We start from the raw sequence: 72,089 nt of genomic DNA, 5'->3' as shown, positions 1-72,089 counted from the left end.
AAAAAAAGGGCACCTTGTGCAGCACGTGGAACCGGCCGGTTGCCTAAATAGTGTGAGATTTATAGATTCTGGGGCCTACATAATATATTATAAGCTTTTTATTAAGAATTTATCAATTTCACCATGGTCCACATACTGTACAGTGTACACTGTACAAAAAAAATAAAAAATAAAAATAAAGTTTTTTTTCTTCTTTTTTTTCAAAAGGGCACATTGCCAAAAGGGCAGGGGGTGCTCTAGCACCCCCTAGTGTCTATCTGTGCACGCCACTGATTAAGGCGCTATATAAACGCACCATTTACCGATGATGGTGATGACCCTGCACGTCCCAAACTCTTCTCCCTTCTGGCTCCAAAACTAAGGAATGCACTTCCAATTTGCAATCTGAACTGCAGACTTATTACTCCCAATCTTCCGCCGTAGTCTGAAAACCCACCTCTTCAGACTCCATCTTGGCCCTTAGCACTTACCGTAGTACTTGCCCTAAGCCTCAACGACATTACAGGCATTTATATGCAAAGGCTCAACTTATGTCATTTGGATAGCATTTTTGTAGACATAGGACTCTATAGTGTATACGCATAGTTTCATTATATAGAAATTCCACTGTTCTTAACTGTTCTTAAAGGGGCATTCCACTCATTTTCAACATTTTACTATGTCATTAATATACCTTAGAGCTGTTGTGTGGAAATAATAAAAAAGTCCCCCATTCTATGTTTCCTAGAACTGGAGGTCTGAAAGAAAGCATTAACATGGTGAAACACATCTTGATGATGTCATCAAGATGTGTTTCACCATGTTAATGATTCTTTTCATACTTTTCATACTAGGAAACACATAATGGGGGGACTTTTTTTATTATTTCCACACAAAATATCTAAGGTATGTTAATGACATGGTAAAATGTTGAAAATGAGTGGAATGCCCCTTTAATCTTAAGTATGATTCTTGATGACTATTTTTAGTTATTTGATGTATTACCATGTTTTGTTCTTGCTTACTATAAATCGCTCTGGATTAAGAGCGTCTGCTAAATGCCTAAATTGTAAATGATATGACGACGACGCCACACATGTTCTATTAATTTAGGCCCTGTTCCATTCTGATCAAACAGAGTCAGGGTGCTGCTATTGTGTATGTTGGGCTTGTTGGCTGAACTTGGCTCACTGGAAACACTCCGCTACACCAGTGGGTCTCAAGGTGGCGTTCAGTGGGTTCCAAATGGACCGTACTGGGTCTGTAAGTCTTGAGAGTGTACAAAATCTACAAATGTACACTTTGTGTACACTTTGTGTACATTTCTACACTCTCAAGACTTACAGACCCGTACGGTCCAGTTATGGGGGTCCTTCAAATTAAAATGTTTGAGAACCACTGTACACGAAATGGAACAGAGCTTTAATTAGTATAATGAGTAACGCCTGTTAAGGAAGTATTGGGCCTCTGCCTGTTTTCCTAAGGCAGAGGCCCAATCTCTTTCCAATAATGCTGTGCATTTGATGTATTACCATATTGTGTTGTTCTATAGTTTACTGTACTGTAAGTCACTCTGCCTCTGTATTAAGCTGCTAAATGCCTAAAATTGTAAATTGTTAGACAGACAGACACATCTTTAAGTCCTCCATTAAATGCTGGCCTCACGTTGCGATACTAATATACCACTGCGCTGCACTGCGTGGGCAATGTGGGGGGGCAGCAGTGGCTCAGGGGTAGAGTTCCCAGTTGGAACCCGGGCTCCCCCAGAGTTAGTGTCGAAGTTGTCAGGATCTGTCTCTCCACAGACCATGTCAGCCCTGGCCACTCCCACTTTCCATTCCACACTGCAGTCCCATTTACTCACCTGTCTCCAACTCCCTCGTCATCCCACCTGTGAACTATTCTACAATCAACCTTCCCCCTATAAGACTGGACTCATAGCAAGCATGCATTGTCAGTTCATAGTTTGATGTCGGTGCATGTTCCTGTTTGACTACTTTGTCAATTTCTGTTTGATTCCTGCATTCTACTCAAGTGTGAGTTTTTGTCCTGTTTCCTGCGTTCTACTCTAATGTGAGATTTATGCCTGGATTCCTGAGTTCAACGTCCTTGTAAGATTTTTGCCTATTTTCCTCCTATTTTCCATCGACGCTGTTTCCTGTGACTCTGCATATTGGGTTCAATTCTCTCTGCATCCTAACAGAAGTGTCCTTGAGCAAGAATCTGAACCCCTAATTTCTCCCGATGTGCAGGTTTCATCCGGCATCGGTGTATGAATGTGTGTGTGAATGGGTGAATGTAATGCACAATCTATGTAAAGCGCCTTGGATAAAGGCGCTATATAAATGCACCATTTACAATATGCAGTGCAGGCAGATGAAGTCATGGCTGCGTCAGGCTATTAAAGTGCTGGGAATATAGAAACTGGGCCTACAGTATAATTACTTGACTATAACAGGTTCCTTTTTACAGTACATTCTTTGCTATTTACTTGTCTAGCACGTTGGATGTGTATGCAAGTATGAATTATTGTCGATCATACCTTTCTGGCTGTCTCAGGCAATAAGGGAGTGAGGATAGTGAGTGAGTCACTGCTTCATAAATCTAACGCGCTGCTGCTGCTCTCCTCTCTCGCTGCGCTGTGTGTCAGCAAGTCATTTAGACCCAGGACACCAGGTGAATGTTATTAACCCATTTTGACCTGAGATCAGATTCTAAAAATGTCTTCTACATCCTGACAGTTTTCTGAAAAAGCTATGTTTCTATGTCCGTCGTTCTTCGATTTTTTTTAAAATAGCAGACCTACAAGCTCGTAGCACGCCACTCGGTGGCGCGCTATGAGCTTGTAGATCTGCTATTTTTCAATAGCTAAAGCACAACATAATGATAACACCAAAAGACCTGACATCGAAATAAAAAAAAATGTCTTCTAAATACATCTGAAAAACCTCATGTTTCTATGTCAGTGGTTCTCAATATTTCATGTCAAGAACCCCAAAAATGATATGTATTTAGTCTGCCGACCCCCCATCTGAAATGATGTTGTTCCAGGAGGGACCTCCCCAGAAGCAACGATTTAGAGTTAAAATGTTCACTCTGTAATAATATATATTCAAAGATTTGAGGCCCATTTTCACGATTTTTCAAAAATAGCAGACCTACAAGTTCATAGCGCGGCACTCGGTGCCGCGCTATGAGCTTGTAGATCTGCTATTTTTCAATAGCTAAAGTATAACATCATGCTTAGTTAAAACACCAAAAGGGGTTCCCGTCCACTTACTTAGACCATGAGAACTGAACTGATCCTACAAATGACTTCTAAATCATGTTTCTAATATATCAGTGCTTCTCAAACTATTTCATGTCAAGAACCCCCAGAATTATATATGTAATTGGCCCTGGACCCCAATCTCAAATATATGTTGTTCCAGGGACCTCCCAGAAGCAAAGATTCGAGTTAAAAACATTTGCTCTGAAAGAATATATATAGTCAATGATGTGCGCCACGTATTCACAATTTAAAAACAAATAGCAGATCTACAAGCTCGTAGCGCGGCACTCGGTGCCGCGCTACGAGCTTGTAGATCTGCTATTTTTCAATGGCTAAAGTATAACATAATGCTTAAAACACCAAAAGGGAGTTCCCGTCCTGAATGGGATAACTTACTTAGCAGAACAGAACATTATCTATAGTCTGGTGTAAAACACACACACCGTGCTTCTTCCCTGATTGTGCCCATCAGCAACAGGACTGAAACACCATGACCATTTGACATTAACCAATTCTGGACGGGAACCCCTTTTGGTGTTTTAAGCATTAAGTTATACTTTAGCTATTGAAAAATAGCAGATCTACAAGCTCGTAGAGTGGCACTCGAGTGTCGCGCTATGAGCTTGTAGATCTGCAATTTCTGAAAAATCGTGTGAACATGTGGCTCAAATCTTTGAATATTATATTATTTCAGAGCAAACGTTTTTTACTCAAATCATTGCTTCTGAGGGGAGTCCGTGGAACAACATATTTTCAGATGGGGGGCAGTGGCCAATTACATAGATATTTTCAGGGGGTCTTTGACATGAAATAGTTTGAGAATTAATGACTTGGAAACATGGGTTTTTCAGGATTTAGAAGATATTTCGTAGAATCGTCCTCAGGTCTAAATGGGTTAACCCATTTTGGGCGGGAACCCCTTTTGGTGTTAGCATTATGTTATGCTTTAGCTATTGAAAAATAGCAGATCTACAAGCTCATAGCGCGCCACCGAGTGGCGCGCTACGAGCTTGTAGGTCTGCTATTTTTGAAAAATCGTGAAAATGTGCCTCAAATTTGGAATATTTTTGGAACAACATATTTTCAGATGGTGGGTCGGAGGCCAATTACAGATCATTTTTGGGGGTCCTTGACATGAAATATTTGAGTGATATAGCCTAGAAACATAGGTATTTCAAGAAAACTGTCAGGATTTAGAAGACATTTTTTTCAGGTCAAAATGGGTTAAAGGAAATGAAAGTGATAGCGCTGCCGGAGCTTCTTCAGTGACACTGGGTTCTCTCTCCAGACAAGCCCCGAATCTCCGTCATTATCAAACTCTTTTATTTTTGCACCATTACTTGGCTGACTGTGGAAAATGCAGAACCCCCCCCAAAAAACCCATTTACAATGGACACCATGCATTCCAAAGATGATTTGTTGGAAGCATCAAGGAGTGCCCAGCCAAGGAGCGAAGGAAAAGATAGAAAGAAAGATACAGAGAGACAGGCAGGCACGCACAAATAGTATATTTGTGGTATTTGAGCTGCAGTCTTTTTGGCCAAATATTCACCACAGAATCGTGTGTTAATAAAAAATAACACCCGTGTGAACTGAGTGGTGTAAGGTCTTATATAGACTGATCAGCTGTGGTCTGACGTAATGTCTGACGTAATGAAATCACACCAGTGTGAACTGGGTGACCATAGCAACCATGCTCATTTTTTGGTATGAACAGACAGACAGACACGTAAACTAACAAAGCCAGTTGTAGGAGTGGTTTACACCACTCAAAAAAAGAAGCATAATTATAAATATTCTATTATTGAACGGCCCAAAAATGCATTTAGAGTGAGTGAGCGAGCGAGTGAGTGTGAGGCCTCATACACACGTATCAAACGCATGTTCTGTGTTCTGTCTGTGTTTGATGGCCGCCCTCAATGCTTTTTCCAATGGAAGTCACATGGTTTGACCAGACATTTGTGTTTGATGGCTTGTGTTGTGCCCATAGAGTTATAAAACGTTGGCAGGCCTCACTGCATGCATGGGGGCTTTCATGGTTCTGCCAATCAAACACAAATGTTTGGTCAAACCAAGTGACTTCCATTGGAAATGCATTGAGGAGGTCAAACACAGACAAGACACAGAACAAGGACAAAACACATGTTCTGTATTATGCGTGAGTGCAGCCTCAGCAAGCATCACTCTGGTGTCCTCAGATACAGAGCAGTAACTCAAGCCCCCAGTTTAAGGCTATATCCAACGTTGAAGATGCCACTACCTACTGGTGAAATGTGGAATTGCAGCACTTAATGGAAGTGGACGGACGTTCATGACGTCACGTGAAAAGCCCGGACCTCAAAATTGAGGTCCGGGGCTGGGCTAGCCATTGAGTTATAATTATACTTCCGGAAGTCTTCCAGGTGCTTCAAAACGCCACTGAGCAACTTACACTGAAATGAATAGCGGGGGGGGGGGGGGGGGGGGGGGGTGTAACTCAGGGACGTGCACACATAGACATAAAAGGGGGCTTCAGCCCCTGCCCTTTTATCCGCCTGTAGAACAACTGCCCTTTCCACTAGACCACGAATGCAGCATTTAGGTGAAAGAAATGCAAATGCCTGCACACTCCTTAACATTCCATGCCAGAAGCAGCATTCAGGAGAATTCCTTTTTTTCCCCCGAAGTCTCCTGAACTTGAACGCAGCATTTTTGCATTGAACAAATGTGTTTAGAAATCCATGTCGTTACACCGCATCTCCACTAGCTAAAGAGTGCTGGGTTGCGCCCCGAAAATAGCTGATCTACAAGCTCTCAACGCGTCGCAGTGCGACGCGTTGTGAGCTCTGCTATTTTTGCTATTTTTGTCTAAAAGTGCCCTCTTACGTCAGCCCCTGCCTCTCTATCACTCTCTGCATGTCCCTGGTGTAACTGAATCACCCTGTTGGTGTTATTTGTACCTTCACAGACAGAGCAGTGTAACTGAATGGTGTTATTTGTACCCTCACAGACAGAGCAGTGTAACTGAGGGTGTTATTTGTACCCTCACAGACAGAGCAGTGTAACTGAGGGTGTTATTTGTACCCTCACAGACAGAGCAGTGTAACTGATGGTGTTATTTGTACCCTCACAGACAGAGCAGTGTAACTGAGGGTGTTATTTGTACCCTCACAGACAGAGCAGTGTAACTGAGGGTGTTATTTGTACCCTCACAGACAGAGCAGTGTAACTGAGGGTGTTATTTGTACCCTCACAGACAGAGCAGTGTAACTGATGGTGTTATTTGTACCCTCACAGACAGAGTAGTGTAACTGAGGGTGTTATTTGTACCCTCACAGACAGAGCAGTGTAACTGAGGGTGTTATTTGTACCCTCACAGACAGAGCAGTGCAACTGATGGTGTTATTATGAGTACCACAGACGAAAAACAGTCTAAGTCCAAATTTCAGACTGACCCCTCCACGAAAAGGCCTCGTTGTCCTGAACCCTTATCTATCATTTATATATTATGGATCAATAGTGTGGACTTAGACTGTTATTCGTCTGTGGTACTCCCTCACAGACAGAGCAGTGTAACTGAGGGTGTTATTTGTACCCTCACAGACAGAGCAGTGTAACTGAGGGTGTTATTTGTACCGTCACAGACAGAGCAGTGTAACTGATGGTGTTATTTGTACCCTCACAGACAGAGCAGTGTAACTGTGTGTGAATCACTCGTATTCCTGCATTCTTATGGGAGGAAGTCAACCAGAATGAACCTGAACTCATCCTGGCACAGCCCACCTAGAGCTGTTGGACTGAGAGAGATGGGCCTAAGTAAGTGTGTGTGCGTGTGTGTGCGTGTGTGTCAGGTCTGGGGCTTGTGCGTGTGTGCGTGCTTGCATGTTGTGCGTGCATGTACGTGATTGTGTCTGAGGGTGCATATGTGTATGTGTGTGAGTGGGTCCGCGAGTATAGGCTATACACGGTGTGGGGCCTTTGTGCGTGCGTATGCGTGCATATGCGTAAGTGTGTGCCTGTGTGCTCGTGTGTCTGAGAGTGTGCGTGTGTATCGGTGTGTTTGTGTGTGTATCCATGTGTGTGTGTGTGTGTGTGTGTGCGTGCGTGCGTGTGTGTGCGTGTGCGCGTGTGCGTCAGGCAGCAGCATGCCACACAGTGAGGCAGCGCTGCATGCATCCGTCATCAGAACCATTATCCTTTGTTGTCTGCAGACCTCAACTACATGATGCGATGACAGCCCAGGTTAGAGTGCACCCTCCACCACACCACCTCCACCACCACTACCTTCACTTCCACCTCCACCACCACACCACCACCACACCACCTCCACCACCACTACCTTCACCTCCACCTCCACCTCCACATCACCACAACCCTGCATGGGCTAACTGCTGCATGAGGAACACTCACCGCTTTCTCTAATCCCCAAATTAATCGACGGTGGTGGCTCAGCGGTAGAGTGGCTGGATGGAAACCACAAGGTTGCCAGTTCGAACCCGGGCTCCCCCAGAGTTAGTGTCGAAGTGTCCTTGAGCAAGACACTGAACCCCTAATTGCTCCTGATGTGCTGGTTGGTGCCTTGCATGCGGTTTCCGCCACCATCGGTGTATGAATGTGTGTGTGAATGGGTGAATGTAATGCACAATCTATGTAAAGCGCCTTGGATAAAGGCACCATTTACCATTTAATCTGCCGGGATACCAACCAACGACCTGACGGAAATGGTGGAGTCACCTCACCAGTTGACCAGTTTAGTCCATGAGCCCTGCAGCTAAAGAGCCCCAACATTTGGAACATGATTATCAAGTGAGTGCATGGGCAAAAACCATTTTCATTTTAGTTGGGGAACCTTTTCACTGACGGACCGTTACCTAGCCGAGCATCGCCCAGCAACGGAGAGCAACCCAGAAGGTGGTGAGAGCGATCACTCAAACTGAATCAATCAATAAAGAAACCAACAAATCGTTAAAGTTGTCTTTGGCAGCGATCCATTGGGTAGTGATTTTTAACGCATGATGACTTTTACTAACAGTAACGGAGCACTTCCACATTGCGGTGCTGACACATTTACATTAGAGAGAAGGAAATACTTCTTCCAGCGCAGCCCTCTCACCGCCTGACCGCTTTTCTCTAATCCCCAAATTAATTTTGGCTGCACAGAGCCGACCTGACGGAAACGCTTGAGTCATGTTTGTGCGTGCGTGCGTGCGTGCGTGCGTGCGTGCGTGCGTGCGTGCGTGCGTGCGTGCGTGGTGACCTTCAGGAGAACAGAATCCTTCCAGTGAAACTCCCCGAACATAAGTCACTGTTGAAACACACATGCTGGCTCGGCACCAGCTACGCTGCAGCCTGTCCCGTATATGTGGAGGCTTTACACCAGCTACGCTGCAGCCCGTGCTGTGTGGAGGCTTTACACTCCACCAGCTACGCTGCAGCCTGTGCTGTATATGTGGAGGCTTTACACCAGCTACGCTGCAGCCCGTGCTGTGAGGAGGCTTTACACTCGGCACCAGATACACTGCAGCCTGTGCTGTGTGGAGGCTTTACACTCGCAAGCCTGCAGACAACTCTTCCGATGCTACAGGAGTATAGGGTTCCCCCGGCAAGGACCCCTAAACAGTCTCCCCCAAATGTATCACGTTTGAACTTCATGGGAGTCGGGACCCCCCTCCTTGACGAGCACTTGGGATTGTAGGAGTTGAGGCATTACATTTAGTTTGACTCGGTTAATTCCTCAGATAAATATTGGGAAAATGGCCGAACTATACGAGCTCACAACGCGCTCTCGCACTGCGAGGCTTTTTGAGGTTGTAGATTTGTTATTTTCACAGTTTTTGCCTTTTTCCTGGCATTTGACAATTTGGCCAAAGTGTATGGGTATCTGCACATTTCTAAAGGGACAAAATTAAGGACTTTTAAGACCTTTTAAAAAACGAAATTGGCCAAATTGTCAAATGCCAGGAAAAAGTCTCACAGTGCGAGTGCGTTGTGAGCTTGTATAGTTGGCTGTCCTGAACCCTTATCTACGACTTATACATTATGGATATTTAGTGTGGACTTAGACCGTCTCAACTGCTCAATTATTGTTGAGTGAGAAAACAATGTTCCACATTAATCATCTGTACTCATGGGGACGCCCCCAAAATGCCCTCCAGTTTGGGAAGTCACTGTGTTAGAGAGCAGAGTTACATTGATTGGACCCCCACATTGATACGCATTTTATCATGGGTTGACCCTCCTCTGAGACACAGAGTGAGTAGACAAAAATGGTACCATTATAATCACGAGCATTAGTGAGAGAACCGATTATATGAAGATAGGTTGAAAATGGTTGAAGTCGTCCTTTAACCCATTTTGGGTGGGAACCCCTTTTGGTGTTAGCATTATGTTATGCTTTAGCTATTGAAAAAGAGCAGATCTACAAGCTCATAGCGCGCCACCGAGTGGCGCGCTACGAGCTTGTAGGTCTGCTCTTTTTGAAAAATCGAAGAACCACTGACATAGAAACATAGCTTTTTCAGAAGACTGTCAGGATGTAGAAGACATTTTTTAGAATCTGATCTCAGGTGAAAATGGGTGAAGTCGTCCTTTAAGACCCACGGCCAGATTCTACAAATACCTTCTAGATCAGTGTAGTTCTCACACTTTCAAGATTTATTTTCGAAAATGTTCAAAAATAGAAGAGCTTGTATATCTGCTAGCCTATTTTTTAATAGCCAATATTGCTTTCCTGGTTGAAGTGGATACACTGATTTTGACTCCCTGCATGGGTTTTTATTTATTTTATTATCGTAAACACCCCCAAATTGCTGATCTACAAGCTCACAAAGCATCACACCGTGATAGGTTGTTGAACTTGTAGTTCAGTAAAATATAGGGCTTAATTGGCTATAAGAACCTATAGCCCCCTTTTTTTTTTTTTCTGTAAATGTAACCCTGCTTATCCAGGACAGGAAGCCATGATGACACAACAGGTGCAGGTGAGCCGTTTAAACTAAACGTTGAAACTTTGCACCCAGAATAATTATGCATAGACATAAAACCAGGTTCACACAAACGTGCACGCACGCACGTACGCACGCACGCACGCACGCAGGCACGCACGCACGCACGCACGCACGCACGCACGCACGCACGCACGCACGCACGCACGCACGCACGCACGCACGCACGCACGCACACACACACACACACACACACACACACACACACACACACACACACACACACACACACACACACACAGGGAGAGAGAGAGAGAGAGGGCTATACAGGAAGTTTCTACCACCGTGCCCCGGGGCCTAACCACAAACACGCGCGGGGCCACCCACAAAAAAATGTTTCTCATAACAATCTGCAATCTCCCGGCGATAAGCCCAGAGCCAAGATAAATAGTGAGCAGCCTCTCGCTTGCCAGCCTGCCGTTTACACTGCAGGGAATGCTGCTATAGCTCTGCCAGGCGCTCACTCGCTCGCTCGCTCACTCGCTCTCTCGCTCGGTCAACATTTCCCCATTTAAACTGAACACACTCCAGTCAACGTTGCACAGGCCCTGAACCGCCTGCCTGTCACGTAGATCAAATCTACCTATCTGTCGATTGCAGGGGCGGAAAGTATAACAGAGTACATTTACTCAATATATATAGGCCTATGTGTGTGTGTATATAACCACTCAAACCCTCTAGGCTTGGTGTTTTGATTGATTGATTGATTGATTGATTGATTGATTGATTGATTGATTGATTGATTGATTGATTACTTTATTTGTCCATTGTGGTCCTCTGTAATTCAATTCATCAACAGGGCAAAGAATATTGGAGATAGAGGAGAACAATGAAAACTAGAAAAGTGATATTCCGCAAGTGTGGTTTGCACTGAATTCATTCATGTGTGAAGCCATTTGCACACACTTCTGATTCATGGGTTTATAAGTGATGTAAGTGATTTCTTCTCGATGAATTCTGTCTTGCATATTGTGACGTCACTACTACTTTTATTCATTACATGTGAATGGACCATAAATACACCGGATTTAGCAAAGATGCTATAGTTTACATCCGCCGTTCCCACACAAAACATTAAAACAAAACATAAACCAGTGAAGCACATTACACTATAGGAAACAAAGCATAAAAAACTGTGCAGAAGACAGCCATGCAACAAGGTTGTGTCATAAAACCCATGTGACTCCCATTGGAAATGCATTGAGGCGGCCATGACACACAGAAGACACAGGACAAGTGTTATAGGTGTGAATGAGGCCTAAGGCCCGACACCTTTACATCTAGCATACAACATTGATGCATGCTAGATGTATGAAAGGGTTTGTTTACATCTTGCCCCAATGCATTTCCAATGGAAGTCACATGGTTTGACACAACATTTGATTTGTGTTGTACGGCTTTCGGCTGTATTTCGACTGCCCCCCACTTCCTCATACAACACAAATGTTGTGTCAAACCATGTGACTCCCAATGGAAATGCATTGTGAGCTTGCATCAGTCAATAGTCTCATGCATCAGCCATACATCAATCTGTTGCGAAGGTGTGAGTCAGGCCTAAGCGAACTCGGCCCATGGTTTTGAGCGCGGCACCCGGTGCCTCCGTAGCTACTCTGAACAACATTTACAAATGCTAAATCTATAAGGTTCTTATACCCTGCTGCCCCACTTGTCCTCTTGGCGTATACGTCCAGTGGTGAAAACCTGTAGGTCTGTATAGTTTTCAATTAAAAAACGTGTTGGTTTTAATCCAGACGGCGCCCCTCCGTCATTGTTTTATGGGGAGGATTTCAGTGTCATATGTACGGGTTTTGGGGTTATCGAGGCGTGTATGTATGTACGGAATTGCAATTCCGTGCTATTTCACCGTGTTTGGGTGAGACTGGGTATAGGATTATTAATTATAGCATCAGCATGATGGAAAAACCCATAAACCCACATGACGTCAGGAGTTACTCTAGATTCTAGAACGTACAATAAACTGGAAATAACAATAGTCTGGTTGCCCTGTTGCCAGCCACACTAAAAAGGTAAAATCACACTTGTGTGAACTGAAGTGCCCTCAGTCACTTCACAGGAGAGCACTTTAAACATGCCACACACTACAAGATTTTAGAACAATGAGACATTCACACACTAAAGGATTCTATGTAGATTGTCGGGGTTGCCCGAACACCCCGCTGATATACTCGGGTGGTTTATTTCTTACCCCAAAATCACCCGTTTACCTAGTGTGAGTCCCACTTTCTAAGGTTCTGGGGTTGAGTAAAAATGTTGAGGTTCTTTACTTGCAGTATGTCCATTTATCAATACATTTACATTTACAATTTACAATTCTACTTCACTATATCTCACAGGAAGATACAGTACACTCGTAGGCCTTATATCTTCTATTTTTTTTAACCCATTTTGGGCGGGAACCCCTTTTGGTGTTAGCATTATGTTATGCTTTAGCTATTGAAAAATCGCAGATCTACAAGCTCATAGCGCGCCACCGAGTGGCGCGCTACGAGCTTGTAGGTCTGCTATTTTTGAGTGGTGTAAACCACTCCTACAACTGGCTTTTGTGTGCAGAAAAAAATGAGCATGGTTGCTATGTTCAAAATAATTTCTGACGTAATTAAATCACACCCGGGTGAACTGGATGACCGTAGCAACCATGGTCATTTTCTCTGCACAAAAAAAGCCAGTTGTGAAATCACATCCAGGTGTGATTTAATTACGTCAGATCAGAGCTGATCAGGCTATATAATACCTTACCTTATATAATACCATCGGACAAAAACTCCAGCTGAATCAACTTCATGGTCACAATTCACCCGGGTGTGATTTCATTACGTCAGACATTACGTCAGACCACAGCTGATCATGCTATATAAAACCTTACACCACTCAGTTCACACTGGTGTTTATTTTTTAAATCGAAGAACGACTGACATAGAAACATAGCTTTTTCAAAAAACTGTCAGGATGTAGAAGACATTTTTAGAATCTGATCTCAGGTCAAAATTGGTTAAAGTAAAAATTAAGTAAAATAATGAAAAGCAAGGCTTTTGCACACCTACAGGCGACAGGTGCGTAGGAGAGGGTAAGGTGCCCGACAATGAAAAAGAACAAACACCCACACACTGTCTTCAAATGCAGTGAAAAAAAATGTAATAGGGAAACAGCAACGTTTCGGCCTAGCCTTCATCAGGCTATCTTTTCAAGATAAAGATAGCTTTTTTGGAAAGAGCCTGATGAAGGCCGCATATCGGCCGAAACGTTGCTGTTTCCCTATTACATTTTTGTTCCACTGCATTTGAAGACAGTGTGCAGGTGTTTGTTCTTTACAAATTAATTGTTTGACAAAATTCTGAAAATATTCAGTTATTTTACTTTGGTATATTTTCATGCCAATTAACCTTTGTACTTTCAATCAAGTAATTTATTTTGAATGAATTAATGTTTTACTACTACTTACTACTTTTTATATTGCAGAATTGCTACTTTTACTTAATGTATAAGCTAAAAAAAACAATACATGTGAGTACACACTTCTCTACCTCTTGTTTATACTGGTTCTGCCTGATATGCTGATATGCAGCTAATCATCAGAATCCAGGCTTGTTCATTCATTGGCTATATAGCCCCCGAAGGCTGCCATGTTTTGATTGGTTGGCTGTGGTTTTATTTTCTCTATTATGTCCTAATACATATTGCATGGGAAGTTGCGCGCGTGCGATGATGACTCTGTCTATTTGTGTTACTTATATTTTCCTTGGCTGGCATCTCACCTGCAGGTGTGTGTGTCCCTGAACTCTGTCTCAACTCTACGGTGACGTCACACGCTTACAGGCGTAAAGGGAAAAAAGTGGGTGAAATTATTAGTCGTAAAAAGCTCCTGTTATAATTATATAAAATAATAGAGAAGGAAATAGGAAAACAGTGTGCCAATTTAATAGTAATACTACTATTACTACTACTACTACTACACGTCATTAGGTGAAGAGATAATGGTACATATATTTTTGAGAGGCGCTAGCCCCTCCTATATTCAGCTATTTTCATCTTACACATTAAATTCCCATTGATAATGAATGGAGGATTTACATCATATGTGGACGAGCAAATTAGCTATTTCTGTCCTACACAAAGAATACATTCCCATTGACAATGAATGGAGAATGTACGTCACATGTGTCTGAGCAAATCGACATGCTGCCACGACATGATGATGTACGATGAAAAGAGCGCCCCTCACTTCACACGGGTGTGATTTTTATATATATGTTTTTTTTAAATATATGTATAATTTTTATCCCGCAATTTTGTAACCCATTTTTCACACACCCTCCGCCTGCCTGGGGAGAGCAACGGACTTGAACTCAGAGAGAGAGAGAGAGAGGGAGGTATCAGACCCTTCCGAAAATTGTGATCATGAGATCGCATAACGGAGCAGATTATGGCAGTAAAAGGCAGTTCACCGCTCCTTGGCTGCGGCTCACCGCTCCAAGAAATGGCTCACAAATGCAGGAACAAATGCGGTAACGTGTGTGACAAATCGTACGACTTTGACTTTAATTTATAATTTATTCAGTTTGTTCAGTTTATTTCATTTGAACGGAAGTTTGAAGTAATACATAGTGCCAGAGTGAAAGGGTGGAGATGAGAACAGCTGCACAAACTGGCGTTGTTAAGGCGTGCATGGCAACAGTTTGTGTCGCGTGTGATTTCACTCCAGAAGATATAAGATGAGACAGCGAGAGAGAGAGAGAGAGACAGAGAGAGAGAGAGAGAGAGAGATAGAGAGAGACAGAGACAGAAAGACAGAGAGACAGAAAGACAGAGAGATACAGAACCAGACAGACAGACAGACAGACAGACAGACAGACAGACAGACAGACAGACAGACAGACAGACAGACAGACAGACAGACAGACAGACAGACAGACAGACAGACATGTTGTGTTGGAGCGTTTCCAAAGCAGGAGGACCAAAGCGATCCCATCATGCTGCTGTAGCAGTGGGGAACAAACTGTATTCCTTTGGAGGCTACTGTGATAGAGGGAGATACAACAACAAGGGCCAGATGGATGTCCATGTCTTAAACACAGTGTCTTTATGCTGGAATAAATTGCCTCCAGTGAAACCTGGAAGAAGAGATGGTCACCTCGAGGCGCCATCCAGGCGCCATGGCCACACAGCTGTGCTGATAGAAGATACAGTCTACATCTGGGGAGGGAGGCCTTACTGCAACATGCTTTATGCATTTGATGTCGACAACCACATGTGGTTTAAACCCAGGGTTTCTGGGACTGTTCCAAAGGAGAGGTGCCAGCACTCAGCCTGTGTGTTGGGGAAGGTCATGTTTATCTATGGAGGAGTCACCGGGTATTATAACTACCCTACTGACATCTACAACAAGTTGGACACCACCACAATGGTCTGGTCTGTAATCAACACCAGAGGAACTCCATCTCCCACTTCAGCAGGTCATTCTTCCACTATCATCGGGACAAAGATGTTTGTATTTGGGTGCATGTGGGAGAACAGCTGCATCAGAGTGTTTGACACAGAGACCAACCCCTGGCTATGGACCAGGGACTGGCTAGGCACACCTAGCCAGTCGTATATGAGTCTACGAAGTCTACGAAGTCGCTGGCATCATTCAGCCTTAACCTACAACGGAGAGCTGTACATATTTGGTGGAGAAAGCTGTAAAACGCTGCAGGCCTTCAATGATGTGTGGAAATTCAGTCCAGAGACCTTCTCCTGGAAGAAGGTGGAGCCCATGGGGAAAGGCCCGGGTTCAATGCTTAGCATGTGCTGTTGCATGGTGGGAGATCGTATCTTCCTCTTTGGAGCATACAACACGCCTGAGGACCTGTATGTCTTAGACTTCAGTCCTAGCCTCAAGACATTATGTAAGCTTACAGTTATTCAGTACGGTCTGGATCAGTCTGAACTCCCACACAACATCAGGTTGGAACTGAACTCTGCTGATGTAGACAAGTCGTAGTGCTTTTTCTGGTTATATCCTCGCAGTCACAGTTTTGGTATTGACCTGCACTTCTGTTTGAACTGGACCCCTAGCAGCCATGACCAACCAAAAAAGTGTAAAAAAAACCATCACCTCAGCCAACTAATAGACAACAAGACAGGGTCGATTCCCTGTGGATCTCAGTTGTTGATGATGTCATACTGATGACGTCACATTGATGATGTCATTCTGATAGTTCTCAGCAGGCCTGAACATTAATGCCCAATGGGAAGAAAACAGTTGAGTGTGGCTTGTTTTTGAGTGGTGTAAACCACTCCTACAACTGGCTTTGTTAGTCTACGTGTCTGTTCGTACCAAAAAATGAGCATGGTTGATGCTGATTGGTTGATGCTGATTTCATTACGTCAGACATTACGTCAGACCACAGCTGATCAGTCTATATAAGACCTTACACCACTCAGTTCACACGGGTGTGATTTTTTTTAGGGGCGCCAGCCCTATAATATACTGGTTTCATGTTTGTCTTTAGTTCAATGTTTGTTTTGTAAACGCCATTGACAATGAAGGGAAAATTTAATAATGTGCCATTTACGTCATATTGTCTCTTTATTGTTAATGGCATTTAATGTTTGTGTTTGCACCGTTACATCACCATTACATCACCTATAATCAACATGAGTTTAATATATTAGCGCCCCTCACTTCACACGGGTGTGATCTTTTTTTACCCAAAACCACCAGAAAGCATAAAAATATATTTGTATAAATATTTGATCATTATCGGTGCTCTACAGCCGGGCACTGGTCTAGTTATCCTAAACTTAACCATGTGAAAAATGTTGTGATCAGGTGATTTCTGCAGGGTGTTGTCTTCTTCATTGATCCTGGGATCATTCACAGGCTGCGGTAGAGCGCCCTCTATCGTAAACCACTGAAAATATCGCAATGGCACATTCGGACATTCCCCCCCTCCCGACTCTACAAGACTCTCTACTGCGTCTTTCAACGTGATTAGCGGGTTCATCGTTGTGAAGAATGATATTCTAGCATTGTTCAAAGGTTGGTGAAAACGCTCTGAATGTCTGGCAAGGGCAGCTGCAGACGATGTTCTTAACTTTGGCGGTCAATGAGTTATAATAATCAAAATCCACAAAGTAACCAAAGTTTTCAAATACTTGCAGTGGAGTAAAAGTACAATATTTGCCTCTGAGATGTAATAAACACCTCAGAATTGTACTTAAGTACAATATACCTGAGTTAAATGTAGCCTATACCATACTTAGTTACTTTTACACCACTGATAACGTCGTGCTCGTACTCAAGGGACTACAAGAGCATAGCTGTTCGACTACGCCCCACCCCCCAAGTTCACGATCGTGTGTGTGTGTGTGTGTGTGTGTGTGTGCGTGTGCGTGTGCGTGCGCGTGTGCGCGTGTGCGTGTGCGCGCGTGTGTGTGTGTGCGTGCGCTGTGTTGACGGCCGGGCGGGCGGGCGGGAAGCGTGATGAAACAGATCTTAGTGTTTATCAAACACTAAAAGACAGCTCAGATATCTTGCCACTTCACAGGGGAAACCCCAGTGCATGTTGTTGTTTTTCATGGAGAAGGAGAGAATGAACGCAGGGGAAGAAGCATGGAGGCTGACGTGGCGGCGAAAGACGAGCTGACAGAACGGAAGCGAGGCCTGTTGTCAAGTCCGTCAGGCGTCCGTCAGTGGTCAGTCACTCTGTTGTCAAGTCGGTCAGGCGTCCTGTCAGTCACTCTGTTGTCAAGTCGGTCAGGCGTCCGTCAGTCACTCGGTCTGTACGTAGAAGCTCCGACACCTCCATCACGAATCACGCTCCTTTTGCAGGCCGTGTTGATTTTGACTTGCATTTTGATTTAGTTTCAGTCGTATAGTCTGTTGGAATTTATGTAATATTTAGTCACATTTTAGTCATCTGAAAGGTTTTAGTCTACTAAATCTACAGTTGATTTTGTCGACAGAAATGTATTTTGTCCGGGACCTTGATGGCGTCATAATGACTTAACGATTTATTTACACTTGGTTGCATCCTATTATAAATGCGCCACGTCTCTGCGTACGTATGTGCATGTGTACGTGTGTGCACGTAACTCGACGACCGTTTGCCCCACCGACTTCACATTCGACACACACGGTCCACACCCCCGCAGGGAGTGCAGTGCCAGGTATCGAGTCGGCCGGACCCACGGTTCTCCAGAACCACCACAAAAGGCTCTGCCAGTGGGCCTAATGAAGGCCAACTCCTTTCACCTGGGCCATGCTCTGCCAGTGGGCCTAATGAGGCCAACTCCTTTCACCTGTGCAATTTCCGTCTCAAAACGTCTACTTCAGTAGTGCAACCGAGCGCTCAATGTTAAAGCCCAGCTGCACAGGGTTTCCCGGTCATGAATCCACGGGTCCGCCTGTAGTCCCTCCTCTTACCACTAGGGCCCAGTGCTTCAACGTTGGAGTGCCTCACTGGCCCCTTGCTCTGCCTCAGCCATTTGAGGCTCAACCAATCAGGCTCTGCCAGTGGGCCGACCCACGGTTCTCCAGAAACACCACAAAAGGCTCTGGTCAGGCTCTGCCAGTAGGCCTAATCAGCCTAAATCCCCTCACCTGTGCAATTTCCAGCCTCTGCCTCAGCCAATTGATTGCTTAACCAGGCCACTTTTCACAGTCACTCTTCAGACACAGGCAGATACAGAGATCTCCATGTGGGACACAGACAGATAAGTTAAAACGGGTGCTATGATGGGTAGGTTCCCAAGTTGCATCGTTCTCAAGCAGGCCGGGCCGACGGACACGTACAGGTCTAGTGCTGAAAATAGCCGAACTACACGCTACACGTGCTCACAACTGTGACACGTTGTGTGCTTGTAGATCTGCTGTTTTCAGAGCACATCACCCGAGCAACCAAACATAAATCTCTGATCTTTTTTAGGGGGACTATAGGGGACAATCATTAAACATGATTAGAATAGATCATTTTGTAGAAATTTGGCCAGAATTAGAATAACTAAAAGTGTGTTCCTCAGAGTGCATATCTCCGCCTGCTTGTGTGCCAGTCACGGGGAGCTGCCGTCCGGACATGAGGAACACGCACGCACGCACGCACGCACACATGCGCACGCACACACGCACGCACGCACGCACGCGCACATGCAAGTCGACGGTATAGGCTACGCTGGGGATTGAATCTGGAACGTTCCAGTGCTGGTTCCTTATACCTCCACTATAGCCAACAATTTTAATTGTTTTTATTTTATTTATTTTATTTTATTTATATTTTTCCAACGTGAAAGGGTTTGAGCGAGAAGGTTAATTGCCTCCGGAGGTATGATGCAGCCTGTCAGCTCATCAGTCAGCTCATCTGACTGGTGTATTCTCTTCATTTTCCACAATCAACTTTTGATTAGCTTTGGTTTTATGGGAAGCCTTGAGCTAAATAGTTGCGTTAAAAAAGGCTCTGGTTCTGGCTGGATCTGACAGAGACTGTTTGACTGAGATGTTCTCCTTGCATGGGGATTCCCTGTGCATTATTATGGCACCTAATGAGGGCACCGCAATGACACATTAACCTGATCAAAGGCCTGAAATGTGCCCGGTGCAGGTGCTGTATCAAAAGGTGTAGCAACTCCATCCAATGCAAATTGTACTCTGGCGAGTGCCTACTTGCTTGTTGCACACAAGTAGGCCATAAATGGCCTACTAGTGCGCAAGCAGAGCGCGCAAGTACTGGTGACGTATATGTCGATCAGTGTCGGGTGGATTAACCCATTCAGGCCTGACGTCGAAATTTAAAAAAAAAGTGTTCTAAATCATGACAATTTTCGGAAAGATTTGAGGCACATTTTAACGATTTTTCAAAAATAGCAGATCTACAAGTTCATAGCGCGCCACTCGGTGGCGCGCTATGAGCTTGTAGATCTGCTATTTTTCAATAGCTAAATTATAACATAATGTTTAAAACACCAAAAGGGGTTCCCGCCCAAAATGGGTTAATGGTTAATGTGGTTAAACGCTAACGTGACATGGATGCGTTCCAAGTCTCAATGGATTAAAGGAAATGCCTCTATGTATATATTATGTATATGTAATTTGTAAGTTGATTAGCGGTATACTGTGGTTACTTTGCGTATGCGTATGTATCGTAGCAGCATATGACGTCAGGGTATAACTGGTATAACTAGCTCTCAATTATGACGTGATAAAGATGTGGATTAAAGGACCCAATGCCCGGGTGTAATTGGTTTTTCGATGGTGACGTAATGACGATATGTTTTAGTGTCGGGAGGATTAAAGGTAATGCCCCTATGTATACATGTATGTAATCTGACACCACTGCCATATCAAGCACAAGTCGTCATTACGTCATACGCTGGCACGGCGCATACGCATCAAACATCGCCCTGGACGAAAACTATTACTTGCACGCTCTGCTTGCGCAAGTAATAATGAGGGAGCAGTTAAATGGTGTTCGCCCGCGGCCGCGGGTGTTTGTGTGTGTCTGTGTGCCGCGTGTGCGTAAGTGCTCCATAATGCAACAGAATGCACGGGTGCACAATGTCAGCACTTGAGTACTTTTATTGTGTAGTAGTTATGTTCCTAGTGTTGCTTAGCCTGGGCAGCATTCCTTTTCGGGTTTATGATCCAGTCGGGAGCGGATGATATCGCTACGTCATGTTGTAGTATTGTTTTGTAGTCATCAGTCATCCGGAACTTCCTTTCCCGTCAAACCGATTTGTCTCAATAAAAGCCGCAGGCTACGAGAGCTTTTATTGTTATTCTTCCGGTTTGAGGGAAAAGGACGTTCCGGATGATTGTTCCTGACTACAAAACAATACTACAACATGACGTAACGATATCATCCGCTCCAGACCGGTTCACACGGAAATGTTGTAACACAGACCAGGAAAGCCTGGTGACGCGAGGTTAAGTGTTTGTTCTGTCTGCTCTAATTGTTGCTACCTGCACCTGTGTGTCTTGTTCAGTCTCAGCCAATCATGTGTTGATTGTAGTTCTGTTTCACCTGTGTCTAGTTAGTCTTTGTGTATTTAAACCTCCCTGTGTTCAGTGTTCCCTTGTCGTCGTTGTCACGGTGTGTACGTCCTGCGGCTGCCCATGTATGTCCTTCTTTATTGCCAGTTTGTATCATGAGTTTGATACTAAATCATAATTGAATTTGATCTGCCTGCCTGTGTGGTTCTGCACTTGTTTCATCATCGTCATCATTTTTCGACTGCGGTCGAGATCGTGGATTTCACAATATCACGCCAGACTTCCTGGTCCTTCATTGCCATCCCCAGTTCCTGCTTACTGATGCCTGTGTCCCTAGCGATGACATCAGGGAACGACAGTTTTCTACCTCTGGTCTGCTTTGAGGCAGGACTCCAGAGAAGAAGGGAAGATTATAATTGTCAGCTCTGTAGCAGTGGCCGGCAAACTGTGTTCTTCTGGATCGGACTAGTGAAGAAACACGGGGAAGGTTGCTGTATATTAGATTAGTCGATGGGTGGCTCTTCCAAGACAGATACTTGTAGTCATCAACCTGTTTGAGAGGAGTGTTAAAGGACCACTTCACCACTTTTCAACCTATCTTCATCTAATAGGTCCTCACTAATAATCACATAAAATGGCACGATTTTTTCCTACTCAGTCTGTGTCTCATAGGAGGGCTGTGGGCAGTCTTCCAGTGACATCATCATTAGGCAGATTTTTTTTTAAAACAAGATCTTTTTACAACAATGTTTAGATTTTCATTATCGTGAGATTGATGGCTTCCATTTTCGCATTGCAACTTTTCAGGACTAGAAAGCCTGCAGTTTCTATTAGCTTGGATTCCCCATCGATGATGTCACTGGAAGACAGTTTCTGAACTGCCCACAGCCCTCCTATGAGTAGAAAAAAAGTGCACCATTTTTTCATGATTATTAGTGAGGACCTATTATATGAAGATAGGTTGAAAAGTGGTGAAGTGGTCCTTTAAGTGTTTTTATAACGTGGTTTGTTATATTTACGTATTCAGTATTCGTCTCGTTGAGATAAAGACCAACACAGTTGGAGTTTCATATCGTGACAGATAAAGGCATAAGAAGCTCTTTAAAAATGTAACAAGATATAATGCGTCGTGCCTGTCACACAGTCACAGACATGCGCAGACTAGTGAGTTCAGTCAGGAACCACAGGACAGTTTCTGGCTCAACTCATAGAGTATATAAAAGGATAGAGACTGAACTGGCGCGAAGCTCCGCCCCCCCAGCTATTCATGTCAGTGGAAGTTGCTCAGTGGCGTTTTGAAGCACCCGGAAGACTGCCGGAAGTACCGTCTCAGAACGTCTACTTCCGCATTTGACCACCAAATTTTGGTGGTCAAATGCGGAAGTGCAACCGAGCGCTCAATGTTAAAGCCCAGCTGCACAGGGTTTCCCGGTCATGAATCCACGGGTCCGCCTGTAGTCCCTCCTCCTACCACTAGGGCCCAGAGCTTCAACGTTGAATAGCCTCACTGGCCCCTTGGCTCAACTCCACGACGGTCCACATCCACTCATCCAATCACTCATTCCATAATCAGACCGCTCTATTTCATCTGGAAGTTTGCACTGCTCATTCCTGCTTGCTTTGCTGCTGTCATGTTGCTGCTGCTCTCACCACTGCCGTCTTGCTCAAACACCGCTGCTCACCCTCCTCCACCCCAGCTACCACCTGTTGTTTTGGATCTGCTGTTTATGTACGGGGGATTCCGAGTCCCTGTGGTTGGGACAGAGACTGATGCGATTTATCAGAGTACATAAAAAGCAGATCCAATTCATCACCAAACCATAATAAATATATTGCTCACTTTATATTCAATACAAATATATACATTCATGAGTTGTCCTGACAACTGAAACAATAATTATGTTCAACAAAGGCAGTTTTATAGTTAACCCAAAAAAGTACTTATTTTCTATCGATTACACGTACAGTACATACACACCCCATGAAGCCTTGAAGTCTTGGATATTATTGTAGTCTTGGATATTATTTTTGTCACATTCCTAAGTCAATAATTTGGTGAACGGGGAGTGGGTGGCAGACTTTTGGAGTTGGTGGAGTTGTTCATAAAGTGTGACCACGTAATTGCATTACACCTATTGGTGCTGTAAAATACAAGCTGAGACATTTAAAAAAGCCAATCCCGCCTGTGCGGCTATATACTCTCGAACAGAAGCCAGAATGATTTGATCAAAGCTTTAACCCATTCTGGACGGGAACCCCTTTTTGGTGTTTTAACTAAGCATTATGTTATACTTTAGCTATTGAAAAATAGCAGATCTACAAGCTCGTAGCGCGCCACCGAGTGGCGCGCTACGAGCTTGTAGGTCTGCTATTTTTGAAAAATCATAAAAATGCGGCACAAATCTTTTAATCTATATTCTTTCAGAGCGAAAGTTTTTTTTATTTGGTGGTTTAATTGGTTTAAATGGTTTAATTGGCCATAATAAGACTTGTCATATAAACATAAATTCAATAGCAATAGATGAAACCACAGATATTTCACACTGAACAGCATTCCTTAAATTTGTTGTCGGATACAGGAGTACACAACATGACATTCAAGTAGCGAGCGCCTCATTCAGGTGTGTAGGCTACTGTACGTGCATGCCCTCAACAAGAGGAAATCTCCGCTTGTGTAAGAGCATTGATGATCTGGAAAAATCTACCGACTCTCCTGGTAGAAACGGAATGATCTACTGTACAAATAGACACGTTTAGGATAGGATGAGTGGGCAGAGACTTCACAGCAGAATAGAGCAGTGGTTCTGAACACAGTGGTCCGTGGACCACCAGTCCCCGGACCACGAACTCTCAATGCGTCGCGACGCGTTGAGAGCTTGTAGATCTGCTATTTCCGATGCTATAGGGTGATAACATCACAAGCATGGATGCAGGTATTTCTGAGGCTGGTTCACTGACCTATTAGTTTCATGAGCTGAACCTCCCCTGATATTTCGGACTGATCGTCCAGTCATTTGTGGGATAATGAACGGTGGCATGTCAGATGGCGGAATCGATTAGTAATCGTGTTTTTAATTTTTGAGCTGAATGTGAATGATTCTGATTCTGACCTTCAAAACGTTGTAAGCCCTGCATGGACAGACAACCCATGGTCTGGCGAGGATCTATACGCTCAGAGGAGCACACTTTTCTAGTTTATTATTAATGTATTGATTTATTTAAATTGTTGAATGTTTATTGTATTTGCATATGCCCTAAATAGAGACATCGGGGGGGAAAGTGGTTAACCCATTTTGGGCGGTAACCCCTTTTGGCGTTAGCATTATGTTATGCTTTAGCTATTGAAAAATAGCAGATCTACAAGCTCATAGCGCGCCACCGAGTGGCGCGCTACGAGCTTGTAGGTCTGCTATTTTTGAAAAATCGAAGAACCACTGACATAGAAACATAGCTTTTTCAGAAAACTGTCAGGATGTAGAAGATTTTTAGAATCTGATCTCAGGTCTAAAGTGGTTAATCAGTATGCTCGTACACAAGCAGCACAGTGAAGTGTTCCGCTGGTCTGGACTGTCGGAGCCTAGCAGCTAGGCTTCATCTCCCCGCCTGGAAAATACTCAGTTGTGGGAAACGTGCATTTTGAGCCACAAATAGACAAAGATACGGGTGTCTCTCTCCTCCTCCCATCCCATTCTATCTATATTAGGGACATTAGTAACACGCTATAGTAACAGGTGGTGGTGGTGGTGGATTTTTCCAGAGACATGCATGGATGGGGTGGCTGTGGAGTGGTGGGAACAACACATTTCTGGGAAAATAACAAAGCGCCTCCCACCCACCAGGCGACCTACAGCTTCCCGTCTGCTCCTGGAACGTCCATGTGGAGAAGATAATGAACGTGGCCTCCCGGGGGCGTCGGCCTCCTGGGGGAGGGGCGTCGGCCTCCTGGGGGCATCATTTGGGGACCCAGAGGACATGGCTTTTTTTCCAGCCCAGGGAGGACCACCCTTAGCTGAGAGAGAGATTAAGCATGTTCATTAGTTATATATGTGCTTTAGTCCGGCAGACCTGAGCTCGATTCTACAAAATGTCTTCTACATCCTGACAGTTTTCTGAAAAAGCTATGTTTCTATGTCTATGTGGTTCTTCGATTTTTCAAAAATAGCAGTCCTACGCTATGAGCTTGTAGGACTGCTATTTTTCAATAGCTAAAGCATAACATAATGCTAACACCAAAAGGGGTTCCCGCCCCAAAATGGGAGTGGGAAATTTGGTATAGGCCTATAGTGTTTTTTATTGGTCTAAAATATTGTCTATATATACATTCATGAATCCACTTGCTGACCGGCTGTGAGTATTGGGCAATGTATTTTTTTTTTCATTAACATCCTATGGCAGGCAAAATTGTCAAAAATGGCAAACTTTCCTTATGCTTTAAGTAGCATGTGACATGTCAAACTAGGGGGTTTTCATGATTCTGAATCCATTCCAGGCATTCGTTTTCAAAAAACACTCCTTGGGCTAAAAACGGCCATAGACGTCATGACAAATTACTTAAAGCAAAAGGAAAGTTTGACATTTTTGACATTTTTGCCTGCCATAGGATGTTAATGAAAAAAAAATACATTGCCCAATACTCACAGCCGGTCAGCAAGTGGATTCATGAATGTATATATAGACAATATTTTAGACCAATAATAGCAGACCTACAAGGTTAATGGTAGGGTCACAAGAAACCCCTATAAAATAAATTGCCCAATACCGACAGCCGGTCAGCAAGTGGATTCATGAATATATGTATATAGACAATATTTTAGGCTAATAAAAAAGACTATATACCAAATTTCCCACCCGTCCACCTTGACTGCCGGACTACTTTACATCTCATCTTTAATTGGATCCTAGTAATGACAACTATGATTCCAGTTTCTCTTTGCTTTCTCGTTCATTTGCAAACTGTCAGACTTGTGTGTGTCACATCATAGTAATAATTAGGGATGTCCCTTTTTTCACTTCCGATCCGATCCTGATACCTCAATTTCTGTGTTAGCCGATACCGATACAGAATACCGATACCAGTGTTGTGATCTCATGTTGTGTTTATAGCTATCTAGCTCTATATCTCGTGTCGTGTTATGTTTATTACAGACTCCTCACTCAAATGTGCACTTGCAGTTTGGGCAACTCCAAAGCAAACTCCACATGTCCCAACATTTTATTTACCTGCCATAGTGTCAACCCCTTATCCCCGTGTTGGATCGGTGGTTAGACTGGCATATTCACCGATACCGATATGACCCGATATGACAAATAAGGGCCGATCCGATACTTTTCCAGATACCGATACAGTATCGGGACATCTCTAGTAATAATACTACTTTTGTGAAGTGAGTTTGTGAAGTTTTAGATTTTTGGCATGGTGTTAGGTTAGGCATGGGCATAAGGTTTTCAAAAACCTGGTGTCAGTGGTGGCTTAAAATGCCTATAAGCTGGTATGGGAGGCCATCATGAAAATTATGCCTTTCCAGAACTTCTAAAATGTTAGTATGTTATTTACCAAATATCAATGATTTGGAGTTTTCAACCATATACTGACTGTATCTAATATTAGGTTAAAGGACCACTTCACCACTTTTCAACCTATCTTCATTATAATAGGTCCTCACTAATAATCATGATAAAATGGCACGATTTTTTTCTACTTAGTCTGTGTCTCATAGGAGGGCTGTGGGCAGTTTAGAAACCGTCTTCCAGTGACATCATCAGATTATTTTTTAAACAAGATTTTCTTTACAAAAATGTTTAGATTTGCATTATCGTGAGAACGATGGCTTCCATTTTCGCATTGCAACTTTTCAGGACTAGAAAGCCTGCATTTTTTATTAGCTTGTATTACCCATCGATGATGCCACTGGAAGACGGTTTCTGAACTGCCCACAGCCCTCCTATGAGACACAGACCGAGTAGAAAAAAACTGCGCCATTTTTTCAAGATTATTAGTGAGGACCTATTATATGAAGATAGGTTGAAAAGTGGTGAAGTGGTCCTTTAATAAACAGATCACTAGGGGCTGAGCCCAACTCATTTGCGATGTTTTTTGAAAACCTTATGCCCATACCTAACACCATGCCAAAAATCTAAAACTTTTGGCCGAATTCCCAGCTATCAAACAAAACAGACCTGCAAATTGACTTTAAGGCTGACTTTGTTATCTATCATAGAAAATGTCTGTCTGTCTGTCTGTCTGTCTGTCTGTCTGTCTGTCTGTCTGTCTGTCTGTCTGTCTGTCTGTCTGTCTGTCTGTCTGTCTGTGTCCACAGGCATAGTGTTATTTGTTACTATAAAACTATAAAACTATGACTATAAAACTATGACGAAATAATTTTCATCGACTACCGTCTTTCACTGACAAAAAAAAGAAGCTAAATAAATACTAATACTAAAACTAAATACTTTGGCAATTTCATCAACAAATACAAACTAGACAAAACTAGAAAAAGTGCCCTTCTGGGCACAGGTCTCCACCAGGAGGATAGGACTGTGTGAGATGTTTGGCAAAATGTTTAGGATTAATATAAACATGTTTTTGAGGCATTTTGTTCCAAAAATGTGTTTTGCAAAAATCAACCTGTTGGTGGCGCTATAACAGGCCAATGTGAAAAGGGTGGGATATATTCCTCAGCCTAGTAAGAAAATGTGTGAAAGATTGCACGTAAATTGCATGCTGCGTTCATGATTTGAGGCTTTTGTTCAAAATGGGGCAATCTTGCAAATTGTGAAAGCTAATTATAGCCAATTAGGATGGAATATGAAATATCGGACACATCCGACTTGAGCACATGACCATAGAGATAGTGTGTAACGATTTGTGAGATTTTTGGACAGAATCTGGAGGAGTAATATAAAAAAATGTGTTTTACAAAAGTCGGCCTCCTGGTGGCGCTATAAAAGGCAGATGCGGAAAATGCAGGTCAACGGTTTGTCCTTGGCCTCTAGGGAGTGTGCATGCAACGTTTCACGCAGATCGGTGCAGTTTTAGGTAAAAAATGTGAAAAGCTGCCTCATGGTGGCGCTATAACAGGCCGTTCTGGAAAATGTGGGGCAACGGCGCCGGAGATTAGCTGGTAACAGACGGACGGAAGGACGGACGGACACACACACACACACACACACACGGACACACACACGGACGGATTGCAAAACATACTCTCTCCCCATGCCTTCGGCCTGGTGGAGACAATGAAGGGTTGTGTTATAGGGAGGGACTAGCATCTTCTGCTTGCTTGCTGCTGCATACTGATACTGCTGCGCTGCTGTCTGCTTAAACTTTTGCTGCATGCTCACCCTCCTCCACCCCAGCTATACCACCTCGTTGTTTTCGTTTTGGATCTGCTGTTTAGGTACGGGGGATTCTGAGTCCCAATGGTTGGGACTGATGTGCTTGATCAGAGTACCACAAAAAGCAGATCCAATTCATCACCAAACCATAATTAATATATTGCTCATTTAATGTTCAATAAATATATATATTCCATCCATTCATGAGTTGTCCTGACTGAAATACTGTAGAATTTCCGAAGAAAATGTGAACATTTCTGAAAACCTTTGAAAATGTTTCGCTTCTATAATAATGACTTGGCCCTGAAACATGAGGGGACGCCGGCCTGGGGATGTTGAAAGTGTTTTTTAAAAACCTTGTAACGGCTTTGAGTCGTACAGAGAGAGAGAGAGAGAGAGAGAGAGAGAGAGAGAGAGAGAGAGAGAGAGAGAGAGAGAGAGAGAGAAGGGCATCATAATGGTGGTTGGTTGGATGCGAGGTGACCCGGGGGTCATTCCGCTGAGCCCAGGATCAAAGCCGTGCGCCGTGCCGCTCCGAGCATCACTTGTTGAGTACAAAGGCCTGTGCTGTCAGGGCGAGCCCCCCCACGCGCCGCCCCACCGCACCACCACCACCAGTATCACTGATCCTCACCACAACACATCAAACAACCACGGCACTCTGCTCTGAACTAACCTCACTGCCTCACATGAAAGACCCTAAAACACTCATTGCTTTTCGAGTCAGACACATAAGGTTTGTTTGATGCAATGCTACCTGCCACTGATTTCCAATGAAATATATATTATATATATTTGGTATGTACCGGTATATGCACGGTGGCGGCGATAGCAGTTTGCGGACGCACGCACGCGCTGTTCTCAAAACAGTCACTTCGCTGGATTTTAACCCATTTTGGGCGTGTTTTAAGCATTATGTTATACTTTAGCTATTGAAAAATAACAGATCTACAAGCTAATAGCGCGCCACCGAGTGGCGCACTATGAGCTTGTTTTTGAAAAGTCGTGAAAATGTAGTGCAAATCTTTGAATATATATTCTTTCAGAGGCAACGTTTTTAACTCAAATCTTTGCTTCTGAGGGGTCCCTGCAGGAACTACATATTTTCAGATGGGGGTCGGCGGCCAATTACATATATTTTCTTTTTTTAAAGGGCAAAAAGGTTGTCTTTTGATGTCAGACTGTCTGACCGTGACAATGTTAGATGATAGATGATAATGAAGTTCGGGCGTTGTGAGCTTGTAGATCGGCTTGGTCTCATGCTTTGTCAGATCGATGTAAGAAGGGCTGCAGGGTGGGCGGCGGTCTTTACAGAGTTGCTCTTGTTTTAAATTGAGATCAAGTGCACTGGTAGACTGTTAGATATATAGGCTCCATTATGTTTTAAATTCACATGCAGTGCACTGGCAGAATGTTAGGCTGTTAGACTAACTATAGACTGTGGCTCAAGAGGTAGAGAGGTGGAGCAGGTCGTCCAATGATCCATGGGTCGGCGGTTTGAATCCCGGCTCCTCCTGTCTACATGTCGAAGTGTCCTTGGGCAAGACACTGAACCCCAAATTGCTCCCGATGTGCTGGTTGGTACCTTCCATGGCTTCCCGCCGCAATCGGTGTATGAATGTGTGTGTGAATGGGTGAATGTAATGCACAATCTATGTAAAGCGCCTTGGATAAAGGCGCTATATAAATGCACCATTTACCATTTACCATTTATTATGTTTTAAATTCACATGAAGTGCACTGTGGCAGAATGCTAGGCTCCATTAGGCAGCAGTGAAGCCTGGAGTATGAGCTCCATCTCTGGGCTGATCTCCAGTATGAGCTCCATCTCTGGGCTGATCTCCAGTATGAGCTCCATCTCTGGGCTGATCTCCAGTATGAGCTCTGTCTCTGGGCTGATCTCCAGTATGAGCTCCATCTCTGGGCTGATCTCCAGTATGAGCTCCGTCTCTGGGCTGATCTCCAGTATGAGCTCCATCTCTGGGCTGATCTCCAGTATGAGCTCCATCTCTGGGCTGATCTCCAGTATGAGCTCCATCTCTGGGCTGATCTCCAGCATGAGCTCCATCTCTGGGCTGATCTCCAGTAGAGCTCCATCTCTGGGCTGATCTCCAGTATGAGCTCCATCTCTGGGCTGATCTCCAGCACACTCCATGCTTCCGACTGATCATGAGCTGTACTGTAGGCCTAGGATGTGTGGAAAATGTATCATCGTCGTCATATATAGTCATCATAGCAATAACTTAACACATTTTGGGCGGGAACCCCTTTTGGTGTTTTAAGCATTATGTCATGCTTTAGCTGTTGAAAAATAGCAGATCTACAAGCTCTGTATAGGTCTACAGAGTGAACATTTAAACTCAAATCTTTGCTTCTGCATGGGGAGGTCCCTGGAACAACATATTTTCAGATGATGGTCGGAGGGCATATTACATAACATTTTTGGGGTCCTTGACATGAAATATTGAGCACCAGAATTTTCAATAAAGAACGTCTTTCTTATACCTGTGGTGTGCGGGCTCCATCGAATACCTACTGAAGTTTCTTTAGCCCAGCACCCAGCCTGTCGATGTGCGTATTCTACGTCCGCCCCACCACTGATATAGAAACATGGGTTTTCAGAATTTAGAAGACATTGTTTTAATTTCGACGTCAGGCCTAAATGGGTTAACACATCATCAATATCAACATGCACATTATAGTATTCATGGGGACATTCCGACTATGTGGCTTCCGCATGTGGTTATAGGGTTTGAGTCAGTAATGCGGCGAGTCAGAATGGCAATGCGTCGGAACTTGGAAAAGTCGGCTTTCGGAATGCCGGTGTGTAACCCTCCACTACATATGAAATATGAACATCCTCTATCGTAAGTTACAGTGTAACCATACGTTTTCATTCAGTTCAATTCCACCGGTCATCAAATTATTTGCTTAGGAATTTGACAAAAACTAAACAATCTCCATGAATTCAAGACTTCGTAATATCAAAACAAAATATTTTTTAGTTTATGATATTTATGTTTGAATGTGAACCTGGTAAAAGGCTTTGGTGACGATTGAAAGGCTGCAGATTCAATCTGTGTTTCTGGGAAAGCTTTCAGAAGTAAAAAAATCAGACCCGTCTGAACTGAGTGGTGCTGTACTGTACTTGTACTGTACTCGTACTGTGCGTGTGTGTGTGTGTGTGTGTGTGTGTGTGTGTGTGTGTGTGTGTGTGTGTGTGTGTGTGTGTGTGTGTGTGTGTGTGTGTGTGTGTGTGTGTGTGTGTGTTCGCTATTTCCGTGCTCGGACGGACCCAGCCAGCCAGCCAGGGACACATATTGCTATGCATTGGAGTGGCTGCACCACTCAAAAACAGGTGGCTTGCGACCTTGCACACATCCAGTCCCTCGCTGCTGGTGCTGGACAACAGGTTTGCATACAAGAAAAGAAGAAGCTTTTAAAAGTGTCAACAGGTTGGAAACATGTTCAGTAAAAACAACAAATGTTGATTGAGCCAATAATGTGCATAATTAATAAATAATTAGGCCTAAGTAGGTACAGTATAGGCCTAATGAATCATATGTTTTGTAGAAGTCTGCATCTGTACCAAGAGTCACAGTATAACAGAAGTAGTAGATATAAGTAGTGTGTTGAAACAGAATTGCAAACATTATTTCTGTGATGTATCTTTTTTTTTGTGTGTGTGTGTAATTGTCTTTTCAGAATCCATGCACCTTATTTCCACATCCATGATAATTACAAGGAGCTTTGACAGCCATTATAGTTAAAATGAAGGGGAATTTTTCCATTGTTCGCCTCCCGTTTTCCAAGATCAATGCTTGATCACCTTATACAACGGCATTTACATGATTGCCGCTATGACAAAGAAGAATTAATTAAAAACTAGACATGAGTCATCGCATGCAAGAACATTCCTGAACCTGGGAAGTATGACTAACAGTGCTGGAAGAAGAATTCAAAGTAAATGTAGCAATACCACACTGTAGGATATGTCCTTTCTTGTACTTTGTACAAACATTGCACTAAAAGTACAAAAGTATTGGCATCAAAATATAGTTAAAGTAACAAGCATAAAAGTACTCATTGTGGAGAATAATGTTTATTTCCCCAATGTTTTCAAATATTTCGAAAATAGCCCAGTCACATGATTGATACAATGTGAAGATGCAATGCTTGTGAGCTACAATAAAATAGGGCAATAATATTCTATATTTACAAAGTTAACTTAAGTTTCCGCACAATTGCAGTGGAGTAAAAAGTACAATATTTGCCTCTGGGATGTAGTGTAATGGTGGTTTAAAAGAATAAAGACAAAATAAAGTAAATAAAATGCACTCTACTTTTAGTAAAGGTATTTAGTTCCTTTCATCCTCTGAGTACATTATGAGCAATCATGAGTGTACAGGTAATTGCAAGGTGCGTAGTATCATAAACAGCTAGCATGGAGCATCCTACGCAAACAGAAACACTTTGATTTGTCAGTGACATTTCTCTGAGAATCCGGAGGAATCCCAGACGAGAGAGAAGACCACAGAGGCAGGGACGTGCACACATAGACATCAAGGGGGGCTTCAGCCCCTGCCCAGGCTTTCTTTTTTTGCGGCTTTCGCCTTTATTTTATATTTTTATGGAGGGACAGACATTAGGCTGACAGGAAATGGGGAGAGAGATGGGGGGATGGATGACATGCAGGCCGTCGGGATCGGGAGTCGAACCCGCGGCACACTGCCAGACTGGATTGCCAGCCAAGGTGCCTGGACCGCTGAGCCATGGCCCAGGCCAGCCCCTGCCATTTTACCCGTCTGTAAAACAACTGCCCTTTCCCAGACCACGAATGCAGCATTTACTATATGGTGGAAGAAATGCAAATGCCACTTCTTTCCATGTCATACCGGAAGGCAGCATTCAGGAGAATTGCTTTTTCTCTGAAGTCGGCCTGAACCTGAACGCAGCATTTTTGCATTGAACAAATTTGTTTAGAAATTCATGTCAGTATGTCGCATCTCCACTAGCTATAGAGTGCTGCTGGGTTGCGCCCCGAAAATAGCTGATCTACAAGCTCTCAACGCGTCGCGCTGCGACACGTTGTGAGCTTGTAGATCTGCTATTTTTGCTATTTTTTGTCCAAAAGTGCCCTCTTAGGGGATTTCAGCCCCTGCCTCTCTGACACTCTCTGTACGTCCCTGCACAGAGGAATCCCAGATGAGAGAGTATCTGTGTGGTATCTGTGTGATGTCTCACAGAATGATCAAAGTTCATTCTCCGTAATGACAGGGAACACCTTAAGCTCACGAGTCACGACACTCGTACGGTACCACGCACGCACACACACACACACACACGCACGCACACACGCACGCACGCACACACGCACAAATGGTGGTTAAGATGCTATACTGTGCAGTGATGTCAACCTTTTCATTTTATTTCAAGGATCTCAAGTTTGATATGCGTTAGTCCATGGATTTGATAGCACTCTTATCTCTTGGGACAATACACTGTACAATTATCAGTGTTCATTTAACTCTGAGAGTGTATACAAATGGAACCAGATGGACCTGCAGGGTCCATTTGGTTACATTCGTACACTCTCAGAGTTACAGTACATATCTGTAAGGTCTATGTGTCCATTTGTGCCACTATAGGAGTTAGACCTGTAATAAGTAGTGATGGGAGATTAATCGGCAAACACATCGACAAAGGCCGATTTGAGTTGTTTTTAGATTAATCGGCATCGGTTCGATTAATCAATCAGACCGATTAATTAATCGGTCCGATTAATCGGTCTGTCTTTAGTCTTTACAGATAAACCAGTAACAGCTTGAACAGATCTACAAGCTCACAATATTAAATATAAAGGTATTAAAGTTAAATCTGACTTGCCTAAGCCTGCAGTGCAGACAGGCCCTGTTACATGTATTTTTAAGAATGGACACAATTATTATATATTGTTTTAATACAGAATGAGATCATATCGGTAATATCGGTTATCGGCCATAATAGCAATTAATTATATCGGATATCGATATCGACCAAAATGTCTCATCGGCACATCCCTAAGGCATATTCATAGTCCAGTTTTCGGCAAAGAGGTGACCACCGAAAACTACAACATCCCAGGTGGTCCCAGGTGGTCCCCAGTGGTCCCCAGGTGGTCCCCAAGTGGACCCCCAAGCATTTGCTCAAACACATTTGCTCAAACGCTATATAGATCATCGGGTGTCAAGGAAATGGGAAAGATACTATATATATACACATCTGAACAGGTAGATCACATCCAAAGTTGACTCACAGTCACAGTTGACAGACAGACAGACAGACAGACAGACAGACAGACAGACAGACAGACAGACAGACAGACAGACAGACAGACAGACAGACAGACAGACAGTGTAATAGGAATGCAAAGTGTAGACATGTGTGCACGTGTGCGTGCGTGTGCACGTGTGACGTTCAGACACTTAACTTTACACAACATTAATATATTGTGCAAGTCAACATTCTTCAATCCACATTTTGGATTGCTGCACTCTGGCGCCCTCTACTGACTGATACATATCACATAACATTTGTGGAAAGTAGCTTTGAGTTGTGCCTGAAAGCTGAAATGTACCTATTCTGTATACTGTTAATACATACTTCAATCAATCAATCAATCAATCAATCAATCAATCAATTCTTCTTCTTCTTCCACCAAAATTTAAAAATAGCAGTTCTGGTTCTGGTTCTGGTTCAGTTCTGGTTCTGTGCAGTCGGATTCACAGGGCTATGCCAAACGGTGAGGACGTAAAGCCCACAATTGGCCAAAGAGTGGTACTATAGCACTCAATTTAAAATGCAAACTTTGAACAGACATAGCCCATAACCGTTTGACCTTTACTCATATGCGTTTCGTCATGCCGAACAACTTCCGTGTTCTGACTTTTGACCTCTGACCTTTGGATCTCCCACCATTTTGAAGTATATGCAAAACGGTTAACATCTATCTACTCCCGGGATCTTTGATCGAAAGTCACGACAATTTCTACACACAGACTTTGGACCAATAATATCTAATGAAAATGTTGGGCTTTTGTTTTTAAGTTTAAAAATCACACCTGTGTGAAGTGAGGGCCCCTCATATATCATCGTACATCATCATGACATAAAATAGACACTATATGCCTATTTGCTCAGAGACTATGACGTAAAATTCTCCATTCATTATCAAAGGTCAGCCAATGCAGGGAAGCTGGAAGTACCCTCACTAAAAACGCCGGGACATTCGCACAAAACTGTGGAATGCACTCCCCGTTGCAGTCAGAACTGCAGCATCACTCCCAATCTTCCGCCGTAGTCTGAAAACCCACCTTTTCAGACTCCACCATGGCCCATAGCACTTACCCTACCCCCTTAGACAGCACTTTTTAGACTTAGATAGCATTTGATACAGACTTATAGCATGTTATGTAGACAGCACAATAATTGCATTGTATGTAGTCATAGCACTTCATAGTATATATGTACAGCATAGTATAGTATATATGTATAGTTTATATGTAGTGTCATTATATAGATATGTTCTAGCTACGTTCTTAGCTTACGCATGTTTCTTGATAAATGCTTTTTATATATGTGATGTATTCCCATGCTTTTGTTCTTGCTAAATGTAAGTCGCTCTGGATTAAGAGCGTCTGCTAAATGCCTAAATTGTAAATTGAAATTGTAAATTGTAAAGGTAATTTAATGTTTGTGTAGGACGAAAATCTACACTAATAGCAATAGCAATATAGCAATTGTTGGAAAATGACAACTTTGAGCAGGCATAACTCATGCCTCGTTTGGCCAAAAGCCATAGACCTTGTTTACACATGTGACTCATGCGGAACACGTTCTACACACAATATATGGACCATCATCTGAAATCACAGTTGAAGAGAATTTTGTACATGAACATTCGGGGGGAAAAAAACAGTGATAACAGGCACTTTGAACAGGCATACCTCATGCCTCGTCTGTCTGTCTGTCCGTCCGTCCGTTTGTCCGTCCGCCCGCCCGCCCGTCTGTCTGTCTATATGTTTGGGGTACAAACAGCTGCAATACCGCTGGGTGACCTAAAGTGGCACTGTTGAGCAGCATAAAAGGGCCATTCACACTGAGCACTATAACTGCAGCCAGCCAGCGGTGTTGTTGAGCAGCCTGCACCGCTCAGTTCACACAGGTTTGATTTTTCTGATTGGCCCCGTCTTATTGCTGCTTGCCGCTATATTTCATATTTTGTATTGGTGCAAAAAATGTGCACTTGTAATTCATAGTTTGTATTCGTGAAACAAAATGTAACTTTGCTTTGTGTTTGAACACAAACCAATCGAATTAACATTTGTGAACAGAAAAATAAACAGTCACAACTCACAGTTTGCTCAGGTACAAATTGGTTCTAGAAATGCAGAATTTTGCCAGGGATTCTGCACTTCCTGCGTTGAGAGCCAATCACGTGAGGCATTTTCCGCTATCCAAGTAAAAAAAAAATCACACCCGTGTGAACTGAGTGGTGTAAGGTCTTAGCCTGTCTGACGTAATGAAATCATGTCTGACGTAATGAAATCACACCCGGGTGAACAGGGTGAACATAGCAACCATGTTCATTTTTTCTGCACAAACAAAGCCAGTTGTATGAAATCACACCCGGGTGAACAGGGTGAACATAGCAACCATGCTCATTTTTTCTGCACAACAAAGCCAGTTGTAGGAGTGGTTTACACCACTCAAAAAGTATCTGGGCATTACTATCTATAAGTTTAGCTATATATCCATACGTGTTCGTTCACGTGATTGTTTTTCCATGTCTTAAAACAATCTAGAAATACATACATTATTTTTTGAGGGGCGCTATATACAGGTTTAATGTTTGTTTTTAGTTCAATGTTTGTTTTAAAAATGCCATTGACAATGAAGGGAACATTTACGTCATATTGTCCCTCATTACGTCAAATTGTCTCTTTATTGTTAATGGCATTTAATGTTTGTGTTTGCACCGTTTGTTTTAGGGTTAGGGTTATCACCATTACATCACCTAATCAACATGAGCGGCTGTAATATATTAGCGCCCCTCACTTCACACAGGTGTGATTTTTAGTTCTGAGATTATCCAAAGGTATGTATAATTTATTTCAAATACAAGACAGGTGAGCACTATGGGGACAATAGCATCTTTTTGGGTGAGCACCAGGACAAATGGGCACCAAAATGGGCACCACAACTATCTGCACTAGGGACATGTGGGCACCTGGACCAGTGGGAACATAGGGGTGGAGATAACTGGGCACCTGGACCAGTGGGAACATAGGGGTGGAGATAACTGGACACCTGGGCGAGTGGGCACCTGGAGAGGTGGGCACTTGGACAACTGAGCACCAAAACCATCTGGGCACTAGGGACATGTGGGCACCTGGACGAGTGGGCACTTAGGGGTGGATAAGATAACTCTAAACTCTAAACCTTGATGGCTTGGCTGCCCAATGACCCACGAGTCATTTTTGACAAATCCCCATCCTTCGTAGGCCTACACCACATCAAAAGCACATATCTTCAGACTCAGACTACCACTCATGTTGAAACTCTGGTGAAACTGTTTTGGCAAGCTTTCTCTCCTGTATATGGATACGCTGGTGGGACTTCAAGTGACCTAACTGACTGAAACTCTTGTCACAGAGTTTACAGTGATAAGGTTTTTCTCCTGTATGGATACGCTGGTGGGACTTCAAGTGATCTAACTTATTTAATCTTTTGTCACACTGTTTACAGTGGTAAGGTTTTTCTCCTGTATGGATTCGCTGGTGGGACTTCAAGTTACATGACTGAATGAAACTCTTGTCACAGTGTTTACAGCGATAAGGTTTTTCCCCAGTGTAGATACGCAGATGAATATTCAGACTACTTAACACATTGAAACTCTTGTCACACTGTTTACAATGGTATGGTTTTTCTCCTGTATGGATACGCTGGTGGGACTTCAAGTGACCTAAGCTATTGAAACTCTTGTCACAGTGTTTACAGTGGTAAGGTTTTTCTCCTGTATGGATACGCTGGTGGGACTTCAAGTGACCTAAGCTATTGAAACTCTTGTCACACTGTTTACAGTGGAATGGTTGTTCTCCCGTGTGGATACGCTGCAGGTGTGACTTCAGGTGACCCAGCATAACAAAACTCTTGTCACACTGTTTACAGTGGTAAGGTTTTTCCCCAGTGTGGATACGCTGGTGTGACTTCAGGTGACCCAGATCATTGAAACTCTTGTCATACTCTTTACAGTGGTATGGTCTTTCACCAGTGTGGAGACGCTGGTGTGTCTTCAGAGCACTCACCCATTTGAAACTCTTGTCACAGTGTTTACAGCGGTAAGGTTTTTCTCCAGTGTGGATACGCTGGTGGACCTTCAAGTAATTTAACTGACTGAAACTCTTGCCACATTGTTTACAGTGGTATGGTTTTTCTCCTGTGTGGATACTCTGGTGTGTCTTCAGAGCACCTAACTGACTGAAACTCTTGTCACAGTGTTTACAGTGGTATGGTTTTTCTCCTGTGTGGACACGCTGGTGGACCTTCAGATTATCTAACCATCGGAAGCTCTTGTCACATGTTTTACATATGTGGATCTTCTTTCCTGAGTAGGTCAAAGTCTTGGTCGGCCATTGATGAGATCTTTGTTTGTTTGCGTTTTCTTGCCTCTGGCTGGTCACAGAGCTAAGGGGCCGTTGTGCATGCATCATTTGATGTCCATTCATCATTTTACAGTAGACGTCACAGTGGTTTCTCTTTACGATTTTATAGTTGAAGATCTGAGACAAGAAGGCTTCTGACCACTAAAGAACAGAAGATCAAGAGCTGTAAGAGTTTGCCTTATATGATCTCTCCTTTCTCAATTCTCTCTCTCCTCTCGGCCTCTATCTCTAGCTTCTGCTCACTCTCTGACCGCTGGTTTTCTAGCTCGTTCTGGGTACGTGTGTCACTAACTCGCCGTCGCTCTTGGTCACGTGTAAACAGTAATAGCGTCTTTACTCTTTATATAGGCTGAGCATAGGTATGGTATAATGCAGGGGTGGGCAACTTTGACGATGGAGAGGGCCACTATATTTCCACACTCACTCCCTAGGGCCATATATTCCTGTCATAGCAAAAATAGACGATCTACAAGCTCAAAACGCGTCGCGCTGCGACACGTTTTGAGCTTGTAGATCGGCTATTTTTGCTATATTCGAAATAAAATCTTACGTTTTTGCTAATTTTGAATTGGAATCCTGAAAATGAACATTTTTATGTAATTTCAAATGCCTTTAATTATACTTGTGTTGAGCATTGAGCTACTAATTTAGACTGAAGTAATTAAAGCGGGTCATGTTTGCATGTCGTGGAGTTGTAACAGCTGAAACCAATATTATATCAGTATTCTGATATTAACCTGAGGGCCACATTAAGTGAAGGTGGGGGCCGCATGTGGCCCCCGGGCCGCCAGTTGCCCACCCCTGGTATAATGTTTCACACAAGACAATCCATTGCCCTGCATTCATGCAAGCATTATAGCAACCACGATTTTGTGCAGGTGCAAACTAAACATAGGCTGCACTTCCCGTTGCAATCAGAACTGCAGCATCACTCCCGATCTTCCGCCGTAGTCTGAAAACCCACCTTAGAAAGCACTTCTTAGACTTATATAGCATTTGAAACAGACTTATAGCATGTCATGTAGACAGCACAATAAGTGCATTGTATGTAGTCATAGCACTTCATAGTATATATGTACAGCATAGTATAGCATATATGTATAGTTTATATGTATAGTGTCATTATATAGATATGTTCTAGTTATAGTTTATATGTATAGTGTCATTATATAGATATGTTCTAGTCACGTTCTTAGCTTACGCATGTTTCGCGATAAATGCATTTTACATATGTGATGTATTCCCATGCTTTTTGTTCTTGCCTAATGTAAATCGCTCTGGATTAAGAGCGTCTGCTAAATTCCTAAATTGTAAATTGTAAATTGTAATTGCACTTGTTCACCCTGAACAGTTTCCCCACATTTTATCCTCCTTGTATATTGCATGGTGCATTTGTCTGCTGTTATATATCAACTAAGTTCAAATGCACCATGCTATTGAGAGAATATTGTAGAGGAATTATGTAAAAAGAAAAAAAAAAGAAAAGCCAATTGGTGTACTGTAACTGAAAAACTAATAATACATAATTCAACGCCTTTCTGTTAGAGGCCAATTGTTTTTTTTGTTTCGTTTTTTCCCCAAGTTCACAATTTTCTATTAAGAGTTTAGGATGATTAATTCAGTACTTACATACAGTCAGAGCCAGTAGGTTTTTTAAATTAGCACCATCAGAACCTTCAAAGCAGCTTTGCAATGTATGATGTATGAGTTCAATTTATTTGATGTTGTTTGGTACCATCTAGTGGTGATTGTGAATAACTGCAGCTCATAGAGAGGACATTACAATCCACTAAACTGTCCTCCTCAACAATGTGTGGACGAATTTGTGTTATTTTTTGGGGGGGGGAATTAATTCTCTCCTGGTCTTGTTTGTTTGTGTGTTGAGTTTTGTTTAATACTTGTTAGTTTCTGTATTTAGTCTTTAGGTCTTCTGTGTTAGTCTGTAATTTCCCTGGTGTTTACCCTTGTGTGTTTGAATCGGAATGTTTCGAAATGTTTACATTACGAGGCACTATAAGAAGAAGTCCTTCTGCACACCTACAATGGACAGGTGCGTCGGATAACTATCTGGAACTGAGAAGTAGAGAAAAATGCACACTGTCTTCGCTTGAGTTAGATTTATTGAGCAACGTTTCGGTCGTTCAGACCTTCATCTGGCATGAAGAAGAACTGACAAACAGTCAGTATAAGTACAACTCTGGGATCAGCAGGGGGGGCCTGGGGGGAATCAACCTGGGGACCACTGTTATGTTGGGTGGGGATATGGGCTAAGATTAGTGCTTTTGTAACACTTGCTATGCATCCCATGTGTATACATCCCACTGTTTCTCAACCAATAGAGGGTGTGACATCATCATCATACCAGGAAGTTATGTGGGAATGCGTACTGAGTGGCAAAAAACGACTTTCTGGCCTTGACAGCCCAAACATCCAAACAGAAAAGTCCTATTTCATTGCATGAAATGACTTTAAACAACATTAAATGTGCTAAGATATAATCATATTATGATTGTCAAAGTATATTTGCATTAATGTTATGTGTGCCTATATTACACATTTGGACAATATTTGATGCATTTGATTGATGTTTGTTTAGTAAATAATAACCCTATGTCATGTCAACATATATAAGGTGTTCAGTCCCAGTACAATCTCATTCAAACCCAAAGCTTATAAAATCCTATTGTTGAAAGAACGGAATACATGACATAATACAATTTATATTTTATTTGTGAATTCTGGACAAAATATATTGCATCATATCATTTCTTCATTTATTGTAAAATATAGGGTAGAACTTTCCATATAGGACACAGTTGACAGCTGTGTTTCCTCTCTGACGCAGTGGTCTGGGGGGGGGGGGGCTGGTTCAAGGGGTCCCCTGCTTTAACCGAAGTTAAAGTGGCTTTAACCCTTTATACGTACACCAGCTATTTGAAAACAGCTCACACACTTTCAAAGACCACAAATAGGAACATGGAAAAGCATATTTACAACGTTGTATGTGGGGTCCCTGGGTCAAAATATTTTCAGATGGGGATCCTCAGCCTATAAAGGTCTATTCATATTCCAGTTGTAGGTGATAAGGTGACCACCGAAACGGTGGGCCGTACAAACAGAGAGATGTGTTTGGGTGAGCGGTGAGTCGCATACCACCGCGGCGGCTCAGTGACGTCATGTTGTAGTTTTCGGTGGTTGGTCACGTTATCAGTTATCAGTCACCTAAAACTGTGGTGACTTCTGAGTATGAATTTAGCCTGCTCACTCCTCATGCACTGAATTAGGAAACATGATATCAGTTCAGGGCTCTCCCCAGATTGGCAGAGGGAGAGTAGCACCCAAGATTATACCTTTATAGGCTCGGCACTGGGTGAAGAAAATAGTAAGTAAGTAAGCCTTGCCGAGCCATGATGGCCATAGGGCAGGAGCCTATCTCCTGCTATACCTTAAGGCAGCTTGATGTACAAGTACACCACCTGGACATGACGCTAGTATGTTGCAGGTATTTACCCCCAATCCAACCCTTGATGCTGAGTGCCAAGCAGGGAGGCACTGGCTCCCATTTTCCCCAAGTCTTTGGTATGACCCGGCCGGGGATCGAACCCCGACCTCCCAGTCCCGTCCCAGGGCGGACAATCTAACCACAAGGCCACTGAGCTGGTGGTGACGAAAGTGGGTTTAAAAAATCATGGGATAAAAGTGTTTGTTTATCCTGGATTAAGTCATTATAACTGCATTTCTCCCCCGAAATGCACGCAGCTCTGATAGCATAGTCTACTGTGGGGTTGCAGTAGGAAACATTGGCATGACTCCACAACCCAGCATTAACATAATATGTGCTTCCCCCATATAAGCCAGAACGTGGCACCAGTGCCAAATAAATCTGTGCTATATGCTTACAAGACGGGTCACTTCCGCCCGCCCCGGAAGTGATATCCATCCATATTTGAGCCACATCTTCATTCTTAGGCTGTGCATCGTCGCTGGATGGACTTTCTTAGCGTGATCAAAGTTTAGACTTTTATAAGGTCTCAGAGATGGCAGTTTATCTCATTTTGAGGAGAAAAGGAGTGCGCATTAAGCGTGCGCACGGCCACGTGTGCGTCGGATCCGTGTGGAGGCTGTCTAACGTGAGTAATTGTTTTTATTATTATTATTGCTGGATAAAATGGAATTAAAGAAAGACAAGTTCCCTCGTTTTGGCACAGGCGGGTTGCGGAGAGATGAACGAGGTCCCGCGTTCTTGACATGAAGGCCAGTCTCACACTAGGGTGCACGACTCCACAAGGTAAGCCAGCGTGACGCCCTATATAGTAGCTTTACCTACTCTATGTGACACAGAGACAGGGAGGAGTTGAACCCCAGCCAGAAGCCAGCGTACAGAGGTTCAGTGAACGTGGTCTGGAAGGTGTGCAGCAGGTGTCTCATAGAGTCGGAGAACACTCCGTAGAAGGACAGAGTGCCGGCAGGACGGTCCAGGTACACTCCCACTCTGTTGCAGGTGTTGTACACAGGGATGAGGGTGTCCTTCAGGTTGTGCCTGCATGGCCGTACGCCGGGGGGGGGGGGGGGGGGGGGGGGGGTGCAACGATACATGTTAACAGCGCTACGATATGCATCACCATACATCAGGGTTCCCCAATTTATTTTCCTCAAGGGCCATATTTTGACTAGGGAACCAGGCTGGGGGGCGAGTCCACACGCGCGGAAAATTGTTTTTTTTATTTTTTCATTAATCAATTAAAAAATTTTCTCAACCAGTGGTCCGGGGACCACCAGTGGTCCTTGAGGGTGTGCCCAGTTTGACATGCATAGGCTACTGACCCCCATTTAATGCCATTTACATCTGGGACACCCCCCCAAATTCTTCCAGGTCCACAAGGGGGCGCTCTGCGGGCCGCAAATGGCCCGCAGGCCGCCTATTGGGGAACCCTGCCATACATCATGGATAACGATATACGACACATTACAGTAACTATTTAGCAAAGAAATGTAATCTGTGGGAAACATGTATTATATTAAGTAAACACAGTGATTCTCTGGCAAATACATTATATTTGAACACATGGAAAAACCCACACCTTGACATGAACACATGAATACCCACGCTTATCGATAGACCAAGTGTAGCGATATGGAATTACATTCCATTTCGCTTATTTCAATGTGTATTGCAAAAACGATTCAATAATGATTATTTGCATTGAAAAACAATACGATATAAAGTCAAACGATACGATATGTTGCTGTTTACATATCAATATACTTTGATTCTTTTTTTAATTAATTGAGATTTTTATTCCACAATTTTGCAACCCTTTTTTTTGTCAATCATGTAATCATGGACTATACCCCACTAGTTCCTTTCCCTTCCATCAGGCCAGGAGGAGGCAGTATAGAGACCAGTACTGCATGTATTTTGTGAGGGTACCTACCCTAGGGGACACGGGGAGAACATGCAAACTCCACGCAGAAAGGCCCTTTCGCCAACCCCGCCTCGGGTATGGGCAACTGATGGAGGAGAGAACACGGCCCAATCGAACCCAGGACCTTCTAGGCGACATTGCTACAGACTGCGCCACCGTGCCCCCCCACATACTCCGATTCTTGAAATGAAAATGTATTTTTCGATTACTGTATCGTCACGTGACGTCACACGCCCCCTACCTGGCGGTGTAGGTATTCCCGGCGCAGGACAGTCTCCAGGACTTGGGATAGTATCCCAGGCCACACTGGTTATCCCTCCCCTCCTCTGCTTTCCTCCTGATGCCCCTGTGGGTCACCGCTATGCGCACCCAGCCGCTCCACTGGACCTCCCAGTAGCAGCGCCCGCTCAGCGCCTCGCTGCACAGCACCTGGTCAGTGTTCACAATATTATTTAGATTTAGTCTTGGTCTTTTGAATAACACACCATCAAAATTAACCCATTTAGGCCTAACATCAACATTTAAAAAATGTCTTCTATATCCTGACAGTTTTCTGAAATACCTATGTTTCTGTATCAGTGGTGCTCCATATTTCATGTCAAGGACCCCCAAAACATATGTGACTAAATTTGACTGAGGGACTGCCATTGGATTTTTTTTAATTTTCTTTTTTTCATGTCATATGAAAGCAGGGAATCATAGCTTCAAATTGACACCAGTTTTGGAGATATGGCTTATAGAGTAATGTCTTGTAATTGGCCGCCGACCCCCCATCTGAAAATATGTTGTTCCAGGAACCCCTCAGAAGCAAAGATTTGAGTTAAAAAACGTTCGCTCTGAAAAAAGAACATACATTCAAAGATACATTTTTTTAAGATTTTTTCAAAAATAGCAGACCTACAAGCTCGTAGCGTGGCACTCGGTGCCGCGCTATGAGCTTGTAGGTCTGCTATTTTTCAATAGCTAAAGTATAACGTAATGCTTAAAAACACTAAAAGGGGTTCCCGTTCAGAATGGGTTTTAACACAGCACCTGGTACCAGCTGTCGAAGCGGTCCGGGTGGTCAGGGTACGGCTGCTGCTCGTCCACCCTGGTCACCGCCGTGCGGTCGTCAGACAGGCAGAGGTTTGTGTGTGCCGTGTTCGGGTCCAGTGTGAGCTCACAGGCGTCTGAGGAACAACGACATAATAATCAATATTGATAAGGTGATCAGTGGATGAATTTGACGTTTCGCGCCGAGATCTGCAACATCAACACACCAGGAATTGTGATATGAAAGGAGATCCAAGTTGCACCATTACAATCAATTGATGTACGTATACGCACACACGCGCACACGCACACATACGTACATTTTCTCAGACCAAGTCGCATCATCAGCGCTCCACCATGATCGACACTGGAACGAAGAGCAACAGAGAAACACATGTTTAAACCACAAATCATCTACTTTGTACATTCAACATACTATGAGACACAAAGACACTAGACTAGATGTCCTGTTAGGGACCTTTTCATCCACGGCACCCCTGAATTATACATTTGACTTTATAGCAACTTATGTGCATATTAACGGTACGCAAATATGTAAATCTTTCCATCAAAGATACAGTATGACATGAGGAAAACAGCAGAGAATATTTGTTTCCATTTAGGACAGGCTGAAAATAGCTTTTATACTGCTATGTTTTGGTGAAGAGACATGGTGTACTGTAGGCTGAAAAGGTACAGTTTAACTTGGGCGCATAGAGGGTCTACGTGGTTAAACTGAAGTGATATTGATACATTCCACTACTATTCAGAGACACCCCTGGACTGGCGTCAAGGCACCCTGAGAGAAGGCCTGCCCTATGGGCTCTACTCTTTAGGGTTAAGGGCCAGAAATAAGGTTCTAGCTACTATAAAAGCACTTTGAACAGACATCACCATCCTTAGAGCCCTGCACTCTCGCTATAGTAGAGATAACCACAAGATGTATTGATGCATTTCTGTCATTAAATCATACAGTAGGCTACAGACCTGAGAATTTCCAGTCCCCACTGAGGGTCTTCCAGTCCAGCAGAGAGTTCGGTCATCCCGGACCCTCCTGGGTGATTGTAGCTCAGATCGAGCTCTATCAAGTGGGAAGGATTGGACCTCAGAGCTGAGGCCAGTGCAGAGCAGCTTTCCTCTGTGAGCAGACAGCCTGACAACCTGCGCAGAACATCATAGAACTTTCACTTACTTTTATTCTACTTTCATTCATTCACAAGTTGCTGTCATCGATGCTGACCTGACTGGGTCAATTAAAGTAAACCCTTAAACCCTAACTGATGCTTAAACCCTAACTGATGCTTAAACGACTCTGCTTTGGTGGTCAGCTTTGTCAAAATGTTTCCTATTATCTCTACAGTCTACAAACCAATCTTGAAATTAGCTGATCTACAAGCTCACAATGTGTCACTGGGCGGCCCATTGTGAGCTTGTAGATCGGCTATTTTCAAAGGGCTCTTTTCCATTTGTCAACCTGGTATGATAAACAGAAGTAATAGTGACCTAGTAGTCTGGTACACTTCATAAACAGAAGGAATAGTGACCTAGTAGTCTGGTACACTTCATAAACAGAAGGAATAGTGACCTAGTAGTCTGGTACACTTCATAAACAGAAGGAATAGTGACCTAGTAGTCTGGTACACTTCATAAACAGAAGGAATAGTGACCTAGTAGTCTGGTACAGTTCATAAACAGAAGGAATAGTGACCTAGTAGTCTGGTACACTTCATAAACAGAAGGAATAGTGACCTATAGTATTATAGGTACAATAGTACTACTGTATACTACTATACATACTATAGTACTATAGTATACTATAGATACTATAGAGCGTCGCAGTCCCGCCCCTTTCATTACGACGCCAGGCCCAGGAAATGATTCCCAATGCATTTTTCCCATAGACATTTCTATTAGTATTTATTTAAAGACGGTTACGCCGCGGACAAAGCCAACTCGAGTCGTGACAACTCATGACAACAAACACAATATTTTGGACCAAACAAATAATTACAAAGAAGAAAAACAACAAAAAAAGTGTTGTAACCTGCCGTTTTTTTCTTCTTTCTAATTATTTGTTCGGCCCAAAAAATTGTGTTTGTTGTCATGATTTGTCACGACTCGAGTTGGCTTTGTCCGCGGCGTAAACGTCTTTAAATAAATACTTTTTGAAATGTCTATGAGGAAAATGAATGGAGAATCATTTCCTGGGCCCTGGTAGGGGGCGGGACTGCGACGCTCTATAGACTAGCTATACTAGGTATACTATAGACTATAGTACTATAGTCTATAGTACTATGGTCTTAGTCTACAGTTTATAAGCAGAAGGACATCTGACCTGAGGATGGCCAGTCTACAGAGGTCACTCTGCAGCCCGGCGCCACTGAGGACTTTCACTCCCGCATCCAGTAAGTTGTTGTTGCTGACGTCAAGCTCTCTCAGGCGGCAGAGGTTTGAGCTGAGAAGCTCTGAGAAGCGTTCACAGCAGGTTGCTGTGAGGTTGGTTCGACTCAACCTGACACAATGAATGGACGAGAATTGATTATAGAAACACAGTGAGCATGAGAATAACTAGGAAAGCGAGAGGTGTGTAGCCTGGCTAATAAGCCAGACCGAGACAGTGTGATTTGAGTCTGGCTTATTAGCCAGGCTATGAAGTGTGAGCACCAGAGGGTGCTCACACTTCACACCTCTCGCTGTCACTCTATGTCACTCTGTCTGGTTTGTCCTGCATAGGGTAAACAGATCCAATATGTTCATTTGAGGGACAGAAGTATCACTTGTGTGGGACAAGTGGGACGGGACGGGTTTAGCAACTATAGATATATGTGGAGTGTACATGCAGAACACGGAGGGAACGATTTAGCAACCGGGTAAATATAATATGTAATACGTAAGAATGTCATGGCCTTGCATTTTGTTTTTTTATTGTCCAGTCTACAACTCCATTAGGGAGAGACTTTTTAATGAGATAGATCCAAATCACGAATTTATACGTTTGGAGGACTTCGAGAAACTGAAAAGTTCACCTTTTCATTTGCCTCATTCCTTGAAAAGGCCTGGTCAATGAGGAGGAGGGCCATTTACATGTATAGCCTCGTTTTATTTGTTTTCACTTTGTTTTCATTTTTGTTCAAATAATGTATTCATGTATTTAATAATGCATTATGGAATATGAACAGGAAGGAGGACTGTAATGTCAGTTGTTTTCAATGTACTTTCAATGTGTCATATAATCCCATATGGGATGGGCCAAAGTGGCATGACACGAAAATAAATATTTCATTCATTCATTCATTCATTCATTCCTTGTTGTGCTCTGATTTAATAATCATATAGTTTGAGTCATGGCAGACAGACTGAGATGCACACATTTACAATGGAACTCCAGTAGATGTCCTACCACTGACCTCAGGATGGCGACGTTCCCCATGGACAGTCCAGCGGTGAGCCGAGTCACCCCTGCATCACTCAGACAGTTGTTGCTGAGGTCCAGCTCTCTTAGATGTGCAGGGTTGGACGTCAGAGCCGAGGCCAGCGAGGAGCAGCCTTCTGCTGTGACCAGACAGCCTGACAACCTGGGAACAAGTGGACTAGATATGACGTCTTTACACTTATCTCACCACTGAATAGTGGCAGCGGTGGCCGAACGGATAGCGGAGCGGTCTTGATACCGGAAGGTCACCAGTTCGAATCAGCTGTCCGACACGTTAAAATTACCACCGCTGAAGTGCCCTTGAACAAGGCATTGAACCACTACGATGAAATGTGTTATATGAGCAGGGCCTGGCTGGAAACAAGTTATTGAGCTTAGCCCAGATACCCTGGGTAAATATAGTAATCATTTAATTGCATTTCATCTGTTAAACACTCTACTGTTTTCTTAGCAATCGAATTTATTTTCCCCCGTAAAGTGCAGTACTAAAATGTCAAAGTTGTTAGTCATGTGGTCACTAACGTTACTATGTACACAGACAAGGATGTACGCGGCGGTGTGTAGACCCGTTTGAGGACTACTGACTGACACTGAGAGTATACTAGCCAGTCTACAGTTGCACAGCAACTTCATACTCACCTGAGAGTAGCCAGCACACAGCAACTACCCATTTAGGCCTGACGTCAAAATTTAAAAAATGTCTTCTAAATGATGACAATTTTCTGAAAAAGCTCATGTTTCTGTATCAGTGGTGCTCAATATTTCATGTCAAGGACCCCAAAAAGGATATTGGCCACCGACCCCCATCTGAAAATATGTTGTTCCAGGAACCTCTCAGAAGCAAAGATTTGAGTTAAAACGTTCGCTCTGAAAGAATATATGATTTGAGACACATTTTCAAGATTTTTCCAAAATAGCAGACCTACAGTGCCGCGCTATGAGCTTGTAGATCTGCTATTTTTCAATAGCTAAAGTATAACATAATGTTTGAAACACCAAAAGGGGTTCCCGACCGTTATACTCACCTGAGGGTAGCCAGTCTACAGTTGTTGCTGCCCAGTCCAGCACACAGCAACTTTATCCCGGAATCCTGGAGGTTGTTGTTGCTGAGGTCCAGCTCTGTCAAGGACGAGGGGTTGGAGCTGAGAACTGGGGCCAAGGCTTCACAGCATGTCTCTGACAGGTTGCAGCCACTCAGCCTGGGAAAATAATAGTATTAAGTAATTTCTGTCCCCAATCAGATCAGACCTATTCTGAGCAGGGACAAATTAGCCATTGGGCCAGTGGGGCCGTGGCCCATGGGCTCTTGGCTCTCAAGGGCCCTTTGAGGAAATTGGACCGCACGGTACTGGGTTTGACGCCCTGAAAAGGGCTTCTGGAGCCCTTCATTGGCCATTGATTTAGTTAAATTTAGGTCAAAAAGATGATAAAAACACAGAAAAACATGAAAATGTCGCGGGGCCCTGCAAAAATTACCGGCCCAGGGGGGGTGGGGATAATCCGTCCCTGATTCTGAGCTCTACTGAAAAGTCAGCGATTGCACTATTTTTGACAGTTAGTGTCACAGTTGGAATGTTGGAACATTATTGACCACTTGTGAAATGTAACTAACTAAATACATTTACTTAAGTACTGTATTTAAGTACAATTATGAGGTATTTGTACTTTACTTGAGTATTTCCAATTTCCAATACATTTACTTTTACTCCACTACATTTATTTGAAAACTTTTGTTACTATAGTTACTTTGTAGATTTTGATTATTATGACAAAACAAAACACAAATAAACCACTTCAACCCTATATACATTCCGGCCATTTGAAAATAGCGGTTCTACAAGCTCACAATGTGTCGCATTGTGAGCTTGTAGAACTGCTATTTTCAAATGATTTGTATACAATTTATACAAAATTTGAAAACTTGAACTGAAATGGGGCATTCTAGATAATGAGTACTTTCTACTTTTGGTACTTCAAGTACATTTTGATTTTGATTTTGATTCCAGACTTCTACTTGTATATTTCTACTTTGCAGTAATTGACACTTTTACTCAAGTAAAGAATGTGAGTACTTTTGCCACCACTGATATGAATCGTGTGTGGTCTTACAAAGCTGTGGACGAAGCCCTGACCACTGGCATCAGCCTCAGAAGACCTTCCTCCGAAGCCGAGTACTTCTCCAGGTCAAACACGTCCAGCTCCTTCTCGGACGACAGCAGGACGAAGACCAGCGCTGACCACTGGTCGGCGGACAGCTTGTCTGTAGAAAGCCGCCCTGAGGTGGACAGGTACCGTTGGATCTCCTCCACCAGAGAATGGTCATTCAGCTCATTCAAACAGTGGATCAGATTGATTGATTTCTCCGGCGACAAACCCTCCCTCATCTTCTGCTTGATGTACTCGGCCGTTTCCCGGTTGGTCTGCGGACTGCTGTCCGTACGTTTCAGCAGGCCCTGCAGTGCGAGCTGATTGGACTCCAGCGAGAGGCCGAGGAGGAAGCGAAGGAACAGGTCCAGGTGTCCGTTTGGACTCTGCAGGGCCTGGATCACGGCGCTCCGGTAAACCTCTGCCGCAGGTGGCTTCCTCAACAGCACCTTCACGCGCCGAACGCCCCACTGTGACATGTCCATGGCGTTCTTTTTGCCGTTGACGAGTGACGTGATCACGTGAACGGCAGCCAGAAACTCCTGCATGCTCAGATGGATGAAGCTGAAAACCTTGCCCTGGTTTGGCTCTTGCTCTTCCTTAAAGATCTCCGTGAACACGCCCGAGAACCGGGAGGCTTCGTTGAAATCGATGCCGTTCTTCTTCAGGTCCTTTTCGTAGAAAATCAGGTTGCCTTCCTGCAGTTGCTGAAACGCCAGTTTTCCAAGTGACTTCATCTTCCGCCTGATGTCTTGCGTGTCGTACTTCAGTTGGGCCTGTTGGAGCTGAAATGCCAGGAATTTGGCGTACATCTCGGTCAACGTCTTGGGGATCTGTCCACCTCCGTCCGTCCTCCACATCTGCTCCAGAACCATGGCAGTGATGAAACAGAACACTGGGATGTGACACATGATGTGGAGGCTCCTCGATGTGTTGATGTGGGAGATGATTCTGCCGGCCTGGTCTTCGTCACTGAATCTCTTCCTGAAGTACTCTTCCTTCTGGGGGTCCGCGAACCCTCTCACCTCCGTCACCCTGTCAATGAAATCCAGGGGGATTTGAGCCGCTGCTGCAGGTCGCGTGGTTATCCAGATACGAGCGGATGGAAGCAGCTTCCCCTTGATGAGGTTGGTCAGCAGCACTTCCACCGAGGCCGCTTCTGAGACGTCTATGTGCCGATGGTCTTCGGTGGTGAAGTCTAAGCGAAACCTGCTTTCATCTAATCCATCCAGAACGAACGCAACTTTGAATTGGCTCTTGTCGTAGTTGTCGTTTCCTGACAGCTGCAGTGCGGTGAAGATAGAATTGAGTTGCTCCAGTTTGATGTCGATGCTCTCTCTGACACACGTGTGGACCAGCTCGGCCAAACTGAACCTCTCTGCCTTCAGCGTGTTCAGATGGCGGAACGTGAGCGGGAACATGAGGTGGGCGTCTCGGAGACCTCGCCCTTCCGCCCAGTCCAGGATGAACTTGTGAACCAGGAAGGTTTTGCCTATTCCCGCGATGCCGATCGTCAGCACCAGTCTCATGGGCACGTATTTCCCAGAAGGGTGTTGGAAGATGTCGACGGGTTTGATGGCTCCATCTGTCACCGCCGTCTTCCCGGACATCGTTGTCTCGACCTGTGTGACCTCGTGCTGAAAGACGATGTATTCACGCACTCCGTCGACGACGTAGAGATGCGTGTAGATGTCGTGGAGATGCTTCTTGTCCTTCCTCTTGGCCAGAGCCTCGGTCACACAGATGAACCTGTTCTGGAGGTTGGACTGCAGGATGTTCTGGAGCTGAAGGATGAGTTCTGGAGGCGCTGGAAAAACACACAACAAATTAGATGAATTATTGAAGAGTCTAATGGTTTGATAAATTGTGGTGGGTGTTGAATGGTTTGGCTAGCATTCTGCTCATATGGAACCAGAGCTGGGGATGTGCATTGTATTGCCAATAAAGTATGTGTTTTTATGATGTGGTTATGTGTGCTGTTTGTGCTCTGACATCGGACCAGAGTGCTGAAAAGGTGACGGCAGTATATCTCAGAAAGTCTATGGACTATATCTTGCGTCTACCCTTAACCCTTATCCCTAAACTTATTTGCCATTTTTACTATTTAAAAAAAACATTTGAAATAGTTCAAATAGCTGATCTATAAGCTCACAACGTGTAGATGTAGATCGGCTAGTTGAACTATTTTAAAATGATTTTCAAAATAGTAAAAAATGGCCCTAAAGCCCTAAAGCTTTACCCGTCTACGGAGGGTTATTGAAATACAATGAATCCATTCTAATTAATGATGTCAGAATGAGCTGCCAGTCAAGCAAAAATGTTCTTTATTTGAAGAAGACATAGCTCTGGTGGAAACAGTTCATATGTCTGGGGTTTTCATAGGTCATTATTAAATATGATATACCTGTTTTCATTTCCCCTTGGCCTACCTTTGGGTACCATCTCAGTGTTGGACAGAGTCTCCACCAGGTCATTCCTGTCCATCTTCCTCAGAACGTCCAGGGTGACCTTCAGGGCTTGGACATCGGAGCCGTAGGTGTGGACCATGTGGTCCACGGTGTCGGGCCGGCCAGCGTGGTCCAGGCGGCTCTTTGGGATGGAGGGGAGGCCGGTGGAGGAGTCTCCCTGGAGCAGGAACCACTGGAACACCAGGAGCTCCTCACCGCCCAGGTCCTCCAGGGTTTTCAGGAGTTGTTCTTTAGGCGTCGCCATCGATGACTCTAGCTGCGCGGACCAATGAGAAGACCAAGTTCAGTCACATGTTCCACACGCGCACGTGTGTGTTTGTGTGTCAGTGGAACAGAGTGTTTCAAAATTCACACAACTCATACAGTTCACTAAAGGTTATACAGCAGTGAGTCTGTGACCAAAAAAAATATCCAACTGCAACACTGGTGGTGCAGTTGGAGTCAGCAGGTTTGTGTGTGTGTGTGTGTGTGTGTGTGTGTGTGTGTGTGTGTGTGTGTGTGTGTGTGTGTGTGTGTGTGTGTGTGTGCGCACGTGCGCGTGTGTCAGTGGAAGAGAGTGTTTCAACATTCACACAACTCATGCAGTTCACTTCCTGTTTCTCCCTCACAGCATCATCAGTAGAGATATGAGCAACATACTTCTGCAAAGAATATCTGTCCGACAGCAACACAGTTCCCTAAAAGATGATCGTCCGTGCCAGGGCCCCTCCTATGTCTCACCAGGTCCACTCCTGGTCTCACCAGGCCCAGGACCTGTGCGTTGCACCAGACTCCCAGTACCAGGCACTTAATTCAGGAGTGGTGGATTATAATGGCCCTCCTAAAGGCCTCACCGAGGTTTGTTGGGCTTCCTCCTCACGGAGGACACAGGCTGGGGCGCTAACCCATACTGCTCACCCGGTTGCCGTCTACATTCCGGCTGTCACCCGTCTCTCCGGTGGTGACCAGACTATACCCGGTTGTCACATAGTCCTATATATTCCATATTCCTATGAGTCACTATAAATAGAATAACTATAACTAAAAATACATCGCATGGATGCACCTGGGACGGGGAGGCATACTATGATCCGACGGAGCATTGGTTCGAAGGAGCATTGGTCCGAGGTGTGCTGGGGGTCGGGAGAGGGTTGGGGTTAGGTTTAGGTGTGCTGCCCCAGGGGAGGTTAGGGTTAGGGTGAGGGTTTGAGGTAGGTTGTCGTTCGGACCAATGCTATCCTGAGGTCAACGGGGTTTCGGGTCTACCAACATCATACCCCTCACTCAGGCGACCCAGCCGGGGTTGATCAAATCCCGATTTACGTCCCCTGTAGTTGGCCTATAGACGCCTTAACAGACGACGTCACACTGATAAGCAACAGCATGCGCGCACATAGCGGCAGCACAATAACCCGTCCTCTCATAAGATTTAATGGGACAGTTCAAACTGCATCACGTGTAAAAAATGCCCCATCAAACTTTCAGATGGTGTTTTTCTTCCAGTGTGGAGGAAGACTGATTAGGATTTTTATTGTGATCTCTCGCCCTAGAAATATATAATCCTTGGTTTCTGTTGTGTTAACAATAATAGCAATTCAAAACAGTTGTCCTCAAAACCACACCTCCAGTCGCTGTCATAAGAACGGGAGGTGCGCTCATGAACACGGCAGCAGAGACAGGTGCAGCACTGTTACATGCGCACCTGCAGCCCATCAAGTATAATTTATGCTTCGTCCCGCGATGGTGTCGCGCACGCAGACCTCTACGCTCACAACAGTCGCATCTGCAATGCGATGTGAGCTTGTATATCAGCTGTTCTCTGTGCGCAATACTGTTGCGCTTTGAAGTATAAATGTCTCCTAGGGTGCATCTCACTAGCCAACTCACAAGAGGAGGTTGAATGGACTGAAACCAGCGCTCCCCAAAACAACAGGTTTGGAGATCTGTTGGGAATTGATTACATGAAACAGTCACCCGTGCGCCCAGTCCCAATGTTTGTAAATGGTCTAAAGGACCTGTGTGTATTGTAGGTGTTGTGATATTAGCCCATGCACAGTACATCTTAGTCTATGTACTTGAACTTGAGATACAGTGTACTTGATATGTATTGTGTACTGCCGGTACTGTAGCATTCTTTATAGATAGGCTACGAGAGACATCTAGGCGACAGCAAGGTCAGCCTTGCTGCAGTAGGCAGGTTCTTCTGTCTCATATCTTATTGTTACGTCATTATGATCCAGCACTATATATGTTTCATGTTTGTGTAATAAACTTTGTGAACCTTAGCGTGATACTGTCTCGTGTCTCGTTAATTTGTTCTCCCGGGTACCCGCCGGCCGCCGCCGCAGTCGCCGTACCAAAGTAATACTTCAACAGGATTGTCACACACCACCCAGCCTGCACACACTACCTGTCTGTCAACCCAGACGAGGGTCCCGTATTTAGATTACAACAGTAGGCATTTGTCTTTGCTTCAGTTGCTAATCAGTGCATTGGGAGCACCTGGCCAGTGATCCCAGTGTGCTCTATAAAGGGCTGGGAGTTGGCCAGCCTCACTCTCTCTCTCTCTCTCTCCTTCCATGAGAGCAGCAGCATTTGTTTGCACCATTCTTTCAACACCCCACATTACATTTACCACACATCCACTCACTTACACTACTGGTCTACTGATTAACACACCCCACCTTAGTATTGCTGATTCATGTTTGATTTAATTTATGTTGTAAATAAATATGTGTACACTTTTAAACAGCCGTGCCTTCCTCCTTTTGTTATGGCCTAAGAGCCGGGTCATAACAATATATATATACACACACACACCATAACCTTTGAACCGGCCCTGGGTATTAGTACCATGCGTCAACACTTGTTCAAGTCTCACTGAACAGACACTTGTTCACAACTTAGTTAGTTTTCTGTCGATGTAAAATGCCCTTGGTTTGCATGAAAGGCCCTGTACGAGTTTAAATTGTTATTTTTTTTCTTCAAATCTCAAGTTAGGACAGTATGGCTTTTAATAATAATAATGGATTTTATGTATTACATTTGGGTAAATCTCAAAGTGCCATGACACTACTAGTAATCAAACAACAAATTCTGTCAATGATTCTTCTGGTATTAGTGTGATGTGATTATTGACACATAATACAGCTTTTTTTTATCAGTCAAATCACTCGCAGTGTTTGAACCTAATATAATATAGACAAAATACTTTAATGTTTCTTTCACCAAAAATAATAAATAAAGCACACTCACATCAGCACATCATCTATTCCATTACCACGACCTGATGAAGGAATCATAACAGGGACGATTTTATTCCTAAAAACAACAACATATTAACTCATGTAATCGTCACTAGAAGTGTTGGGTCTGTGTCCGTACATCAAACCTATAAACGTTGGATCAGTGTCACAGATTTCCCATGTGTTTCTTCCTCTGATGAAATAAGAGGTAGTCAAATAGAGAAGTGATTTTTAGAGACAGAGAAGTGAGGTTAAAAAATACTGTGATTATGAGCTAGAGAGAAGAGGAAGTGGGGGGGAGTGTCGAGGGTACATGATGGTAATATATGGGTTGGTTACTGCAAAAATAAACAAATTCATATATATGAATATGATAGATTTAGGATTATTTTAGATAGGGGTAGGACCAGATAAACTTATAGGCTTCACTCCTACTCCTTTTCGAACATAATGTGCAATATTTTGTTACATCGATCTACATCATCTCGTTCTTCTGGCCAATCACAATTTGCGTCCTCACTTTTGTCTTCAATGTTTGTGTTTACACAGACCCTCAAAGCTGGACATAAGAGCACCCCTCAAAAATGTTGAGAATCACTGCTGTGTGTGTGTGTGTGTGTGTGTGTGTGTGTGTGTGTGTGTGTGTGTGTGTGTGTGTGTGTGTGTGTGTGTGTGCGTGCGTGCGTGCGTGCGTGCGTGCGTGCGTGCGTGCGTGCGTGCGTGCGTGCGTGCGTGCGTGCACACAGGGAGACCAATGCCCCACCCAGTTATTATATTATGTCTTTGTCCCTTTTATGCCCATATATGGAGTTCTTTGTCAGGCATGCGACATGGAGATATAGGTGTGATCAGGTCCAGAGCCCGGGCAGAGGCTTTATACAGTTAATATACGGTAATATACAGGTGTGATGGTACAATTCGGGAGTTTACCGGAGTTTGTTGGAAAGTTTAACAGAGTTTCAGGTAATATACACCAGGGGTTCTCAACCCGTGGGTCGCGACCCCTCGGGGGGTCGCCAAATTATTTTAGGGGGTCCCCAAATTATTTTCACGATTTTTCAAAAATAGCAGACCTACAAGCTCGTAGCGCGCCACTCGGTGGCGCGCTATGAGCTTGTAGATCTGCTATTTTTCAATAGCTAAATTATAACAATGCTTAAAACACCAAAAGGGGTTCCCGCCCAAAATGGTTTAAGGTTATTGTAGCAGTCAATTTATATTGGGGGTCGGGAGGGGGCGGGGCGGGGGTCCCGAGACGTTGCCAAAGCATTTCCGGGGATCCCCGGCCAAAAACGTTGAGAACCCCTGATATACACATCCGTATTCCATGCTTTTTGCACAGTGATAGATGAAGGCCACACAAAGGCCCATAGAACCAGTCATGACCAGTCTCGCCTGCATATTTCTGTGATCAATTATCCCCTGCATCTGAGCTAAGACAGGTAATGACAATTGACCTGAACAACAGACAGTGTTGTCAAAATATTACTTTAACAGTAATATACTACTTATTACTTATTACTTTAAAAAAAAGGAATAAAGTTACACTACTTATTACTCCCTGAGAAAGGTAACTAGTTACTTATTAGTTATTACTTTACTTATTACTTTTTTCTCTCGCCTCCAGTAATTAGGTTGTTGTTCCGTGATCCGGGCGGTTTAAGGCCCGCCCTTCTGCATCCGATACTTCACACATACGTACTGACGATTGTGCATCGTTTCCGTATCCGCTCTAGAGTCTAGATCTAGAGCGGATCAGCAGTCTGAAAAGCAACTTGACCCCTATCCATTCTACCATTATAAATAAACACTCAAACCCACAGTTCCACCAAGGCTTGTGAAAATAGTAATTATGTTACTTTAGGAAAAAAGTAACATGTAATATTATTACTCAAAATGTGAAAGTAACTAGTTAAGTTACATATTACTGGAAAGAAGTAATAATATTACTGAAAGTAGTATATTACTTAAGTTACTTGACAACACTGACAACAGACTACATGAATGTGTCCTTTAAAGGATGGCAAACTATTGGCTAAACTGAGTGGTGGCGATGCCAAATAGCGCAGGAGCTGAAATACCATTGTGTGTGTGTGAGGAATCATGCATATGGAACCCATAATTCATTTTTAGCTCATAATTGTCATAGGTCAGATAAAAGTAATGGCTGTTCTTGTGTATTCAGCCTACATAGGTCTGGCTAGCTGTCTGGCTTAATTATACAAGCCAGTTGTTGCCAAGGCCTGTCTTTTGTTTTACTGTTATTCAGTCCCACCTGGAGAATGGAGAGTGAGGAGGACAATGTGGCCCGCATAAGAGCGGAACACAACACTCTTGCCACCCGAAAAGAAGCCAAGAGGAAGCACGCGGAAAGTGGCCCGAATGGGCATGATCTGGAGGATGGCAACTCCATCAGCGGACAATCGAGATCAAGAAGGCAAACCATACAAGTGGTTGTACTATGTCCACAAGGTGTAATCCATCATCCTTGCCCGCCATTGGCGTAACAATGCAAGTACTGTATATTCATTTGCATAAATGTCAAGCATGTACACAGAATCAATGTGTTCATTCATTTAATTCAATGCTATTCATATAGCCTAAACATACTTATAAGGCGACACCAATGCAAATCAAAGAGATGCTATAACACAACAGCAACCAAATGAAGAAGAACATGCCATTTAAAATGAACCTTTGAATGACATACAGTAGGCCTACTGTACAGGCAGACAACACTTAAGTGACCTGCTATCAAACTGGGACATCACAGAACGACAAATCATTAAAGTCACCAACGCAGTCTCTGTATCTGCAATATCATATTGGCCGGCGCACCTACCTAATAGTAGCTATTTTGTCTTTATAACTGATAAAAAGGTTCAATATAATTACGCCTATATTTACGGCCAGCACATGGCCGTGGGAAGATATTTACAGTAGGATGTTGAATAGAGGAAGGGAGCGCTGCCGTGGTCCTTTGTTTGTTGAACTGAATACAGGTGCTCGTTGGCGAGGTTAAATCATGACATTAAAGAAGAGGATCCAAGGCACTCTGTTCCAGTGAGGTGAAAAGAATGTAGGTGTATGTTCAGCAGGGGGCCGCAAAATGCACGTGCATTTTCGTGCATTTTCACTTGGAAAAGCTAACTTTCCCTCTCCAGATGGGTCAAGCATTTGAATGCTTGATCTGAGGGAGGACCGGCAACCCCCCGCCCCCAGACTGGCCGAGCATGCCCAGGGGCGGGGGGAGGTGTTAGGAATGTAGAAAAACTAGAAATCCCCTAAAATCATCAAGGGGGATCGAACCCCGCAGCCCCCACGTAGACGTCGTCACTGCCTACTTCCCTCAGCCATATTATTGTACTGTATAGTGTCACTACTGTATATAAGTGTCACAACCCTATTTCTCTGGAGATCACAGGCTTCATTTGACGGACAGCTCACAGAGAACATGGAACCACATGTAAGTTACCATATCTTTTGCAGAATGGTGTTGATGCTACCCATATACTGGTAACATAAAGATGGATCAAAATTGATCTGTTACTGCTTTTCCTATCAATCAGATGCTAGATTAAGTGGAAATTGTTCATGTGTTCACTATGATGACTATGATACTGTAAACTGAAACAGGGCATCACAGTATTTCAAATACAGCCCAATGAAAAAATAACAACATAAAGGGAGGCTCCATACACTCAAATCTGTGAGATTAAATATGTAAAAAAGAAAAAAAAGCCTGAAAAAGCCTTTTGTTATGATGAAGGCTGCAAATGATATCAATGTTTTCTGGGGAAGCTTTCAAAACAGTCAACAAGTTGGAACATTTTTTAATTCAGAGTTTATAAGCATTTTTTCAGAAAGGCAAAAATGATTATATTTTTTGATTATATACAGAATGGGATCATATCGACATCGGTTATCGGCCATAACAGCAATTAATTATATCGGATATCGATATCGGCCAAAATGTCTCATCGGTACATCCATTTTAGATTTTAGATGATACCATTTGTTTTTGTTAGCTTAGGCCTATACTGCAGGTGACTTGAATGCTATATATCACTGGTTTTCAACCAGTGGTCCGGGGACCACCAGTGGTTCTTGAGGGGGTTCCAGGTGGTCCCCAGCTAAATGGAGAGTTGGTAACTAAATGGACCCTTGTTTGATCTTTAACCTTTTTTTTTTTTAGATATTTTTTTTTGTGGCTTTCTGCCTTGGCTCCCAGCTGATGACCCTGACAGCTGGTACTCGCAACGCTCAGACCATCCATCCACCGAGGATTACCAAAGAGGAGGAACTTGCAACACCTGTAAGTAGCTCTAGCAGATTCTGCTTGTAGCATAGTGTTGGGTGCTGGCACATATGCACACATGGCATCAACGCATGGTGTTGTGTGCTGGCACACTACACTATGTCTTTCGTTTTATCATTCATTTCTTAAGAGCCTGCCCAGGGACTACAGATGAAATTTAGCTTTGGCTAACTCTGGCCCATTTACATTGATGTGAAAACTGACATGTTGATTAATGAGCTTTGTCCCTGTCAAATAAATAAATAAATAAATAAATCTTCAATGTTTACTTCACCTTTATTGATTTTTTTTGAGTGGTGCAAACCACTCCAACAACCAGCTTTGTTTGTATCCGTGTTTGTGTGTACCTGTACGTGGGGCCCGAAAGAATGAGCATGGTTACTATGGTCACTGACATTACGTCAGACCACAGCTGATCAGGCTATATAAGTCCTTGCACCACTCAGTTCACACGGGTGTGATTTTTTTTAAAGTAGACTGACAAGGAAAATGGGGAGAGAGATGGGGGGGAAGACATGCGGCAAAGGCCGCCGGGATCGGGAGTCGAAGGTAACCGTCCGGGCCTTTTGATCTTTAACTCTTGATCTTTAATCTTTAACTAAACTTGAGTGTAAAATGAAACCTGCTCTCAAAAGGGTCTCATTTGCTCTCAAGAGTTACATTATTGTTAAACATCAGAGAATGATGTATTGTTTGATCAACGTTTGCCTGTTATCTCTCCTAATGGTACCAACATCAACACACTCACACAGCATGGAATTGTGGACAAAATCTTATCCAACGACAACAAAATATTCTTTCGTTTTAGGTCTGCCAGGCTAAATCTTATCAAATGGTGGTCCATGGCTTAAATACTACTGAATAAGTAATGGGCCTTGACATGAAATGGGTTGAAAACCACTGCTATATACTGTATGGTGCAATGTTGAGTACAGGGCTTACAGGCCTACCAAAGTGGGCCTGCATTATTGGTATTATTGGTTTCTGTTATCATTAGCCTGATTGAGGCAGCATTTATGTGCATGGATAACAGAACACATTGTGGCTCAGGAGGTAGAGCAGGTCGTCCAATGATCCATGGGTCGGCGGTTCGAATCCCGGCTCCAGCTGTCTACATGTCGATTTGTCGAAGTGTCCTTGGGCAAGACACTGAACCCCAAATTGCTCTTGATGTGCTGCTGGTTGGTACCTTACATGGCTTCCGCCGCAATCGGTGTATGAATGTGTATGTGAATGGGTGAATGTAATGCATTGGATAAAGGCGCTATATACAGTAAATGCACCATTTATTTTGTTTCCCCACATTTTATGCTTTTTTATGGTTTAAAAAAACACCCACTACCCCACCCGTTGACTATCGATTCATCGATTTTCTTTGTTTTTCCATTTACGGACCTTATTATGTTTCAAGGTCCGTATCGGTCACACTCTGAATGAGGCAGAGAAAGACCATGTCACCAGAAGAAGACCAACAGTTCAACAATGCCTGACGAGACACGACATTCCCTGCGATGTGGTAGGAGCCTTTCACCTGTTTTCTTTAGAGACAGAAACACAACATCCCCTGCACTCTATAGCCTTTTATCTGTTTTATTTAGAGATAGAAACACAACATCCCCTGCACTCTATAGCCTTTTATCTGTTTTATTTAGAGATAGAAACACAACATCCCCTGCACTCTATAGGAGCCTTTCACCTGTTTTATTTAGAGATAGAAACACATCCCCTGCACTCTATAGGAGCCTTTCACCTGTTTTATTTAGAGATAGAAACACATCCCCTGCACTCTATAGGAGCCTTTCACCTGTTTTATTTAGAGATAGAAACACATCCCCTGCACTCTATAGGAGCCTTTCACCTGTTTTATTTAGCGACAGAGACACAACATCCCCTGCACTCTGGTAGGAGTCTTTCACCTGTTTTATTTAGAGACAGAGACACAACATCCCCTGCACTCTATAGCCTTTTACCTGTTTTATTTAGAGATAGAAACACAACATCCCCTGCACTCTGGTAGGAGTCTTTCACCTGTTTTATAGATAGAGATATTGTTGTCCATAGATAAAATACTGGACCCAATTAAGAGATCGACCGTACAGCTTGGTGTGGCCATGCCAACACACGTCAGGCTAAGGATAGTTGGCATGGTCACACCCACAAACATCATTGGAAAGCCACTCTCAATATAGAGTTATACATGCACAGTATTAGAATAATTCATTGTTAAATTAATTTAAAGCTGTTTTCCCTCTCAGGTAACTGAAAGCAAAAGGATATCTCTGAATAACAAAGAATAGGACCTGCACACTGTTGAATAATATGTTGCTCAACATTTTTGACAGTGTGCTATTCCAGGGGTTCTCAACGTTTTTGGCCGGGGACCCCCGAAAATGCTTTGGCAACGTCTCGGGACCCCGGCCCCGCCCCCTCCCGACCCCCAATATAAATTGACTGCTACAATAACCTTAAACCATTTTGGGCGGGAACCCCTTTTGGTGTTTTAAGCATTGTTATAATTTAGCTATTTAAAAATAGCAGATCTACAAGCTCATAGCGCGCCACCGAGTGGCGCGCTACGAGCTTGTAGGTCTGCTATTTTTGAAAAATCGTGATTTTTTTTTGATTTTTTTTTTTTAATTTTTTTTTTAAATAATTTGGGGACCCCCTAAAATATTTTGGCGACCCCCCGAGGGGTCGCGACCCACGGGTTGAGAACCCCTGTGCTATTCTAACCCTTTTTATTTGTCTTTAATACATTTGTCTTTTACTTTGTCCTACACACCTGCCACCAACCTTTCGAGGTGTGCAGCAGCCTTTTTGAGGGGCGCTATAGCCCCTCCTATGTCCAGCTTTGAGGGTCTGTGTAAACAAACATTGAAGACATAAGTGTGTAAACACAAACATTGAAGACAAACGTGAGGACGGACGCACATTTTGATTGGCCGGAATGTCATTTGTGATTGAAGATAACTGAAAACAAAATAACCACCGTTACATTCCTCTACAAAGCTTTCTTATGATGATTGTGTTAAAAGGACAAGGTTCCCAACATCGCTGTGATTGGATCTGGAGGAGGAGAGAGAGCCATGGTGGGACTGCTGGCATCTGTGCTTGAACTGGGGGAAGCAGATCTACTGGACTGCATGCTGTACCTGAGTGGAGTGTCTGGATCTACCTGGTACCGCACGCACGCACGCACGCACGCACGCACGCACACACGCACACACACAGAGAGAGAAAGAAGTTCAGTCACACGAGAGAGACTCAGAGTAGAGTTGCTGCTTCTTTGCCTGGAAAGCAGTCAGCTTAGGTGGTTCGGGCATGCCTCTCGGGCGTCTCCCTAGGGAAGTCCTCAAGGTACGTCCCATGGGAGGAGACCCCGGGGCAGACCAAGGCGCAGTTGGAGGAAACACATCGACTCACTGGCCTTGGAACGTCTCGGGATCCCCCAGGAGGAAGTCACTAATGTTGCTCTGGAGAGGGAAGTCTGGAGCACTCTGGTGGAGCTGTTGCCCCCTGCGACCCAACTACGGATAAGCGGTTGAAGATGGATGGATTAACTATTCTTCTGCGTCATTCGTGCAATTCATTGGAGCGACGTGTATCACACTGCATTGAGGACGGAAGTGTGCCCTTGTATGGCACATCCCCGGCGTCCATGTCACGCGACTCACGTCCCTTCTTTTCATTACTGTCCATGGCACCGAGCCACCAACGCAGAAGCTGGCCCTCACTTGAGAGCATGCGCCCCAGAGCCGAAGGAGGCGTCTATACCTTTCTATATCTATGGCTGGGAATAAATGAAATCATGTATATTTTCTCTCTTCTCCTTTACAGGGGCATGGCCTCCTTATACAAATATTCCAACTGGTCCACAAAGCTGGAACTGGAGCGTGAGACCAAGGAAATAATCAGCAGGCTGGGTGGGCCCAAAGTGCCCTGGGGTCATGCCTGGAGTAAATGGCAGAAATACCGCTGGCAATGGGACAAATACTCTAATACAGAGTGGTGGGCTGCATATATGGTCACCACCTACGTGAAAGAGGTCAGCCATTCAATTACACAGTTAATCATTCAGTTGTGAGGCGTTAAACAGGCAAACTGCAGCATGCTAGCCTGAAAGTATTTCAATATCACTGTTGTTTAGGTGTTGCCATACATTCCGTTATATATTTAATTATACATGGGGATGTCCCAATCACGTTTATTTTTTTGGTTTTTTTCCTCCTAAGCCCTGCAGCGCTGTAACCTTAGAGTATATATGAATAGAGACGGCACCGGATATCTCCTCCCATCCACTTGCATTAAGTTGCGCAAAAGCGCATGAGGCGATTTCACTCAGGAACAGAGTGCATTCTGGGATGGATTTGCCCCAAACACATGCACGCGCTGCCCGTTGACTATCATTGCACGCGTTCACGTATGAAACAGCGGCGTTCACGTATGAAACAGCGTTCACGTGTCATCGTGAACGTGCACAATGATAGTCAATGGACAAGCACGTTCATGTGTTTGGCCCAGCGCTGCAATACCAAATTCGGCCACTATGTCCATTTCTCCTCAGGGTTTCCTCCGGGTGCCGTCTCTATTCATATATACTCTAAGGCTGTAACGCGAAAGTCTGAACCCATACTCTGCAATGCGGAGCGAGTGGCAACAGCAGCTCAGAGCCATAGAGGTCCCTGCACACAGAGCACGTTTTTCGGATTTTCAGCGTGTTTCTCCATCGGTTTTCCGAAAAACGCGCCCAGTGTGCGCAACCCACCTTAAACAGTTATACGGAAACTCCGTTCACTTCATGGTACAGCAGCTAATGTTATGAGCTAATGATGGAGTTACAGGGCAGCCATAACAAAACACAGAGATTGAACCAACAAAAGTCAAAGAACGTCTGAAACGAACGAAAACAACGGCCGGGAGGTTGTGACAGAGAAACATACGTGTAACTGTAAACCCATTTAGACCTGGGAACGATTCTACAAAATGTCTTCTAAATACTGACAGTTTTCTGAAAAACCCATGTTTCTATGTCTGTGGTTCTCAAACTACTTCATGTTAAGGATCCCCAGAAATAGATGTATTTGGCCGCCGACCCCCATCTGAAAATATGTTGTTCCAGGGACTTCCCCAGAAGCAACGGTTTGAGTTCAAAAAGGTTCGCTCTTTCAGAGCGAACCTTTTTTTGACTAAATTTGACTGAGGGACTGCCATTGGACTTTTTTGAATTTTCGTTTTTTCATGTCATATGAAAGCAGGGAATCATAGCTTCAAATTGACATATTGGTTGTTCAGTTTGACCCACCAGTTTTGGAGATATGGCTTATAGAGTAATGTCTTGCAGAAAACAGCGAGTTGAGAAAACAGGCTTGAAAGGTTCACTTCTGTGGTCTCTAACATTACACCTAGCTACATGTTTAAGCATTTATTTCATATTTACATGTCGATTTCAGCTCTGACACTTATTTCAGACATGCTCTAGTATGTGAAGAGTCTGCCTGTGCTATAAACTCATTTTTTGAAAAAAAATCTGGTCACATTATATATTCAAAGATTTGCGCCACATTTTCACGATTTTTCAAAAATAGCAGACCTACAAGTTCATAGTGCGGCACCCGGTGCAGTGCTATGAGCTTGTTGATCTGCTATTTTTCAACAGCTAAAGCATAACAATGCTTAAAACACCAAAAGGGGTTCCGCTCAAAATGGGTTAAAAAAACAATAATAGCGGGGTAAAAAACAGGGACAGGTGCACAACGGAGAGCGCTTGTTTCACCTGGCAGTTAATGATACGCGTGTCATTCTTGTTGTTGTTGTCTCTTCAGATAGATGAACGTGTTCTCTCAGAGCAGAGAGGAAAGTTTGACCAGGGGCCTGTTCCACGAAACTTGGATTAACTAATCCAGGATTTAGGCCAAAACCAGGCTTTTTAAATCCTGGTCTTTACAGCCTGGTTTATTCTGTTCCACTAAAGCCAAGCGAGGCTTAGAATGGGCGGATTTATCGAGCCAGGCTCATAAAGCCTGGCTGAATGCAGAGCCTGGCTTTTTGTTTCTAGACCCATTCGGTGGAACACAGATTTACTGATCCTTCTTCTTCATGGGGTATTATGGCAGTTTGCATCATTAATAGTTGCATTACTGCCCCCTTCTGTATATCTCAGTATCATTACTAATCTATTCAAGACTTACTGATACAAGGACTTAAGCTTCTAAAATAAATACTGCTGCTGTAATAAAGAGAGAACATACTCTCAACAGTGGATAGACTGAATGATTAACTACCCCAAAAATATAGTTTACATTTTACCACTACTATTAACTTAAAACAGAATTCTTAATATTTTAAGCATAATGATATTGTCGCATTGTGATATTTGGCCATAACTCCCTCCTCTGAGGGAGCTACCTTTGGGGAAGGGGGTTGTTGTCCAGACAGGGGCCAGACTGGTGAACTGTGGGTCATGGGTTCAATAGTGGGTGAAACGTTACAATGGTAATATGTTGTAAAACAATGAGTAATGGTAATATTTAGTGGTTTTCACTTTTACAAAAAAAAAAAGATATATATATAATATAATATAATATAATATAATATAATATAATATAATATAATATAATATAATATAATATAATATAATATAATATAATATAATATAATATAATATAATATAAAACCTATTCTGGGGAACATTCACCAAAAGCAGCTGATCTACAAGCTCACAAGCTGTCATGATGTTGTGCAGCCTATATATTTAGTTTTTTAGATTTTATATAGTGCTTAAATTAGTCCTTTAATGCAGACCGATAAAAATAAGGCAACATAAACCTATAATAATTTAATAAGTGTGGAAAACATAATTGCTTTGTGATCAGTTTGACTGCTTAATGAACAGTAAAGACATCAGGATTAGGTTAAACCTGGCTGTTAGCCTGGTCCGGAGCAGGCTAAGTCCAAAGCATTAGTTTCCATGGTAACTAATGTAGCATCACTTTCATGAAACCGAATCAAGCCTCAACATATCCAGGTTAACTGGTTAAATTAATCTGGCAAGATTAACCAGCTTTCATGAAACCGGTTAATCGCTGATCCAGGATATATTAAGCCAGGATATCTGTTAAATCCTGGCTTAATCTCTAATCCAAGTTTCGTGGAACGGGCCCCTGGATCCCTATCCCATCTACAACATCATTGATCAGGAGATCAAAAAACGAAAACACCCGCCGCTAAAAAGTAAGTGTGTGCGTGTGCGTGTGCGTGTGCGTGCGTGTGTGTGTGTGTGTGTGTGTGTGTGGGGGGGGCTTTCACTTCTAGTGATTTTGACTAGTTTTTTTTTCTTTTGTAATAATAGTTCTACATTTAAAAACTGTGTACATTGGTGACTATAACTATAATCTATACAAACACGGGTAAAAAAATAAATCTTATCAACTAGTCAACTAGTTGGATGTGGATAACGGCCAAGCTACACCGGGCATGTGTGCGTTTGACGTAAGCGCACTGCGCGCACAAAGTACGCGTGCAAAATACCCCGGCTACACCAGATCTGTGGCGCGCGGCGGATTCGTGCGGGACCTTCCGGGAGGGATACGCGCGCATGGGGGCATACGCACGTAACAAAATTAGAACCGATCCTATTTTTAGAGCACGCGTAGGATGGCCCACGGTATCCGTGCGTCTGGTGTAGCTGGTATCATTGACATATATTGGTCCCATCCAAACGCACTGTAAGCGCGCAGTAAACGCGCGCAGTAAACGCATACGCACGCACGCAAAATCGCCTGGTGTAGCTTGGCCGTTAGACTAGTCGACTAGTTAAACAGTCGTATGTTGCTTAAAGCCCTAGCGTGCGTGCGTGCGTGCGTGCGTGCGTGCGTGCGTGCGCTTGCAGCCTGAATGAGTAGACTACTGCAGTTCCCAAACCTTTTAGGCAATGCACCCCCCATTCTACATCCCAACCTAGTTGGCACACAGAGCTGATCATGAGGTTATATCTTCCTCTTCACCGCTTGGGGCGAGTTGGAAAAGGGGCGAGCGGTCTCGTATTCACATTTGGATACACGGCCATTTTAAAGAAAATACATGTAATAAGCAATGCAGTGCATGTAGGTAAAAGTGTTTAAAATGGCCGTGTATCCAAATGTAGCCTGCAGTTGTGGAGGAAAAAAAGCTATTTAGATAAATGTAAAAGCTTTCATGACATTAACTTTCATTTATTTTTTATTTTTCGTTTTTCTTTTAGGTTGTATGACCTTAATTAAACCCACACAACCTGAACTTTGAACATTCAGTGGATTTTCTGTGGTGTGGGGTTTCCTCTGTGTGTTCTGAAGCCTTTTGAGCTGCAATGAAAATAGGCAAAATTCCTATGTCATATATGGGATTTGTGGACTCTTACATCACAGTCCACAGGCAAATCAGAGCACTTGTTTGAGCCAGAAAACCCCAGACCACAGAAAATTATTATTTTTATGTTCTTTTTTTGGGTGCAATTGAGCTCAGAAGAAAAATAATAAGAAAAATTACAAAAACTTTTTTTATGACACAATCCCTTGTAAAGTAGTATTGTGGCCGTGGCCATCACCATCACCATTGAACTGCTTCAGAGCATGACTGTGTTTCCTTGACAGACGTGTGGGTTGAGATGACCCCCCATGAGGCGGGGTACTCTCTCACCGGGGCCTTCGTGGACCAGAAATACTTTGGGAGTAAGTTTGACAACGGGACGTTGATAAAGGAGCAGCCAGAGATGGACATGCTCTACGTGCAAGGTGAGACTCCTCCATGCACGGTCAGTCCACTTGTTCTGTTGTTTGTTTCTTCTCAGGTATTCATTGTGAGCTCTGGGTTGATCTGTTGTTATTTCCAGGCATTTGTGGCAGCGCCGGTGCATCGTCTAAATCACAGCAGTGCGAAGCATGGTCGACCTTAAAGGACGTCGCAAAGAGAGAGTTTTTTGACAGTATGAATCATTCACTTGTTCCTTTGTTCATTCATTCATGTGTATTCACTTTAACATTTCGGACAGTTTTTAAGTTGCTTGATTCAATATTTAGATAGGCTACGGTATTTGATGGCGATGGAGTTTTTTTTTATGTAAAAAAGTGAAAGTGAAATATCCCTTTAATTTATTAATTTGCACATTTACTCTCTCTTTACTCTCTCTCGCTTCCCCTCCCTCTCTCTCTCTCTCTCTCTCTCTCTCTCTCTCTCTCTCTCTCTCTTCCTCTCCCTCTCCCACAGTGGTGTGCTGCCTGGCGTGTGAAGTGCTCAATTGCCTGATCGAAATGAACCTGCAGGCCTCAGAATTAGAGGATTATTCATATCTTGCCGTCAGAATGAACAAGCTGCTTGAAGGTACAGTTTGAATGTAGCCATCAGTGAGTGTGTGCTTTGTACCAGAAAAGTGCTCTCCATGGGGTGTATAGCTCGGGACTGGGAGGCATACCATTTTCGGGTTTATGATTCGGTTGCTGGCCTGACCTGCAAGCCAGACTAAAATTGGCCTTGAAAGTTTCCTTGAGAAGTTTCAAAAGGATCATCTTAAATGTAACTCCAACACCTGCACATGTTCGGATGTGTACTAGCCCTCGCAGATGCCCATATATTTATTGTTTTTGTTGGTTCCCGTCCAAAAATGTACTTGTGTTTTTGGTGTACAAATGTTCTTGTACCCGGTTATTTATTAGTGTACTATTTCTGAGTATTATTGTATATTTTCTATAGGCTTCTGGAGGTATTTGTTTATGGATTTATTATTTGGTTGTTGTAAAACTTGACATGTACAATGTAGCGTTTGAAAGTGTAATTATGTATTCTGCCTCTTGGCCAGTTCCCACTTGAAGAAGAGACGCTGTCTCAATGTGTTTTTACTGGTTAAAACACAAATAAAGGTTAAATTCTGCTTTGGTGGGGGAAGTGCCAGTCGCACCTGTCCATAGACAATATATTGTAAACTCGTCGCTTTCTCTCAACGTGGAAGTGGAATACTACTGACTGACTGCTGGTGTGAAATCAGTGTTAAGGTGCTTAGAGGAGTATTGATTGATAAGTTGTTTGTGTCACGAGTACAACAACAGGATGAATGCAACTTATTATATTTCTGAAAGTAACAACCTACATGAATGAGACATGATGCACCACATTGATAGTTTGACTGGAAATGTATATGCAACGGCATCTTTGGATTGTTTATTCGTCTCCTCCTAGTGTAAAGACATTTATTAGTCTCTGAGAATTGTCTAAAATCTCTCAAGGGAATGTGTTTGATGCGTTTGTTGTCTGTCCATACATCTTTGCCCTTTATGTAATCTGAAAAATGCCCGCATCTCTGTTTTATTTCCCCCCCCTATCTAGGCAAACTGGACACGAAGGGTGAGCCGTTCTTTATCGGAAATGTGCTGGACAAGAGTCTTCAGATGGAGAAGCTGAAGGATTACACACTGTCCGTGTGTGACTGTTTCTCTGACTGGAACAAGGACTGTAAAGTTGATCCCGGTGAGTTGTGCTGCACACGGACGTACACGCACGCACTCACACACACACACACACACGCACGCACGCACACATGCACATTCTTGTATGGTGGAGTTGGAGTTTTATTATTACGATTACGATTACGATTACGATTACGATTACGATTACTGTTATTGTTATTGTTATTATTATTTCAAATTCTCAAGTAAATATGATATCAGAATAGAGTTAAAGAACTCTGTGTTTATGTTGTACCAATGTGCAATATCATTTCAGAGATGTGGGATTTCATGATAACATCCATAAAAAGCCTTT

The 72,089-nt window shown here is 43.5% G+C and overlaps 1 protein-coding gene across 1 annotated transcript; it reads right to left on the bottom strand.

The window, feature by feature from the left end:
* Positions 1-43,411: 43,411 nt before the first annotated feature.
* Positions 43,412-52,991, bottom strand: LOC306930366 (NACHT, LRR and PYD domains-containing protein 12-like). Its single transcript, XM_079511296.1, has 9 exons — positions 51,256-52,991; positions 50,172-50,345; positions 49,121-49,288; positions 48,049-48,225; positions 46,701-46,874; positions 46,034-46,080; positions 45,714-45,850; positions 44,923-45,110; positions 43,412-43,795 (listed from the first exon to the last, which is right to left on the bottom strand). The coding sequence occupies exons 1-9, from the start codon at positions 52,899-52,901 to the stop codon at positions 43,579-43,581; spliced, it is 2,928 nt and encodes a 975-aa protein (XP_079367422.1). The 5' UTR covers positions 52,902-52,991; the 3' UTR covers positions 43,412-43,578.
* Between the last annotated feature and the right edge of the window lie 19,098 nt (positions 52,992-72,089).

This window comes from Electrona antarctica (assembly GCF_951216825.1).
Source record: "Electrona antarctica genome assembly, chromosome: 9".
Classification (NCBI taxonomy): domain Eukaryota; kingdom Metazoa; phylum Chordata; class Actinopteri; order Myctophiformes; family Myctophidae; genus Electrona; species Electrona antarctica.
This window is presented reverse-complemented; position numbering and strand designations above follow the sequence as displayed.

Bases quoted from the DNA above. Each gene is read 5' to 3' on its own strand.
- LOC306930366 (XM_079511296.1), bottom strand. From the start codon at position 52,901: ATGTCCGGGAAGACGGCGGTGACAGATGGAGCCATCAAACCCGTCGAC. The intron at 49,289-50,171 runs GTGAGTATAACG...ACTTGTTCCCAG, and splicing joins TGTAGACTGGCTACCCTCAG to GTTGTCAGGCTGTCTGGTCA. The intron at 43,796-44,922 runs GTAGGGGGCGTG...ACGGCCATGCAG, and splicing joins GGGAATACCTACACCGCCAG to GCACAACCTGAAGGACACCC.